General features: G+C 34.5%; 5 protein-coding genes across 6 annotated transcripts; all 5 read left to right on the top strand.

Annotated features, from left to right (window-relative positions):
• The first annotated feature begins 7,446 nt into the window (after positions 1-7,446).
• On the top strand, positions 7,447-12,308 carry LOC117910904 (HVA22-like protein i). 2 transcript variants are annotated; one of them, XM_034825087.1, is made up of 8 exons: positions 7,447-7,610; positions 7,791-7,817; positions 7,976-8,098; positions 9,090-9,339; positions 9,643-9,717; positions 9,998-10,087; positions 10,195-10,275; positions 11,360-12,308. In XM_034825087.1, exons 1-8 carry the CDS (start codon positions 7,555-7,557, stop codon positions 12,128-12,130), a joined length of 1,473 nt encoding a protein of 490 aa, XP_034680978.1. In that variant the 5' UTR covers positions 7,447-7,554; the 3' UTR covers positions 12,131-12,308. The 2 variants fall into 2 exon arrangements, with proteins under 2 accessions (XP_034680978.1, XP_034680979.1); XM_034825088.1 differs by lacking the exon at positions 7,791-7,817 and having other exon boundaries at positions 7,509-7,610.
• Positions 12,309-36,345: 24,037 nt separating this feature from the next.
• Positions 36,346-41,454, top strand: LOC117910905 (HVA22-like protein a). The gene is made up of 8 exons (XM_034825089.1): positions 36,346-36,501; positions 36,682-36,708; positions 36,867-36,989; positions 38,101-38,350; positions 38,651-38,725; positions 38,943-39,031; positions 39,156-39,236; positions 40,318-41,454. The coding sequence occupies exons 1-7, from the start codon at positions 36,446-36,448 to the stop codon at positions 39,193-39,195; spliced, it is 660 nt and encodes a 219-aa protein (XP_034680980.1). The 5' UTR covers positions 36,346-36,445; the 3' UTR covers positions 39,196-39,236; positions 40,318-41,454.
• LOC117910951 lies at positions 40,018-41,283 on the top strand. The gene is made up of 2 exons (XM_034825127.1): positions 40,018-40,038; positions 40,255-41,283. The coding sequence occupies exons 1-2, from the start codon at positions 40,018-40,020 to the stop codon at positions 41,281-41,283; spliced, it is 1,050 nt and encodes a 349-aa protein (XP_034681018.1).
• Positions 41,455-52,537: 11,083 nt separating the features above from the next.
• Positions 52,538-53,961, top strand: LOC117910950 (HVA22-like protein a; the record flags this gene model as incomplete). Its single annotated transcript, XM_034825126.1, has 4 exons — positions 52,538-52,711; positions 52,882-52,908; positions 53,071-53,193; positions 53,841-53,961. Coding segments are annotated over exons 1-4 (327 nt in total), but the record flags the coding sequence as incomplete, so codon positions are not given.
• Positions 53,962-56,788, top strand: LOC117910906. The gene is made up of 5 exons (XM_034825090.1): positions 53,962-54,089; positions 54,392-54,466; positions 54,735-54,823; positions 54,952-55,032; positions 56,108-56,788. Exons 1-4 carry the CDS (start codon positions 53,967-53,969, stop codon positions 54,989-54,991), a joined length of 327 nt encoding a protein of 108 aa, XP_034680981.1. The 5' UTR covers positions 53,962-53,966; the 3' UTR covers positions 54,992-55,032; positions 56,108-56,788.
• The last annotated feature ends 15,301 nt before the right edge of the window (positions 56,789-72,089 follow it).

Genomic DNA, 72,089 nt, shown 5'->3' with positions numbered 1-72,089 from the left:
GTTGAGAAATGAACTTCTAGCAGATGCTCATAGGGCGAAGTATACCATCCACCCTGGGAATACCAAGATGTATCAAGACTTAAAGAGACAGTTTTGGTGGCGTGGGATGAAGAGAGATATTGCTCAATTTGTAGCCAACTGTCAGATTTGTCAATAAGTGAAGGCTAAACACAAGAGGCCTGCGGGGTTGTTGCAACCTTTACCTATACCTGAGTGGAAGTGGGATCATATCACTATGGACTTTGTGATAGGGTTGCCAAGAACTAGAAGCAAGAAAAATGGAGTTTGGGTGATTGTGGACCATCTTACTAAGTCAGCTCATTTTCTAACCATGAAAATTACTGATCCCATGAACTCTTTGGCTAAGTTGTATATACAGGAGGTTGTGAGATTGCATGGGATACCTTTATCTATAGTGTCTGACAAGGACCCTAAGTTTACTTCTCAGTTTTGGCAGAGTTTACAAAAGGCTTTGGGCACCCAATTGAAGTTCAGCACTGCCTTTCACCCTCAGACAGATGGTCAATCAGAAAGAGTGATCCAAATCTTAGAAGACATGTTAAGGGCTTGTGTTTTGGATTTTAGAGGAAATTGGATAGATTACTTATCTTTGGCAGAGTTTGCTTATAATAACAGTTACCAATCTAGTATTGGCATGGCACCTTATGAAACACTCTATGGGAGACCTTGTAGATCACCCTTGTGTTGGATAGAGGTGGGTGAGAGACATTTGTTGGGACCTGAGATTGTTCAAGAGACTAGAAAAGATACAACTCATCAAGGAAAAGCTTAAGACTGCCCAAGATAGACAAAAAAAGCTATGCAAACCAAAGGAGAAGGCCCTTGGAGTTTGAGGAAGGGGATTGGGTGTTTGTAAAAGTGTCCCCTAGAAGAGGCATATTTCGATTTGGGAAAAAGGGGAAGTTAGCCCCTAGATTTGTGGGACCATTTCAGATTGAGAAGAGAGTTGGGCCAGTGGCATACAAGTTAATTTTGCCTCAACAGTTGTCCCTTGTGCATGATGTTTTCCATGTATCGATGCTAAGGAAGTGTACTCCAAATCCAACTTGGGTAGTGGACTTCCAAGATGTTCAAATTAGTGAAGATACTTCTTATGTGGAGGAACCTTTACGAATTCTGGAGGTTGGAGAACATAGGTTTAAAAACAAGGTGATCCCTGTAGTCAAAGTGTGGTGGCAACACCATGGGATAGAAGAAGCCACTTGGGAACCTGAGGAAGAAATGAGACGACACTATCCACAACTTTTCTACGATTTTTAAGGTAATCTCGTTTAAATTTCGGGACGAAATTTCTTTTAGGGGGGTAGAATGTAATGACCGGGTATTTTATGCCATGTTAGCATTTCTATTTTGAAAAGTCTTATTTTGAATGATGGTTGAAAAGTCAAAAAGAAAAGTGCCTGAAGAACACGTGTTAGTTTTGGATTGGTGAAATTCAGTTTATTGTGTTGGTCAATTAGGCGAGTTGAAAATTTTATGGCATGTCAGCCTTAGGGTGGAAATTTCTTAGGATTTTAGTAATTGGGAATTTCTGGAAAAGAAAAACGAAAATGAAAATGAAAAGTTAATTAATTAAAATTAATTAGAATTAAAAAAATTAAATTAAATTAAATTCCTTATTAATAAAATTGAGAAAATATTAAATTGTGTGTTTTATAAAAAAAAAATGAAATGAAATTGGAAATAGAAAATAACCAAATGAAAATAAAGAGAAAAGAAAAAAAAATGAAAAGGAATTAATTTGGGCTTGGATGAAATAGGGTTTTAAAAGAAAAATGGGAGTTAGTTATTGGGTTTTTTTTTTTTTAACTTGGGCTAGGCTTGAGTGGGCTGTTTGGTAAGTGAATTAAAAGGAAAATAAATGGGCTTGAGTGAGCTATTTGGTAAGTGGATTAAAAGGAAAAGAAATGGGCTTGGTAAAAAAGAAGGGAAACAATAGCAGATCGTGGGAGAAAGGGGGGCGGCAGCACTGTGGAAAATTTCACCTTGCCGAAGCTTTGACCGCCCGTTTGGGTGATCAAACGACCTCCATTTCAGCGCAAATTTTGAGAGGGTGCTCTACTCGACAAGAGGAACAATCCTACGATGGCCAATCATATTTTTAGCGACTAAATTCTTAGATCTGTGGTAGGGGACCCTAACCCTAAAACTTCAATTTAATGTGTTTTTCCTTTGAAAAAAATTGTAAATATTGTCATTATGAGTTGAGTAGGAATTATGGGTGTTGTATGAATTTTTATGGATTATTTGGAATTTGCTTGAAATTTTTGTAATTGCGGGAAATTGATTTTGATTGATAATTAATTGTTTTGAATTGTTTAAAAATTATTAGAAGGGTTGAAAAATTCCAAAATTAGGGTTAAATTTCAAATATAGTATTTGTGAATTTTTGGGCATTGGTTAGAATATTTTCGGAATTTTTATGGTGGAATGTTAGTTAATTTTGGATATTAAAAATTATTAGAAGGGTTGAAAAATTCCGAAATTAGGGTTTAATTTCACAAATAGTGATTGTGAATTTTTGGACATTAGTTAGAATATTTTTGGAATTTTTATGGTGGAAAGTTAGTTAATTTCGAATGTTAGAAATTATTATAATGGTTGAAAATTTCTATGAGTGTGGTAAAATTTCAAGATTTTTGATATGCAAATTTTTGAATATTTATTTGGGATATTATCAGAAATTTTGATGTGGGAAATTATTTTATTGGATTATTAGGGAATGTTGAGATTGTTGAAACTATTGAGGAATCTTGGAATTGTGGCATTCATTTGCATCATGGTTATGTGGAAAATAAATAAATAAATAAATAAAATTATGAAGATTGTGAAAAGTGTATGAAGTGGAAAAAATGAAATAGTGATGAGAAGTGAAAGCCGTGTGGGGCGAATTAAGAAGGGAGAGAGATCCCTAGGGTGAAAGACCCAAAAGTTACCCCGGGAAGACTCCGAATGGGGAGTGTATTTGGGTGCGAACGCGTATCCTTCGGTGAAAGCCCGAGAACAATAGTGCATTGTATAACTGTGTATCACACGTTCATGTGCATTCATGTAATTGTTGAATATTGTGAAATTGTGTATAATTTTAGATATTAAACTATGTGGTTTGATTGATACTGTTGAATTGTTCATTTTGTGTTGAAGTGTTCTTTTCGTATTCTTTGGAACTTAGTAATCCCCTTAACCCTTGGGTGTTAGGCATCCTATTGAGCAATGTGGAAATGCTCACTCCTTCCTTGTTACACCTTTTTAGATGCATATATCTCTCCTGAGGATCCACAGATGGGGTAGGGAAGACTTCAGGATGCTCTTGGAGCGGCCTAGTGGAGCGTGGCAGTTTCTGTTATTGAGTTTTTTTTGTTTTTTTTTTTATTTTGGGATTTGTTTTAGTAATTATGACTTATGGATTTGTTATGAAACTTTATTTTGACTAAGTTGTTAATTGTGAACTTTTATTTTTGGACTATAATGAATATTTATTTAACCTTGTTGTTTTAAGTAGTTTTGGGATATTATAGTTTATGAGAATTCTAGTGGGATGTATGAAAAAAAAAAAAATCCAAAGTGTTTTGATTGATTGTCAACGTGAAATAAGAGGAACCCTTAGGGTTAAACCTTTGACCTGGGGTCACGGGTCAAATTTTGGGTCGCCAGGAATTTGGGTGGTGACAAATAGCCTTTTCTGGTTGAACCCCTAAATGATTCACTTTTCTCAGTCTGCAAATCTAGTTCAGAACAGCCCGCAAGATCAGAACCTTAACCTAGGCGTGGAGGTCCAATGTTGTATAACGCCTCAATTGTCAGAAGCAGCCATGGCCCAAACAATGATATAATGGTCAGCACGTTGTCCCCAACAACCATGACAGTGACGAGTGTTTCCGGGCAGCGCATCACCATGTTCCAGGTGTTCCACGTCGCGACGGTAATGGCTATGGACTGAGTGTCATGGTCAGGGAGCTTAATGAAGCAGGTGAAAATCTGGTGTTTTAGATTCTGAGGCAATGACTGCTTGATCGGTCGGATTCTAGTACCGGTGTTACGTTGGGGTGGCAATCTTAAAGTTCCGACGGAGGTAGTAGTGGACTAATATTCTTCAATAACCAAACTTGAGTTTCTCACTTTCCGCTTCTCAAGGCATTTACCTGAAACGCTTCAGGCACCCAAACCCTTTCTGCTCATCAGTACAATCACGCGCATGAAAGTCTTAACTGCCTTCTAAACTTCACAACTTCATCTTGCATCTGGGTCATCGTCGGCACGAACTTATCACCTGATTCAGTTAATATCCCCATATAACAAGTTCCAATGAAGTCGCAACTTTGCATCTTCTTTTCTGCGATTACTTTGATTCTCAAAGCCTCTTACTTGTTGCAGTCCATAGGAGATTCAATAATCAAACATCATGCACAAGCAAAAAGGCAACAACATACATCGGCATATGGCCCATACACCCTCCAAAATCTTCACTCATTTAGTAAGTTTTAGATTTAAAAGAGTTAGCCTCCTGGTGAGCAACCCGATATCCATAACGAATGATGTATCTGAAACACCTTTCCCACGTGGCCCTTGAAGGATTCACTAGAAGGTGACCATGCATAGTAGGTCTTCACTCGCAGGAGAATGGGAAGGAAATAAACCTAAAGGGGGGTTGACAGCGTAGTCTAGAAGGTGATGAGCTGAGCGGGTGGGGGTATTAGGATGGTCAAGTTCAGTGGGTATGAAGGGTGGAAAGATGGCATGATAGAGGAATAAGCAGCTGATAGTGGGTGCGATGATATAAGGTAGGTTGACTGTGGAGAGTATGGCATTGAAGGATGAAGACTTAGAGAGAGAGATGTGGGTTTAAGGGTATGGTGAGATGAAGGGTTGAGGGTGATAGGCTTGGATATTTGCATGAGGAGGATGAAAGGTGGGTATGGAAAATGTGCATGAGTAGGAAATGGGTATAACAATGGAGAAATGAATATTGAGAGGTAGTGAAATGAAGGCAGCCTTGCTCGTATGGATCAGTGTCGGATTGAGTTAAGAATGGTGAGAGAAAGGGATTCGATGAATATTGAATGATGGAAAATGGTGATTGGTTAGATAGGGATTTGTGGTCGAATGGAAATGGGAGACATGAACATAGAGGTGAGTGTGATGGATGACAGTGGGCATGAAGGGTATTGGATTTGTTCATAGGTACAATGGTTAAAAGAGTGGTGAGAAGGAAAAAAAATGGCCATGCAAATAGCAATTATACATGTGGGCCCGTGATTGCAAACGGGACTGCATTGCTGCATCTCATGTTGAACCCTCATCCGCATTTCACCTCCTTCTAGGATCATTTTCTACATCAAAGCTGGATAAACTTAGATGGTATTTCCTGCCAATTTTGGATGCCCCCCACTTTGGAAATATTTCCTCTTCACCCATCAGAATATGCTTATCAGGTGTACTTGACTTAGGTTCATTCCCATAGTGCCTCTCTGATTTATGATCTTCAAAGGTTTTGCATGAAGGAAGCCTTTCACTGCATTCCCCTTCATCCACCAGACCTTCAGAGCATCGTTTCCAGCAAAAGCAGCCTTGACCCTTCTAGTCCCATCAGATAAAAGTCTGAATATCCTCAGTTTATGTCATCCCTTGATGCCCAACTCAGAAATGATCCCAAAAACAGTCATCTCCCATATTTGGCTTCCCAGAAACACCTCGACCCAGATGGCCAATCCAAATGTGATACCCAACATTCTAAAAATGCTAAAAACAAAGGAAATGATGAAGAAAAACAGAGCATGTATAAAAGAAAAAAAAAAAAAAGAACTGTTAAATCTCACTCCATTCCATAAATGCCAATGGGGTGGATATGGTGGAATGAAACGGAAGCAAGAGCGTGATCTTCAAAAATCAAAAGCAGTGATGGATCCATATTCAAAATGTTCTAGAATAGAAAAAGACACAAATAAGAAGCAGGGTTTTTTTTGGTTACTGGTAGGAAGATATTTTTTCTGGAGAGTAACTAGAGAGAAAAATAGGAAGAAAAGGGAAGAGCGTAGAAGACATCTACATAGGAGAGTATTCATTGTTGTGAGGAGTAGCAGAGAGCTTAGGAGGAGTTACAGAGAGAGTGAGTTTGGTTAAAGGAGGAAGTTTTATTGGTTTTTCAAAAAGGATTCTAGCTTGAGTGAGAGCCATTCTAGAGAGGGTTAGAGAGGAGAAAGGTGTGTTTTGAGCAGCAAAGACACGAAGCAAAAGAGAGCAGTCCGGAAAGAGAAGCAGAAAATCAAAATTACTAAAAAATTAGTGAAAGCTATGAAATTCCATATTGTTACTAATTATTATAATTTTTTTTGTATTTTCAATATGTCAACCAATATTTTATATAATTAAATTTAAATTATAAGAATTATATTATTAATACACATAACTATCTTAGTGTTTTAAAAATGTATACTTATTTAAATTTATTTCAATTTTTTTAATTTTTTATAAATATCTAATTAGACTTACAATTCATTGAAATTATTAATTTTTTTTACTTCATAAACCAATTATATTACTTTTCGTATTTTTAATATTCATTTGGAAAAAATAATTTCAATTTAAAATAAAATAAATTAATTGACTCTCCATTTATAAATTATGTCATTGAATTATTTTTTATTTACAATATTTAGTTTATTTTAAATTTAATTTTTTTTCTTCACCTCTTTGGTTTATCACTTTATATTAAAAAATAAAATAAAATTTAATTTCTTTTCTTTTAGAAAATTTATATTTTCACAAATTATTTAATATTTTTTTAATTTTTATAAAATAAATCCTCAGATTATATAATTGGATGTTGTAAAGGGTTAAAATTTTTGTGTTGCATTGAATTATTTTTTCTAACAAAAGTATACTTGGGTACCGTAGCATTACCCTATCACAAGATATTATATACATATCTTAACGTAGTATATACTTTTATTTTGTGCAATTAGAAATTGGGCGGAAGACGGGGAGCCGGCTTAACGGAAATACCGCGTGTCACGCGTGTCTCAACTGCTCCAAGATTTCCGACGCGCCCTTCTTCGCTTAACTCTTAAGTCTTTTCTTCCACTCTTCCTTAAACCCATCACATTTCGCCGCGTGGACCTAAGTCTCAAGGTCCTTGTGTTCATACGATGTTTGTTCCCCCAATTCCTCATCTACACTGAAACTCCATACTCGCCTACTCAATCACTTCTCTACTCTAGAGTCTGGATGCTTTATCTCTGCGCGTGTCGATGGCTCTTCACCCCAGCGAGTATGGCATTACAAGGGCAATATCGTCATTAAAGACACAACAGAGTGTCTATTTTATTTAAGCTGTACGTAATCGTGATTGACTTCTTAGTGTCCTTTTGCTCCTAGTCTTCTCCCGCGTCTCTTATAAAAACTAAAGAAAACCACTCCAAGAGAGCACACTTCAAGAACCTTCTTCGTTTTTTTCTTTCCTCTTTCTCTTTACAGATGAACTGAGAAAGCCCAGCTCATCCCTCAATTCCGCCCAGCTCATCCCTCAATTCCCAGATGGGTTTTATGAATGTTCTCAAGTTCTCAGCTGCATGCTTTGATCTTCTTGGCTGGTATGTTGTCCACGCATTTTCTTGCCATAGGAAAATTTTGGAAAATGAAGTGGAATTCTCTGTTTGAGGACAAACATGGGATTTTCTTTGATTTCTCCCTGTTGGTTTTATCTATTTTCTTTGAATTACCCACATTCTTGTCATCGATTGTTAGTTATTTGTTTGGATTTCTACTTGCAGGCCTCTATTTGCACTGGGTTATCCTCTGTAAGTCTTGGTCTTACACCTCAAGATATGATGATTCATTTACTCTTTTCTTGTTCTACGAATAGTTCAGTTACATTTATTGTGTTGGGAAACTGAAAAGGGAAAGGATTATTCTTTATTATCGTAATAATCATCAACATCATCTCGGTTCTTCACAGATGTGCTTCAATTCGGGCAATTGAGACTAACTCAATCTCAGACTTTCGGAAGTTGGTGGCGTATTGGGTTCTATTTTCCTTGATTTCACTCTTTGATCATGCTTTTGCCAAGCTCCTTGAATGGTAATTTTGCTCAACTGCATTCCACTATATGTGACTCTGTTTGTTTCATTTCTTTGCCCTTAAGGAATTTGGAGTTGCTTTTTTCAGTTTTCTTTCCTATGAAAATAATCGAGATGTTTAACGTTCCAGGCCTCCATGTATTTTATATTCCTTCATTTCTCTTCTTTGACAAATGCCCACAATCTGATCAGCAGAAAGGTTATAACATTTGAAAAAGAAGTGGTTTATTTTTGTTTTTTTTAAGTACAATAATTTTCATTTGGATAAATGGTCTGAAGGGTGTTTGTGTTTGGCTGAGTTCATGGAATTTTCAAGCTAATTATCATTGTGGATATGTCAGAAATTAATGAAATATAAACGGTGGAATGTGATTTTCTCATTTAAGAAAAGTTTTTCTTCGAAAATGCGGGTGCACCCGACCTACCTTACTGTGCTACTTGGAACACAAAACATAAGTACAGGTAATTTATTAACTAAATTGTACACTTTTTGATAGTTGAAGGAGGTGGTTTTCTTCTTTTAGGGTGTCAGCTTTGGAAATAAGATGGATCTACAAGTTTTTATGTCTCATCTTTATAGGGAACTTGAAAGCATGGATGCACTTATTTCCATGGAATTTGTCTGCTTGAAATCAAATTAAGCTTTATGCATCATTTGGATGCTGAGAAACAAATGGAAATAGAAAATTCAGAATCTGACAAGTTTTTGTAGGGCAACTGGATCTAATCTCTTAGTCGAAGCTTAATTGGGGCAAATGCTGATCATCTTTGGACCCCATTGAAAGCTCTAATCTGTGCACAATTCTAATGTTTTTGTTTTCTTCATTTCTTTTTCAACTTTTCACAATAGATGTCAAAAGTTAAAACCGAACTTACGCAGTCCATCTAAGTGGATGCATATAAATTTAACAGAAACTGAAATTCGAAGAAATTTATTTTCCCTTTTGTAAATGGTGTTTAAATATTTTATTTTCTTATATAATGCATGTCAGGGTACCATTCTGGCCTTACATAAAGCTGATGGTCATCTGCTGGCTGGTGATACCGCAGTTTGATGGTTCATATTATGTCTATCAACACCTAGTTCAGCCATGCTTGTCCATGGATCCACAAGCTGTCATGAACTGGCTCTTCAATGAATCAAAAAAGAAGTTTCATAGCAGAGAAAACTTTCTTGTTTCAGCAGACCGATATATTAAGGAGAATGGACCTGAAGCATTGGAGAAACTACTTGCTAGGAAGGTATGCCATTATAAGTACGATTATCAACAAGTCAAACAGAGTTTTATTTGAGATGTTCAGGTAAAAAATGACTATAGTAGGTCATCTAGAATCATTTGGTCTAAATTCATGTATATATCTATATATAATTGTGTTCTCTTTTTTTCACATATGCATGTGCATTTAGATTTACATAATTATATATGCATAATCAGATTCAACTGTGATAGCCCGGAATTATTTCAGTAATCAACTCTTCTGGGAACATGTTGGTTATGGTTTCTCTCTCACTGTCCTCTTCTTTATACATGACTTTGGCTTCAGTTGAGGAGCGCAAAGCCTAATGTTGAAGTGAAAAAGATCAAAGCACCTGCAGCACCGGAGAAAAAAGGGGAACAGGTAAGTTCTCTAATGTGACTATTTAATTTCTATGGAGGCAGATCCCCAGAGAAATGTTGCTCATGTAAATTACTGATGCATTTGATTCAATGGCATGGTTTTAAAAGAAAAACCACTTTATGTATGTTTCTGTGAATAAGAGAACAAGTTTATGGATTCAATGATATTTTTTATGGTGGATTAATCAATAATTTTCAAAATAATAATATATTCGTGCATGTTTTTGCAATTCATGAATTCCTTTTATGATTGATTCTTCTTACCTTTTTTCTCACCTCAGTGGAAGTGTGAAGAGCCTAATGTTGCTCAAAAGGAGATCCAAGTTGTCAAAGTAACAGAGATAAAAAATGGGGGGGATGGAGCAAAGAGGGTAAGTTTTCCTTTTTATTTATAAAGTAGGCTGTCTTCACACAAGGATTATTATCTTTAAGACATGAATGTTGAATGCTTTTGGAATTGTCCATGAATCATGTGTAGTGTGAATGGCCTAATGCTGCTAAGAAGGAGGTCAAAGTGACAGAAGTAACACAGAGAACATTTGGTGGTACAGCACAGTGGGTAAGGTTTCATGTCATATTTAAATGGCTCCTCATATTTCACTAGGATTAATTTTGCCCCTACAAACATATTTGGCTACAAGTTAAGACAGAGTTCCAGATGCTGATAAAGTTGAAACATAAGTAATGAATGAGTTTAGAAACATGCACAACTCTTGTGTGATACACAATGAGAGTGGAAAATAGCTAAGTTGAAAAATGGCCAAATACTATTTTGTAGTTCCCCCTACCACTTAAGTAATTTTTGTCATCCTTTGTGAATGGAAAATGCAGTCCCCTTCAGTAATTCCGTTATATTCATGACTTGGTGAAGCATATAACCATTAGTGTCTTGCCCTAAGTCGACCTTTAATGATGATCCATTGAGATGGGTCTGACTTTTGTCAACCCTCTTATTCCCTTGATCATAGAGGTTAAACTTAGGGGGCTTAACCCACTTTTGAACCTTATTGGATATATGGCACATGGTATCCTCTTCATCTTGAAAGAGTGAAGTGGTCATACTCTTTCCTCTGAGTCCATTGTGGCCATGCACTTCTGGCTCATTGGGCTGAGTGAAAGGATTCCCTTCTGCTTCAAATCATAGAGAGATATGCCATGGTCAGCCTCTTTAATTCAAGGGATTGAAGTACTCAAATCCATTTCTCTGTATCCATCTTAGTTCTGCATTCATGTCTCTTGGTTAACCAAGAAGATCCAGCCTCCATCCATGAGATCAGCATCTGCAGGTTTATGACACCACCCTTCCTTGGCATAGGAAAGGGATCATTAAGCTGTGTGTCGGATGACAGAAGTCATCATTCAGGTTATCTTGAGAGCTAAGGAAGTTGGAATTCTAATTATTGCATATGGTTCTTGATGTTTAGCCAATATTCTATAGGATTTTAAGCATCATGCTCATGTGCATTGTGGTTGTTTATCAGCTATATGGTTTACCAAAATTGAGGGACTGATTATGGTCATAAGTACCCTTTTCCCATTAATTTCTTGCACGTGCTCTGCTGAGATTATGTCTTTGACAGTCCTAATCAGGGCAAACCAACAAACAGCTTTATGTTAACTTTTACAAACTGCCACATTTTCAGGTTAAACGAACAGAGATAAATCTTGGTGAAACTAGAAGTAATACAACCTGTGCTGTGGAGATAAAAGAAAGGGCAGCGGCACTGGTGGCTGCAGAAATTGAGGCATGTAGAGACGATAGAACCCCCAAGATACCTCTTCATGAGAAAGTCCAGAAAGAGTGGGCTTGTGCTGTATGCCAGGTCACAACCCAAAGTGAAGCGACTTTCAATTCCCACCTTCAAGGGAAGAGACATCAGGCCACTTCTGAGCAGCTGAGAGCCAAAAACCAGGCAACCAAAACCAATTGTTCCCCATCTGCTTCAATGGCCAAGAAATCTGATCAGTCCACCAAAGAGGAGCAACCGAAGTGTACTTCCAACAATCTGAATTCCAAAAACAATGGAATCTCAGCTGCTTCAACAGTGAAGAAACCTGATGACACCAAAGATGATGAGCAACAAAAGTCTGCATCTAGCAATGAACCGAACCAGAAGAATAACAAAAAGCAAGAGGTACAGACCAATGAGCAAGGCCATCAGAAGAACTTAAAGCAAACTGGCGATGGAATGAAAGAGTTGAGATTATGCTGCAATATCTGTAATGTAAGCTGCACAAGTGAGCTAGACATGGCCTCTCATCTCAATGGATGGAGGCACTTTAATATGATAAAGGAGCCATCTGAATTATGGTGCAGTAACTGCAATGTAAGGTGCAACAGTGAGGCTGACATGGCCTCTCACCGAAATGGGAGGAGGCACTTGAAGCAGCTGAAGGAACGATCGGGATTATAGTGCAGTATCTGTAGCGTGAGATTGTGTTAGGAAGAGGTGGAATGGGTTCCAATCAGGAATTAAGACTCGGTTCCAAGACATGGAAAGTGTCTTTAGATTATGTTATCTCCATTTTTTTTCTTTTTTCTTTTTTTTTATTGTAGGAGGGGAGTATAAGGAATGAAAATAAATATTTTATTTATTTTTAAATAGAGATGAATTTGATAATTTTAATTATTGTGTTTGGATGTATTTAGGAATGTAAAATTAAAATGATTATTTATTTTTATTTTAGTATTTGATAATAATAAAATTATGAATTAAAAAATAATTTGATAATAATACATTTATATTTAATTTAAAATATTTTTTATTTTATTTTAGAAGAATATGGGTTAAATTCTTTTTTAAAATAATAAGCTTAAGAAAAATAATTTTTACTCAATAAATAAAATTAATCATAAAAAGTCATAACAACCTAATAAAAATATAAAGGTAAAATAATAATTTTAAAATATTATTTAAGTTATCCAAACAAATTTGATTCTTCATTCTCTCTCTTGTGCCAAATACGGTCTTTTAAGCGTTTGTCAACTTATTTTTTTTTTTGCAAAATATCAATATTTTACTAATATTTTTATCGATTATTTGCCGATATTTATCACCACGTCACCAATTCTTTGAGTTTGACTTTCAAAATTTTGAAATGATATTTGAAGTCCAGTTCAGCTCAAATCACTACATCCATGATTTTTCCCTTTTTCTTTTTCTCCTTAATTTTCACATCACCCAACAACACTACTCTTAATTCACACAAATTTGAAGGTTTGGAACGAGACTTCTTCGTAATTATATTGTAATTATGTTATAATAACCATGTTGTATTTGGATTTATTTATTCAGTCCATCTAAATCTTTTGTTTATTCATTTAAAAAGAATATAGTTATAATCGAATCCATTTGTGACATATTCATCTTTTATAAATTTATTAATTTTATATATTTAAAAATTATAAAAATTAAATATATTTTTTCAATTATGAATATCATATTACTAAAATATTAAATAACTAATTAACTTGAAATGTTTTATATTTCATTCATTATTTTATAATTACAACATTAAGTGAAATAATAAATAGGTTAAAATATATATTTTATTTTAGTTAAAAATTATAAATTGTTATTGAGACATATAACTATTAAAATTCTACCCATTTGACTATCAAACAAACAACTTAAGTTTTTAGTCATAATTTAAGCTTATGATAAACTCTATTTCCATAAATTAGAAACTGAAATCAAATTCTTCTTAGACTCAAAAAACATAAAGACAATCTTTTAATTCTAGAAAACAACTATCATTTAAGATAAGGGTAACATATCCCATTGCCTACACAACAACTCTTGCTTCGAAAGCTAATGTCAAGTACATATCCCTATCATTCAACCTTTCCCTTAGCTAAAACCCCTATAAAGAATTATAAACATAATCAATGGCTCCAAAATTTATCCACCAAGAGTTAGTGGAATCCAACACTAAACATAATTCAACTATAAGAGAATGATGCATAGTTGACTATCTCTTCAAGAACTAAGGACATTCCTTCTTCTAATGGCATTTTTTTACCACAAAGGAAACACTTGCCATGACCCTTACTCTTCTTCTTCTTCCTCTTAGCCTTGAACTTTTCCTTCTGCTTGATGAACTCTATAGTGTTCTTCTTATTTTGGCTAGAAAAACCTAAAGAACCCTTAATTGCCATATAAATACCTCTCTGGTCCTTGAGAATTCCCTCAATCGTTTTGTGTTCTCTCATCAATTTAATTGTAGTTTAAGAAAAAGAATGTTTTTTTTTTCCTGTGATTGAACTTGGAATGAATTTCCAAGTTGTATACATACTTGGGTTGAGATCAAGTCATAACGTAGTTTAAGAAAAAGATTTTTTATTTTTTATGTGATTGAACTTGGAATGAATTTCTAAGCTACCTACGTATCTAGGATGGGATCAAGTTCTAACATAGTCACAATGCAGTTCAAGATTTTTTTTTTTTCTTTTTTTATGCTCTAACTTTTGCCAAGACTAAAGATCTTAATCTTGCGAGCATGTCCTAACTTTTGCCTAGGTCACCTTTCCAAGTTTTCAACTTAACAAACATTTTTTTTTTTTTTTTTGTTCTCTAACTTTTGCCAAGACTAAAGATTTTAATCTTGTAAGCATGTCATAACTTTTACCTAAGTCGGATTTTTAGGTTTTCAATGTGGTGGATTTTTTGTTTTTTATTTTTTATTTTTTGTGTTGTAGGCAATTTAAGCTCATACGGGCCAGAAGCAATGTGTAGTTTGTTGGGATTGAGCCCTTAAAAGCAAAACATGATGTAACAAAGTTAAACTTAACTATCCCCTTGCTATCATTTTGGTGTATTAACATTGATTTAAACATTCAACTCATATATTTTACATTGTACACGACTTAGGTGCATTAGGAGTTGCTCATAAGATACATGGATTCCTTGTAAGTAGATGAATTATCCATAGTCAGTTCATGGATTTGGGCAATCTAGTAGAGACTGTATTGCACCACCTCCTAATTGAAGGGATGACTTGTCTTGGCAGTTGGGATGGGTTTCCTATGGTGAGTGCATTAATATATATGATGCACATTGGATAGGACCTACGGTAAATCATGACACAAAGCTATCAATTGTCATGATTCACCAAGTTACGATACTGCATGGACTCTCAATCTTGAGAGGACATTGAACCTGTGCCAAAATCAACAAAAAGCTTTGACCTGTAGATGAGACCTTAAAGTGATCATATATCCCTATGGATTGAGTCACTATTGATGAAGACTGGTGGTAATAGGTATTCTCAATAGAGGCACCATGACATCTCATGCGATTGAGATGGTGTGTCCCCTTGGGTGATACAAAGGACATGTGATCATAAAATCTGTGACCACAGTAATTCCTTTAGTGAAATTTGACATATACCTCTTCGAGCTAGAGTATGTCAATTGATCACATAATAAGTGGGATCTATAACTTAAGGATTTGAGAGGTAATCTTGATAGGTGATAGCACTACCTTGTTAGATTATGGACACCAGTTCATGGGGAATCTACATGTAGTGGATGGTATGTCACGAACGCGAGCTTCGTCTCGTTGTTATTAACATAGGATACTGGAGTGTAGTTGATTCTCTTTAATAGAATGTTGAATCAACTTCAAAATTGGATTATGAGGGAGCCAATACTCCTATGGGTCTTAATGGTCCCCACTCTGAGCTCATATACCATGATGACACAGTTTATGAGGGTTGGATTAGCTTTATGTTCATTTTTGTGCATAAGGGCATTTTGGTAATTACACAAGGTTACATAGGGGATAGTTAATAAGGTCTTTAGATTGGGCTAATTAATTAATTAGATGACCTTATATGGTTAATTAATCAATTAGGATATGTTTAAGCTAGATTAAGTGACCCAAGCCTTGATGAATTTAAGTCACTTAAGCCTAGTAGGTAACCTTATAAATACCCCCTTATGGGTTAGGGTTTCCTAATGACTTTCAATTAGTCATCTTCCACCCCTAGAAAGAGAAAGAGAGCCAAATCTTTCTCTCTTCCATTGCCCACACTTTGATATGCCAAGATCATGGTTCAAGTCATCAGGAGGAAGATCTTGGGTGTACAAGACCTTCGGACTCTTTAAGTTTCTTCTTCGTTAGATGAATTTTGATTTGGGAACATCTAGATCATAGGTATGTGTTAGAAAATTTGGCTAATTCAACTTAAGGTAATCACCCTAGAGGAAGGGTGAATAGGGTGATGATCTTTATTTACAAATTTAAATTATGTGAATGCAAGAGACAATTATATGCAAATATATGGCAAAACCATATAAAAATAATTGCATATAAAGTACAAGGGTAGAAAATAGAGAATATAAACACAAGATTTTTATAGCGGTTTGGTGCAACTCGGCCTACGTCCATTCTCCTCTAGCTTCAATCCCAAGCTTGAGGTTCCACTAATTCAAGGCTTCCAACCTAACCCTTCAAGCAATACAATTGGATTATGATTCCAATCAAACCTTTTGGACTTTTGGCTCTAAGCACTTTTTATAATCTTCAAGAGATGTCTCACTCTTAAACAACCCCTTAAGTGATACCCCACACATGAGAATCCCTAAGCGATGCCTCACACTTAGATTTTTCATCTCAAAGATTTACAAATGAAGATAGGAAATAATCTCACAAAATCCTAGTACAAAACATTAGGCTCAAATGATACAAGATAAACTATGATTGAATGGTGCACTAATAATATGCAAGTTCTAAAACAATGTGTACTAAAAAACACTCCCCTAAGGTTCAAATATATTCAAGAAAGATTTAAGAAGGTTAAGCTCTTGAAACAATAAAGATTGAAACCTTTTTATGGAGGAGAAATGTCAAACTATTTGTTGGGGGTTTGTCTAGTTGAGCTCTGGTTTGACCGGTTCACTAGCCATTAGCATTTAATGCATGATAGGTGATCGTTGGGCCTTGACCGCCCCTCTACCAGTACTCGACCGGATAAAGTTCAATCTCAATCGATCGAATAAGCATTCTAGAATAGAGAGAAGGTTTTTGCACCTTTCAATCAGTTGAGCTAAACAAATTGACTGATTCCTCATCCAGTTCAACCAGTTAAGCCATTTTTAGCTCAACAATCATCATTTTCAACTTAAAACCTTTTAAACAAGTTTGGAAAGCATTTGCCATAAGGATTTAGTTGAAAACATTAAATCATGCAATTTTTAAAAGATTTAAAACAAAATAACTCTTGAATGATTTTGGTGTATAAGTAAATAATGTAATGCATGAAAAACCTAGTGCGCCAACAACCTTACAAAGAGATCCTATGAGGCTTAGGTCTTGAAAAACACTTCTCTTTAAGGTAGACCGCATTGTGTGAATGTCAAAAGGGAACTCTACATTCCTAGGGAAAGATGCCTCGTTAATATGTCTTGAGGTTGTTCACTAGCTTTGGGGTTACCGGCTTTGAGAAAGGCCCTTTGATGACATTGGGGCACGCAACTCTTTATTTTCTTTCTTGATTCGCCTTGTTTGGTGGATCAAAGATTGCATATGCTGGTCATTTTTGCACTAGGTTCTCTCCATGCTTTCACGCCAGCCAAAGTAGCCTTCGCTATCCATAGCTGATGATCGGCTTCTAAAGGGTACTGGCATCCTTAGTCATTCCCACAGATGACGCCAATGTTGGTTCTGAGCTGGCTGAAGTCAGATTCGTCCAACTTAATGGAAGTTTGACAACCTTCCTCCATTTTTTGTGCCTCTTAAAGAATCCACCCAGCAGTAATGAGATTGGGTGAACTCATTTCCTACATAAAAGGATGTTCGGATGAGTACTTCGAGTATGCCCCTCCGAAGCTTAAGTGAGGCAAAGATAACTCAAACTGCTTAATGAGAGAGAGTGGATAGGTGAATATGTGCCTACCTTGTTCGTACTTTTTGGGAGTTTATATAATGTTGATGAGAATGCCACTATAGTGCTTACTAGGCACTTTGACTTTCTTCTATAATGATGATTGTCCTGCAGGCGGTTGGGCAATCATCACAATTTTGGGTGGCTGATCGGTGCCATCAACTAACGTGCCATGATCTTGGACCATATAGTAACCTGTTCCCTCAGCCCGTTAATGGTCTGGGGTTATGTGCAACAACTAATTGACATGGACTTGAGGGCTAGAAGAGGTCTCATTGGTCATTCACATGTCAAGTGTGAATGATCACTCATGCTAGTGGGTCTTGAAGATTTGACTGGACAACCTTACCTATTTGGGGGGTCCAACCTCCTCTTGCCATTTTTTTGGCCTTGTAGGGGAAAAGGGCTTTCTCATGCCTGGTGCCAAATGGACTAGTTGTGATCTAGATGAGTTGCATACCCGTGCTAGACGGTCAAAGTGTCCGGGTTGGAAAAGGGACACGTGGAGGGAAGCCTCCCACAAATATGAGGGAGCCTTATGAAAACGAATCCCTAGGGCTTAAGAAGGGGTTTTCAATTTTAAGGTTTGTCTTTTCACCCAATGATGTGAATGGGAAGATGAGGTGAAGTTAAAAGATTGGTGAAGCAAAGTGAGGGCATGGTAGGGTTTGAATAAAGGAAAGTCTACACTATTAATGAAGATGATAATCTCTAGAAAGCAAAGCTAAGGTAAACTAGGGCTTTAATAATAATTTTCAATCTACACTAGTGAAGACGATATCTTCAAAAACCAAAGCTAGGGCTTCAATAACGAATTTCAATCTACAACGGTGAAGAGAATAATCTTCAAAAACCAAATCTATAATGGTGAAGATGACTGAAAACTAAATCTATACTAGTGAAGAGGATTGGAAAGCAAATCTACACTGGTGAAGACAACGAAACCAAATGTAGGTCTTCAAAACTAAACGCTTTTAGGGATTTTTTTTTCCTTTGTTTTCAAGAAAGGTAAACTCTTCTGAAAACAAAAAAACTAATGCATTCTTAGATCTAGATCACCATTTCCAACATGGTATTTGGATTGCCACCTTGCATTTTTTATTTTTTTATTTTTTTAATAGTCAAGGGCATTTTAGGGATTATTGAAGGATAATATCATTCAACTCAATTTCCCACATTAGTTGGTCTTACACTCAAATGTGAAACTTATATGGATGTTAAGCCAATTATCAAACTCATCTGCCCTAAAGCATAATTTCCCCTTTTTAAAATAGTTGTTAAACATCTATCCCAAACACGTTTAACCCTTTGAATTGCTTGTGTGTTAACCTTGTTTCATCTTCCTCATGCAACATGGCTTATTGATGGTTGCATTGAATCATTGTTATTCACCAATTCTATGCAACTATGGACTAGATTTCAAATCCCTCGAACATAAATTGTAATCCCAAAACAACTCAAGTATAATCTTTTCAACTCTTTCAAATGATTTAATTAATTGATGTTTGAATATACTTCATATATTTTTTAGAGCAATTTTTAAGCATATAACATAAATCTCTATTTTTTTTATAAAAGGTTTTATATTTTATATTACAATTTCCTTTTGTTTTGAAAAACAAAACATAAAACCTTAATAAACGAGTTTTGTCACAATCCCTTAACAAGTAATCTATTTTTTTAAATTACTTTAACATTTTTAGATATATTGATTCAATCTAACTTACTTTTAATATTTTTTATAAAATATTTCTACTTTGTATGACTATAAATTAATTACTATTGATTGCATATTATAGAATATATATTCTAAAATATATCTTATTTAAAATAATATCATAAGATATTATATCCACATCCTAACATATTATATACTTTTATTTTGTTCAATTAGCAACATGGTGGAAGGTGGCAAGCGGCTTAACGGAAATGTCGGGTGCCAATGTGCCATGCGTGTCCCTTTCCTTAGTGATTCTGAACTACTCCAACATTTCCAACATGCTCTTTTTTGCTTAGCTCTTAAGTATTTTCGTCCCGTCTTCGTTAACCCCATCACATTTCACCACATGGATCTAAGCCTCATGGTCCTTTCGTTCATACGATGAATGTTCCCCCAATTCCTTATCTACACTAAAACTCCATACTCGCCATCTACTCAACCACTTCTCTACTCTAGAGTTTGGATCCTTTATCTCTGCATGTGTCTATGGCTTTTCACCCCCAACGAGTATGGCATTACAAGGGCAATATCGTCATTAAAGACCCAAAAGGCAAACCAATGGCATTATCTTCCTTTTGGTCTATTCTATTTATATTGTAAGTTATTCGTGATGACTTCTCTCATAAAAGCTAAAAACCACTCCAATAGAGCACACTTCACTTCTTCATTTTTTTTCCAGATAAGCTGAGAAAGCCCAGCTCATCCCTCAACTCCCCCGATGGGTTTGATGAATGTTCTTAAATTCTCAACTGCATGCTTTGATCTTCTTGGCTAGTATATTGTCCACGTATTTTCTTGTCATTGGAAAATTTTGGAAAATGAAGTGGAATTCTATGTTTGAGGACAAAACTAGGATTTGCTTTGATTTCTCCATGTTGGTTTTATCCCTTTTGTTTGAATTGTCCACATTATTGTCATTGGTTGTTAGTTATTTGTTTGGATTTCTACTTGTAGGCCTCTATTTGCACTGGGTTATCCTCCGTAAGTCTTGGTCTTACACCCCAAGATATGATGATTCATTTACTCTTTTCTTATTCTATGAATTCTTAGTTCTGTTACCTTTATTGGGTTGGAAAACTAAAAGGGAAAGGATTATTAGTTATTATCATAATAATCATCAATGTCATCTCAATTATTCACAGATGTGCACAGACTAACTCAATCTCAAACATTCGGAAGTTGGTGGCATATTGGGTTCTATTTTCCTTGATTTCACTTTTTGATCGTACTCCAAGCTCCTTGAATAGTAATTTTGCTCAACTGCATTCCACTATATGTGGCTCTATTTGTTTCATTTCTTTGCCCTTCAGGAATTTGGAGTTGCCTTTTTCAGTTTTCTTCCCTGTGAAAATAATTGAGATGTTTAATGTTCCAAGCCTCCATGTATTTTATTTTCCTTCATTTCTCTGCTTTGACAAATGCCCACAATTTGATCAGCAGAAAGGTTATAACATTTGAAAAAGAAATGCTTTATTTTGGTTTTTTAAGTATAACAATTTTCATTTAGAGAAATGGTCTAAAGGGTATTGGTGTTTGGCTGAATTCATGGAATATTCTTGCTAATTTGGGATTTATTCTCAATTTCAAGATCATTGTGGATATTTCAAAAAATTAATGAAATATTTACGATGGAATGTGATTTTCTTGTTTAAGAAAAGTTTTTCTTTAAAAATTTGGGTGACCCTGACCTACCTTATTGTGCTACTTGGAACACAAAAAAAAGTACAAGTAATTTAGTAACTAAATTACACACTTTTTGATAGTTCAAGGAAGTGGTGTCAGCTTTGGAAATAAGATGGATCTACTAGTTTTTTTTTTCTCATCTTTATAGGGAACTTTTCATAATATAGCTTATAAATACCATAATCACAGTGATGAGTAATTGTCTTGTTTGAAAGCATGGTTGCACTTATTTGCATGGAATTTGTCTGCGTTGAAATTAAATTAAGCTTTATGCATCATTTGGATGCTGAGAAATAAATGGAAATAGAAAATTCAAAATTTGACAAGTTTGTGTAGGGAAATTGGATCTAATCTCTTAGTCGAAGCTTAATTGGGGCAAATGCTGATCCTATTTGGACCTATTGAAAGCTCTAATCCATGCACAATTCTAATGTTTTTGTTTCCTTAATTTCTTTTTCAACTTTTCAACAAAGCATCAATTTGCTATAATAAATGAGAACCAACTTGATGATGAGAAGAATGACTGGTGATGATGTCATAGAGAATTGCCGATGAGAACGACCAAAAATACCAGGATTGGTACTACTGATGGTAATGATGAAAACACAAAAATGGTGCAAATGGTGAACAGGAAACTCAAAATGGAATGGGAAAAAAAACCTAAACAATAGTCTCCTATATAAAGCACACAACATGTACATCGAGGCATCTGAAAGGACAAGCCGCCTGAAAAGTCGCTCTAATTGATATGACCCCTCATGACGTGGGCGGTGGACATATGTCCCATGGCGCCAAAAATTTCAAACACTCAAGCAACCGAATACTTTCACTTAGTCATTTAAAGCCTAGCTAGACTTAATTGCAAGAATTAAGGGCATTGTGGGATGCTCACCACCATCTATCATGGTCCCCAAACACCGTCTGGTGTGAGGCATATTGGCACAAGAGCCATGTAGTTTCTCTGTCCACCCCAAGATACTCCTAGGATAGCAAATGAACACAATTCGACCAAACACTATGCATTCCTACCCTACAAGCATTAATTGCAATGAGCAATAAGTGTATTAACACATTGATGAATGCAATCGTTATAAGGCTAAAACGCCAAACTTTAAGGTTCATCAAGACACAATAACCATTATGGGCCGACAATCATTGGCATTAAATATGGTAATGTGCAATCAAAGGCTCAATTAAGGCCCTTTAGAAGACATTACTATTGGTCAAAGATAAATAACCATTTTTGACCACAAGAAAGTTTGATGCCATTTTTTTCACAAAAAATTTTGCTTAAGTCTTCCATCTCTAACCTAAGCTTTGAAGGGGTGTACTTGGAAAACCTATCCGAACATTCCTTTATGTAGGTGCAATCACCGTCTATGTCACGTGGAGGTTAGTTGAAAACCTTTGCTAGTCGTGTACCAATAAATTTGTTTAGTCTATCTCATTTATCCGTTCAAGTGAAATGAAGGATTAACCTAAAGATAGATTGGAAACATCATAGTTTCTTATATTGGTAAGGCAGCAACAACCTCGGCTAGTGCATCAGCTTGCTCGTTTTTCTCTAGGGGTACACGTTTGATAAACCATTCATTCAATTTTTTTGTTCAAGTGTACCAAAGAGAGGTAACGAGCCATGCATTCGTCTCAAGCATCATATTCTAGTTAGATTTGTTCACCCACTAGTTGTGATTCACTTTTGATTTCTACTTTCATGGTTGTGAGAGCTAAGGCTAGATTGTCCCATAAGAATTGCTTTGTATTTTACCTCAATATTGGATACTAGAAAGTTGAGATAGACGACTTGTTCAATTTACTCTCTCGTAAGGGATTGTTGTGTTAGTCCTATCCTAGCTTCTGATGTTCTAGAGGCTTTGTCTACATGGAGAACACGCCATTGTTCTTCATTGTTAGACCTTGTCCATTTTTGGGGTGGTTCAACTATGAAATCAATGAGAACTTGCCATTTGAGAGACTAATGAGGTTTGTACCGTATGTCATATTCACTTAATTCGATTGCCCAATTCACCATTCGACTAGATAGATTTAGCTTGTGCAACGTGACCCACAACGGTTGATTTGTCAAGACCGTTATTTAGTGCGCCTGAAAATATGGACAAAGCTTCTTGGTAGCGATCCATAAGTCCAAAGCCATTTGTTCCACTTAAGAATATTGTGTTTTTGTGTCAATCAAAGCTTTGCTCACATAGTAAATAAGTCTTTGTTCATTATTCTAATTGTGTGGAAACAATATGACATTGACAGCAAAGTTTGACACAACCAGGTACATGTACAACTCTTCTCTAGCTTCAGGACTACTTAAGATTGGTGGCTTCGTAAGATATTGTTTAATGTCTTTAAAGGCATGCTCACACTCGTCCATCTAACTAGACACCTTTGCTCCCTAGAGCGTGCTCAAGAAAGGTCTGAGCTTATTTATGAAGCGTGTTATGAACCAACCTAAGGTGATTAGACAACCAGTTAGGCGTTGCACCTCCTTCTTGCTACTAGGAGTAGGGATTTCTAACACTACTTTCACTTGAGCTAGATCAACTTCAATACCCCCTTTGAGTCACCATGAACACAAGAAACTTCCCCTCACTTACTCTTGTTAGAAAAATTAGGCTAATCCAACCTATGGTAATCACCCTAGAGGGGGGGTGAATAGGGTGATGGTCTCTTTTTGAAAATTTAAACTATATGAATGTAAGAGACAATTATATGCAAGTATATAATAAGCAATATAAAGACAATTGCATATAAATTAAAAGAATGGGGAAGAGAGAATGCAAACATAAGATTTTATAGTGGTTTGACACAACCCAACCTACATCCACTCTCCTCTAGATTCAATCCCAAGCTTGAGGTTCCACTAATTCAAGGCTTCCAAACCAAGCCTTCAAGTAATACAATTGGATTATGGTTCCAATTCACCCTCTTGGATTTTTGGCTCCAAGCACCCTTTACACTTCTCAAGAGATATCCCATTCTTGAACAACCCCTCAGGTGATACCCCACACTTGAGAAACTTCCTCTCAAAGATTTACCTCTCAAAGATTTACAAATAAACGATCTCACAAAATCCTAGTACAAAAACTTTAAGCTCAAATGATACAAGAAAACTAGGATTGAAAAGTGCACTAAAGATATGCAAGTTTTAGAACAATGGTGCACTCAAAAACACTCTTCCAAGGCTCAAATATATTCAAGAAATGTTTGGGAAGGTTAAGCTAACTAAACAATGAAGATGGGAGTCTTTTTATAGAAGAGAAAAGTCAAACTAGCTGTTGGGGGTTCGACCGGTCGAGCTAGGGGTTGACCAGTTGACTAGCCGTTAGCATTTAATGTTTGGCAGGTGACCGTTGGGCCTTGACCGGACCTCGATCGGTTGAGGTTCAACCTTGACCAGTTGAACAACTGTTTTGGAAGAAAGAGAAAGTTTTTTGCACCCTCGATCGGTTGAACTGGGGGTCGACCCAAGCCTCGACCGGTTGAGTTGAAGGTCGACCTGGGCCTTGACCGGTTGAGCTGGGGATTGACTTGGACCTCGACCGGTTGAGCTGATGGTCGATCGGTTCCTCATCCGATTCAACCGGTTGAGCCGTTTTTGGTTCAACAACCAACTTTTTCAACTTAAAAACCTTTTTAAATAAGTTTGAAAAACATTTGACACACGGTTTTAGTTGAAAACATGAAATCATCCAATTTTTTAAAATATTTAAAACAAAATAACTCTTGGATGATTTTGGTGCATAAGTAAAGAATGTAACGCATAAAAATCCTAGTGCACCAACAACCTTACAAAGAGATCTTATGAAGCTTGGGTCTTGAAAAACACTTATCTTTGAGGTGGTCTTCTTCTTCATGATTTTTCCTTGGCTTGATTTGTCTTTGTAATTGACACTTTGGAAATCGTCTTGCTTAATCACACTTGAAATATAATCATTAGTTCTAAAACTTGTTTTGTTATCATCAAAATCAAGATTAACCAAACCTTGGTTTCACAATTTCCCCCTTTTTGATGATGACAAAACCAAGATTGCTAAAAAGCTCCCCCTCAATATACGCTCCTTTGAATTTAGAAAATATTCAAGTTTAGAAACTTCAAGGAGTATATTAAGGATGCTCAAAATGATATAATCAAACATAAATAGCATAAAGAGCAATTTAGCAATTTGGCAAGATATTATTATTAAATATGATGCATACAAATATAACCAATAAAGCACATAGCATTAATATGAATAGAATTGCTAAACCAATATTGACATTTCTTCCCAAGTTAGCAACCTACCATTACTTTTCCCCCTTTTTGTCATCAACAAAAAGTTTCAATAAAGTATATAAGGGGAATCACATGATTTCAAAAATATAATTCCTCATGAAAATGAATCTCCCCCTTTTTTATTTGAGAATAGTTTTCAAATAAAAGATTTCTCATCTTTAGAGCATTCTCAATTTAAAGCATGATTTGGAAAGAATATATATATATATATGGGAGAACATATGCAATTAAAAAAAAAAATACATAACATGCATTGAATAACTCTTTTATGGCATACAAGCATATGATCATTTAATTTTACCTAGGTATAAAAAAAGTCTTCTTTTTAATCCAAACATTGGTTTAACAAGAATACCAATTTTATCAAGGTGATACCAAATGTTATATTATTAACAAAAAATATATCAAGTGTTAGCAAAATGATATTGCAAATTAAGCTTTAGAAGGGATACCATTACCAATATCATCAATGCATTCTTTCCAAGGTAAGCATATCCTCCTTCTTACATGGATCCCTATAAAACAAATTAAGTAACCTTTGGTACCCATATCTTTTTGGGTCTTAGAGGGTTAGTCTTTCTTCTCTTTGGAATCCAAAATAATTTAGAGTTTTGAATAACATGAGGGGATTTTCTTAAGGGACAAATATCAATAAAGTGACCTCCTCTTTCACGAAGCTTGCAAATAGTTGAAGGTGAAAAACTAGAGGCTTCCTTTGCAAAATAAAATTCGATTTTTGAAAGGCTTGTAGCCCACCCCCTTTTTATCAAAAATGCACTTTTGATTTGCCAAAATCATATCAAAAGTCTTTTGGCCATTTGAGAATTTTTAACTCCTCATTTTCCTTTTCAAAAGAGATTTTTACCTTCTCAATATTTTCAAATTTTTCATTATGCTCATTGAGCTCATTTTGAAGACAAGAAATCTTTTTCTTGAGAGAGATATTTTTTAAACCATGTTTTTCAAGATCAAAATATAATTCTTGAAGTACATTTTGAAATTCAAAATGGTTAGAGTTGGAGTTTACCTCATCTTGATGTTCTTCCAAAGCCATAAAGCACATGTTGGCATCCTCATTTATGCATTCTTCTTCCATGGAGTCTTCATCACTTTCACTTTCACTCTCTTCCTCTTCATCATCATTTATTGAAGCCATAAAAGCTATACTTCTCTTATTTTCTTCAACTCTTTGATGATTGTTCAAATTTATCTCATAAGTCATGAGTGACCCAATGAGTTCTTCAAGTGAGAGTTTGGTGAGATCCTTTGCTTCTTGAATAGCCGTCACTTTTGTTTCCCATTTCTTTGGTAGAGACCTTAAGATCTTCATGACTTTTTCTACTTCGGTGTAGGTCTTTCCCAAGGCTTCAAGTTCATTCATAATCACCATGAACCTAGAAAATATCTCTACAATAGATTCAAAATCCTTTATAGAAAATAATTCATAATCATGCACAAGGATATTGATTCTAGACTCTTTAACTTGGTTGTTTCCCTCATGAGTGATTTCTAATAGTCTCCAAATTTTTTTAGCCGACTTACATTGCCAAATACGATTAAATTCATTTCCATCAATAGCACAATGTAAGATAAAAACGGCTTTGGCATTTAATTGAACTTTCTTTCTATCAAGTTCATCTCATTCATGCTTAGGTTTTGGAACCATCACCCCATTTTCTAATTTTGAAGGAATGTGGGGACCATCTTCAATGACATCCCATAAATCAAGATTAATAGATTGGAAAAACCAAGTCATTTTAGTTTTCCAATAGGGATAATCGGTTCCTGTGAAAAGTGGAGGTCGAGTGGTTGAAAAACTTTCAATGTGAGATGAGCTTGATGGATTTGCCATTACTTCTTAGACGGTTAAGTCTTAAATAAGAAGTCTAGCTCTGATACCAATTGTTAAAAAAATTAGGCTAATCCAACCTATGGTAATCACCCTAGAAAAGGGGTAAATAGGGTGATGGTCTCTTTTTGCAAATTTAAACTATATGAATGTAAGAGACAATTATATGCAAGTATATAATAAGCAATATAAAGACAATTGCATATAAATTAAAAGAATGGGGAAGAGAGAATGCAAACATAAGATTTTATAGTGGTTCGACGCAACCCAGCCTACATCCACTCTCCTCTAGCTTCAATCCTAAGCTTGAGGTTCCACTAATTCAAGGCTTCCAAACCAGGCCTTCAAGTAATACAATTGGATTATGGTTCCAATTCACCCTCTTGGACTTTTGGCTCCAAGCACCCTTTACACTTCTCAAGAGATATCCCACTCTTGAACAACCCCTCAAGTGATACCTCACACTTGAGAAACTTCATCTCAAAGATTTACAAATAAATGATCTCACAAAATCCTAGTACAAAAACTTTAAACTCAAATGATACAAGAAAACTAAGATTGAAAGGTGCACTAAAGATACACAAGTTTTAGAACAATGGTGCACTCAAAAACACTCTTCCAAGGCTCAAATATATTCAAGAAAGGTTTGGGAAGGTTAAACTAATTAAACAATGAAGATTTGAGCCTTTTTATAGAAAAGAAAAGCCAAACTAGCCGTTGGGGGTTCGACTGGTTGACTAGCCGTTAGCATTTAATGTTTGGCAGGTCACCGTTGGGCCTTGACTAGACCTCGACCTTGATTGGTTGAACAACCATTTTGGAAGAAAGAGAAAGTTTTTTGCACCATCGACCGATTGAGCTGGGGGTCTACTCGAGCCTCAACCGGTTGAGCTGGGGGTCGACTCGGGCCTCGACCGGTTGAGCCGAGGGTCGACCCGGACCTTGACCGGTTGAGATGACGATCGATCGGTTCCTCATCCAATTTAACCGGTTGAGCCGTTTTTGGCTCAACAATTAACTTTTTCAACTTAAAACTTTTTTAAATAAATTTGAAAAACATTTGACACAAGATTTTAGTTGAAAACATGAAATCATCCAATTTTTTAAAATATTGAAAACAAAATAACTCTTGGATGATTTTGGTGCATAAGTAAAGAATGTAATGCATGAAAATCCTAGTGCACCAACAACCTTACAAAGAGATCTTATGAAGCTTGAGTCTTGAAAAACACTTCTGATTACTACTCAAAAAGTGCTATTTTATAGCTTGTAATTAACTCTTTTAAACACGTTTGAGTAGTAGTTATTACCTTTTAACTCAATTGGCATGTTAAGGACCATTGCAATCATTTCTAATCAAACTGTGTTAAGTTTTGGTGTTTTTGATAGCTTTTTGATCACCAAAGCAATCTAAGATGAGGGAGAGCTTTATATAATCCATGGCAAAGCAAATGGAAGCTCATTTAAATGAAGAATTCAAGCTTTGGAGCTTCGTAGTTCTTTGCCAAAGCCAATTAAGAATGCAAGGAGAACAAAGAGAGAAATCTAACATGAAGAAATTCAAGAGGATAGCAACTGTTGGACACATTTCGAGTAATTTCTGGAGTCCATTTTATGAATACTATATGTCATTTCGAAGCTCGAGAAGTCAGGAGTCTAACGCTTCAAACGGTGTGCAAATTGGAGTTGAAACGAAGAAGTTATGGTTGTTTGAAGACAACTGCGCAAAGTTGAGCGAATTGAGCTGCGAAAATTTCGCAAGGTGTTTCGCAGCTGCGAAACCACCCCTTGGCACACGAGTGCCATTTCGTAGCTCCACCCCCTCATTTTGCAGCTGCGAAATGGCCGCAAAATTGGCCCTTGGCTGCGAAGTGGCCTCCAAGCTGTGAATGAAGTTGCAAATCATCTCCAAGTTGTGGAATCACCTCCAAGTTGCAAAATCAAAGTTCAAACTTGCAAAATGGACAATTCAACGTGCGAGATCCACCTGTGCAATCTCGGATATTTGCTACCGACTAAGTTAGATTTTTTCTCAAGATATTGTGTAAATTTCTATTTTCTCCTTGTAATCAGTCAAAGATATTATTGGGATATTTCTTAGAAAATATCTTCTCTATATATATCTTTGAACCAATGTAAATATAAAAAAAAAATCTTGTAAGATATGTAATCCGACGAGAGAAAGAAATATATTTTACAGAGCACTTGCTCTGTTTTTCCTTCATATTTTTGTTTTCTCATTATTTTTATTTCTAGCCAAACAAACTCTGAGGATGTTTCCTCAGAGGATGAGTGGCTAGGCTCTATGTCTCTTAGAGTGAAGAAAGCCGAGTAAGTTTCCACATGCATAAATTGGAAGTTTTGTTGTTTCAGCTTTTAATGAAGAGAAAGTGTGACCCGTTAATGGTTTTTATCTTTTTAGTTAACTTAAAACGCCTTAAAATCACCTGGGCCAACACTTGATAAGGTAAGTGATCTCCGTCCATTGAGATACACTAGTTTATCTCTTGCAAGCCTTTGGGAGGTGGTTTCAAGGTAGGATTTTCTAGAATAGCCAACACTTGGTAAGCTTTTGGACTCTAAGGAGACATCCATTAGTTATCTCTTGCGAGCTTTTGATGAGTAATCCAAGGTTAAAGATCACCTTGAATGGCAAGTGCTAGGTGAGAGGTATGAGCCATTGCAAGATGCATCAGTGACAGGGATTTAGTGTTTGAACCCATTAAGGGGAAGCATCTGTACCACATCGGTTAGAGAATTAACTATATGTTAATTCTCTAATGCGAGGAAAAGATTCAAGTGACCAGAACTCCCTTTTTGTATTAGGAACCTGAGCCTAGTGATCTGAAACTTCAAGAAACACTTTTCTTTGTAAGTAAAATCAGTTACTATTTTTTGTTAGCTTAAAACCAAGCATTTTTCAACCAAAGTTTATGTTTTCTTTTAAAGCTAACCTTGAAATGAAAAAGCACCAATTCATCTTTGAATTAATATCAATTGTGGAGTGAAAACCCATCCTAGTGAACGACCCTAGAGCTACTATGCTATGCTAGCTGAGGCTATCTTAGTACATGGTGTAATAGGTTATAAATTTTGTTGATTACTTCCGTCTAAGGACCATAATCAAGGAACACCAGCTGGACACGAATCAAATGGCACCATTGTCAGGAACCATTGAGAGGACATGAATCAGCTGATACACCAATTGGGAATGAATCAACTTCTCTTTGAGGTGGTCTTCTTCTTCATGATTTCTCCTTGGTTTGATTTGTCTTTGTGATTGCCACTTTGGAAATCATCTTGCTTAATCACACTTGAAATATAATAATTAGTTCTAAACCTTGTTTTGTTATCATCAAAATCAAAATTAATCAAACCTTGGTTTCACAACTCTAAATGCATATTTTAGTGGATTAAGCTTCATGTCATACCTGCACATTAAGCTGAATGCTTCTTCCAAATGGAGGAGCTTCTTGGAACGAGTTATTCTCTTAATGACTATGTCATGGATATAGACTTCCAACGTTCGACCTATCAAAGGCTTAAAAATATGGGTCATCAACTGTTGGTACGTAGCTCCAATGTTCATTAACCCAAATGACATGATCTTGTAAAAGTACAACTCCTTATGTGTAATGAATGTCATCTTTTCCTTGTCATGTGGAAACATTGGTATTTGGTGGTATCCATAGAAAGCATCAAGAAAAGACATCATTCCATGCCCAGTTTTGGCATCGACTATCTAATCTATCTAGGGCAATGGGAAGCTATATTTCAAGCAGACTTCATTCATATCCACATAGTCTACACACACCTGCCATTTTTCTCCTTTTTTGGTACCACTACCACATTTTCTAACCAGTCCAAGTAGGTCACCTCCTTGATAAATCTTCCTTCTAACAGCTTTTCAACTTCTATCTAGATAATTTTCTGATGATCCAACTAGAAACGTCGGACTTTATATTGTATGGGTCGTGCTGTAGGAAAAAGGTTCAACTTATGAGAGCCCACCGCTAGGTCTATTCCAAGCATGTCTGAATGAATCCACGCGAGGATATCCTTGTTTTTACAAAGCATTTCACCAAGATTACCACATTCATCCCTGGTTAGCAAAAAATTAGCGTAAGTCATCTGCTCATTATTTTTCAACAGAGATAGCTATTGTAATAGGTCGATTGCCAATGAGTCTCTATTCTCTAGTTTTCCTTTGACTTGATTCTGTAATTGCTATTGGCTCTCTCTTGTTGATGATTTGAGTTCATCTTTAGTTGGGCCCGAACTCCATCGCCACTTGGTAACACTGTCAAGCGGCTAATTGGCTTCCATGTAGATCCACTTACCCGGATTCTGTCAGGTAGCTCACCATCTTATGGTAGGTGGATGGAATGACTTTCATCTTATGTAGGTACGACGACCTTATGATGGTGTTGTACAACAGTAAATCCTCTACTACAAAAAATCATACGTTGAGAGTAGGCGGGTTGGCTTGGACGAGAAGTACCACGTCACCTAGGGATATTGTGGCAGCCCTATTAAACCCAAATAAGAGTCAAACTGGATTTTCTAAGGTAGACGACGAACATCCCATTTTCCTGTAGGTTGACATATGCAATAAATTGGAATGATCCTTTTGGGAAGGATCACTCGATTAATGTTAACTGGAAGGAAAGTGATGGGTCGTTGATTGGCTGGGCACTTTTGATAGTAAATGTGCACTGAACTGCACTTACTCTTTCCCTCCCTATAGTCGCGCATAGCATTCGTCTCCTTTTTTGTTTGGAGTGATATTTGTCATCTACTATTTCCCCATAGATATAGTTATACTCGATGTGTTGTGGGAGAGTTAGGAACTCACTTCGACACTTCACGTGTCATTTTTTTATGTCCACCAGTTGCTCAGACATGTAACTTGAGATGTCCGGTAATGATTAGTTTTTCCACTAAGTAGTGCAAATTTTTGCACTCTTCTGTGGTATGCCCATGCTCCTTATGATAGAATCATCGCAATCCTCGATCATGCCTGGATGAATCAGTTTTGATGGGCTCTAGCCACTTGAACTCGAGCAGCTCTCAAATCAAGAGGAGAATTCTTTCATAAAAAATGGTCAACGGGGTGAGCCTAGGTGATTATCGTTGTTGCTATCTTTCTTGTCCTTGGTTGGTCTATCTAGATTGGCTGTTTGAGGGCTTTAAGCTCTTAACCTTTTTTTTTAATTGCTCAGTTTATAACTAGGATCTATTAAGAGGTTGCCCGAACATCATCCTCAAGCATGACATGTTTGCCCACTCGTCTAAATAGGTCATTCATTGTAGTGGGCAACTTTTTGGCCATGGACTTGAAGAATTGAGTGCTTGGACTGATGATCCATTTGAAGATCTGCAAGATAGCATCTATGTTGTAGGATTCCATCTAGAACACCGTTTGTCTGAATCACTTTATGAAGTCCCTTAGCGATTCATTCTCCTACATCTGAATGTTCTATAAGGTGCTTATATTCTGCTTTTGGCAAACAGAACCTAAATAATGGCCCACAAAGGCCTTTAAAACATCTCGAAAGGAATTAATAGATTTTGAGAGAGTCGATGGAGTCAGGAAAGAATTGGACCATGGAGGCTGGCCGGGAAGACTTTGCATAGCAACACATTGTTGCCTATATCCAATGTCATCTATTGTTGGAAGTGCATCAGGTGGACAAAAGAGTCACCATCCCATAGTAAATAGTAAATTTGGGCACTAGAAACCCCTGGGCAGCTAATAACTGATGATATGTGGGTCAAACGACATGAAGAGCATGTCATCCAATCATCTGCTTATGGAGCCGAGAGGGGCTTTTGTCAATGAGTTATATGTCGGTTGTAGTTCTAGTACTAAACATTGAGGCAGACGGTTTGGTGATGTCTCATCATTTGATTGGCCTAATTGTGCTTTCAGGGCTTCCAATATATGTGGCAGTGCTAGCGTTCTTCTCTCCTGATACCTAAGATAGGCTTTCAAGGCATTTGAGAGACGTAAGCCCCATTCTTAACCCGTTTTCCATTTTTCTCCAATAGAGCTTGCAGCCTCTTTCACTTGAGTTCGATCGACTACTGAATGCACTAGTTCAAGTAATGTTAGCAAATTGCTAGTAGACAGTCCCTCATCCACTGTTTGTAGAGATGACTTAGTGTATCATTGAAGAACTTTCGTTGTTTGGCTTCAAACTACTCTCGAAGTCGTTTATTGGTTGGAGGTGCGATGACTTTTTTATCAGCACCCCATAGCCACTTGTGCTAGCAGCTCTTGGTTCTCTTGCTATAGTTGTTCCGCTTGTTGGACAGGGATTGCATAGGTTATTCATATTCTTCTTGCTTTTTTTCTATCTTTCCTTGCCAAGCTTGGAATCGCTCGTCAACATTTGCAGAATGAGTTGCAGGAGGCGTGTTAACCATCATGTTTTTTAGGCATTTGTGGTTGATTCCCATAGAGACAACGCCAATGTTGGTGCACGACCAGTAAAAAAAGGTGTTTGGCTAGTCTCCATGTAACATAGACGACGATTGCACCTACACAAAGGAATGTCTAAATGGGTTTTCAGGTACACCTTTCCAAAGCTTAGGTCAGAGATGGAAGACTTAAGCAATAGTTTTTGTGGAAAAATTGGTAGCATACCTTTCTTGTAGTCAAGAATGACTATTTATCTTTGTCCAATTGTAATATCTTCTCAGATGACTTAATTGAGCCTTTGATTGTGCATTATCATCTTTAATGTCAATGATAGCCAGCCCATAATGGTTGTTGTGTCTTGATGAACCTTAAAGGTTGGCGTTTTAACCTTATAATGATTGCATCCATCAATGCATTAATGCACTTATTGCCTATTGCAATTAATGCTTGTTGGGCAGGAATGCATAGTGCCCGGTTGGATTGTGTTTGTTTGGTTCCTTAAGAGTACCCTGGGGTGGACGAAGAAGCCATATGGCTCTTGTTCTAATATGTCTCGCACTAGACAGTGTTTGAGGATCATGTTAGATGGTGATGAGCATCCCACAATGAAGGCATATGATGAAAGCAAAGGTAGGGCTTCTATACCAAACGCTTTTAGGGATTTTCTTTTTTTTTTTCAACAAAGTTGACCTCTTCAAGGAAAAAAAAAAAACTATTGCTTTTTTGGATCCAAATCACCATTTCCAACGTGATATTTGGATTTCCACCATGTATTTTTTTTATTTATTTTTAACAGTCAAGGGCATTTTATGGATTATTGAAAGATAATATCTTTCAACTTAATTTCCTACATTAATTAAGTCTTAGGCTCAAATGTGAAACTTAAGTGGTTTTTAGGCCATCAAACCCATCTGCCCTAAAGTATAATTTCCCATTTTCAAAATATATAGTTGTTAAACATCTATCCCAAACTATTGTAACCCTTTGAAGTGCTTGGTATGTTAACCTTGTTTCCTTTTCCTTATTCAACATGGCTAATTGATTGTTGCATTGAATCATTATCATTCACCAAATCCATTCAACTATGGACTTACCTTTCAAATCCTCTGACAAAAATGGTAATTCCAAAACAACTCAAGTCTAATGTTCTCAACTCTTTCAAATGATCTAATTAATAGGTGTTTGAATATACCTCTTATATTTTTTTAGAGCAATTTTTAGGCACATAACATAAATTTCTAATTTTTTTTAGAAAAGGTTTTATATTTTATATTTTATATTACAACTTCCCCTTTTTTTCCATCTAAAAAACAAAACATAAAACCTTAATAACCAAGTTTTGTCACAAACCCTTAACAAATAATCTATTTTCCAAAAATTACTTTAACATCTTTAAACATATTGATTTAGTATACTTTACTTTTAATATTTTTTGAAAAATATTTTTATTTTATATGATTATTAATTAATTAAGATTGATTGGGTATGGTAGAATATATATTCCAAAATATATCGTATTAAGAACAAAAGCATAAGATATTATATCCATATCTTAACATATTATATACTTTTATTTTGTGCAATTAGCAATTGGGTGGAAGGCGGGGAGCCAACTTAATGGAAATGTTGCGTCCCACATGTGTCCCTTCCCTTACCAAGTTTCAACGAATGATGAAAATATCAGTAATCACGGATATATCAGTACTTCAATTTTACAGATATATTGGAGATATATCGACGAATATTTTGGAAAAAAATATCAATAAGCCTAAAATTGATCAAAATTTATAAAAATATAAGAAAAACTTCATAAAAATGTAATTAGAAGTATAATGATATTTTTAAGTTATTTTATTAAATAATTTGATATATATATATAATATGATTTATCGTATTTGATAATAATATCGTATGCATCGATAAAAATATGAATTTTATTAGTATATATTTATTATTAAATTACATATAATATTATGAAATTTGATTATAATATGTCTAACTTTAAAATATATATTAATATTAAAATTATGATACATTTAATTCAATTATATTAAAAAAATATAAAATAAATTATGATATATGTACAATTTTTTAATATTTAATTAATTATTAATGATATTAAAAACACTATAAAGAAAATTATATAATTTTTATATTTTTGATAATCAATTAAAATAAAATTTTGCATTTAATTATAAAATAATTATAATTAATTTTTTCTTTAAAATATTTTTTTAATATTTTTTTTATATAATGAGTTTAACTATATATATATATATATATATATATATATATATATATATATATATATATATATATATGTTTATTGCATAGTATTTAACAAAGGCAAATTAGCGTGGATGGTAAGTGGGTGGAATTTCTTCTTGTCTCATCTGCTCCAAGATTTCCGCGCCCTTCTTCGCTTAGCGCTTAAGTCTTTTCTTCTCCTCTTCCTCAAACCCATCACATTTCGCCGCGTGGACCTAAGTCTCAAGGTCCTTTTGTTCGTACGATTATGTTCCCCCAATTTCTCATCTACACTGAAACTCCATACTCGCCATCTACTCAACCACTTCTCTGCTCTAGAGTCTGGATGCTTTATCTGTGCGAGTGTCGATGGCTCTTCACCCCAGCGAGTATGGAATTACAAGGGCAATATCGTCATTAAAGACACAACAGGCAAACCAATGGCATTGTCTTCCTTTTGGTCTATTTTATTTATGCTGTAAGTATTCGTGCTTGACTTCTCCCGCGTCTCTTATAAAAACTAAAGAAAACCACTCCAAGAGAGCACACTTCAAGAATCTTCTTCTTTTTTTTTTCTTTCCTCTTTCTCTTTACAGATAACCTGAGAAAGCTCAGCTCATCCCTCAATTCCCAGATGGGTTTTATGAATGTTCTCAAGTTCTCAGCTGCATGCTTTGATATTCTTGCCTGGTATGTTGTCCACGCATTTTCTCGCCATTGGAAATTTTTGGAAAATGAAGTGGAATTCTCTGTTTGAGGACAAACATGGGATTTTCTTTGATTTCTCCCGGTTGGTTTTATCTATTTTCTTTGAATTACCCACATTCTTGTCATTGATTGTTAGTCATTTGTTTGGATTTCTACTTGCAGGCCTCTATTTGCACTGGGTTATCCTCTGTAAGTCTTGGTCTTACACCTCAAGATATGATGATTCATTTACTCTTTTCTTGTTCTACGAATAGTTCAGTTACATTTGTTGTGTTGGGAAACTGAAAAGGGAAAGGATTATTCTTTATTATCGTAATAATCATCAACATCATCTCGGTTCTTCACAGATGTGCTTCAATTCGGGCAATTGAGACTAACTCAATCTCAGACTTTCGGAAGTTGGTGGCGTATTGGGTTCTATTTTCCTTGATTTCACTCTTTGATCATGCTTTTTCCAAGCTCCTTGAATGGTAATTTTGCTCAACTGCATTCCACTATATGTGACTCTGTTTGTTTCATTTCTTTGCCCTTAAGGAATTTGGAGTTGCTTTTTTCAGTTTTCTTTCCTATGAAAATAATCGAGATGTTTAACGTTCCAGGCCTCCATGTATTTTATATCCTTCATTTCTCTGCTTTGACTAATGCCCACAATCTGATCAGCAGAAAGGTTATAACATTTGAAAAAGAAGTGGTTTATTTTTGTTTTTTTAAAGTACAATAATTTTCATTTGGATAAATGGTCTGAAGGGTGTTTGTGTTTGGCTGAGTTCATGGAATTTTCAAGCTAATTTGGGATTTATTCTCAATTTCAAGATCATTGTGGATATGTCAGAAATTAATGAAATATAAACGTGGAATGTGATTTTCTTGTTTAAGGAAAATTTTTCTTTGAAAATGCGGGTGCACCCGACCTACCTTATTGTGCTACTTGGAACACAAAACATAAGTCCAGGTAATTTATTAACTAAATTGTACACTTTTTGATAGTTCAAGGAGGTGGTTTTCTTCTTTTAGGGTGTCAGCTTTGGAAATAAGATGGATCTACAAGTTTTTATGTCTCATCTTTATAGGGAACTTGAAAGCATGGATGCACTTATTTCCATGGAATTTGCCTGCCTTGAAATCAAATTAAGCTGTATGCATCATTTGGATGCTGAGAAACAAATGGAAATAGAAAATTCGGAATCTGACAAGTTTTTGTAGGGCAACTGGATCTAATCTCTCACTTGAAGCTTAATTGGGGCAAATGCTGATCATCTTTGGACCCATTGAAAGCTCTAATCTGTGCACAATTCTAATGTTTTTGTTTTCTTCATTTCTTTTTCAACTCTTCATAATAGATATTGAAAGTTAAAACCGAGCTTATGTAGTCCATCCAAGTGGATGCATATAAATTTAACAGAAACTGAAATTCGAAGAAATTTATTTTCCCTTTTGTAAATGGTGTTTAAAAAGTCTGTGTAGTTTTGTTTTTTCCCTGGAAGATCAGATGATTTTGTGATCATTTTTCTATTTGCCTTGTCATCATGAGATTTAAGTATTTTTTTTAAATATTTTATTTTCTTATATAATGCATGTCAGGGTACCATTCTGGCCTTACATAAAGCTGATGGTCATCTGCTGGATGGTGATACCGCATTTTGATGGTTCATATTCTGTCTATCAACACCTAGTTCATCCATGCTTGTCCATGGATCCACAAGTTGTCATGAATTGGCTCTTCAATGAATCAAAAAAGAAGTTTCATAGCAGAGAAACCTTTCTTGTTTCAGCGGACCAATATATTAAGGAGAATGGACCTGAAGCTTTGGAGAAACTACTTGCTAGGAAGGTATGCCATTATAAGTAGGATTATCAACAAGTCAAACAGAGTTTTATTTGAAATGTTCAGGTAAAAAATGACTATAGCAGGTCATCTAAAATCATTTGGTCTAAATTCATGTATATATCTATATATAATCGTGTTCTCATTTTTTCACATATGCATGTGCATTTAGATTTACATAATTATATATGCATAATCAGATTCAACTGTGATAGCCCAGAATTTAATTCAGTAATCGACTCTTCTGGGAACATGTTGGTTATGGTTTCTCTCTCACTGTCCTCTTCTTTACACATGACTTTTCAGTTGAGGAGCACAAAGCCTAATGTTGAAGTGAAAGAGATCAAAGCACCTGCAGCACCGGAGAAAAAAGGGGAACAGGTAAATTACTGATGCATTTGATTCAATGGCCACGGTTTTAAAAGAAAAACCACTTTATGTATGTTTCTGTGAGAAAGAGAACAAGTTTATGGATTAAATGATATTTTTTATGGTGAAATAATCAATAATTTTCAAAATAATAATTCATTCGTGCATGTTTTTGCAATTCATGAATTCCTTTTATGATTGATTCTTCTCACCTTTTTTCTCACCTCAGTGGAAGTGTGAAGAGCCTAATGTCGCTCAAAAGGAGATCCAAGTAGTCAAAGTAACAGAGATAAAAAATGGGGGGATGGAGCAAAGAGGGTAAGTTTTGCTTTTTATTTATAAAGTAGGCTGTCTTCACACAAGGATTATTATTATTATTATTGTTATTATTTTAAGACATGAATGTTGAATGATTTTGGAATTGTCCTTGAATCATGTGAAGTGTGAATGGCCTAATGCTGCTAAGGAGGAGGTCAAAGTGACAGAAGTAACACAGAGAACATTTGGTGGTACAGCACAGTGGGTAAGGTTTCATGTCATATTTAAATGGCTCCTCATATTTCACTAGGATTAATTTTGCCCCTACAAACTATTTGGCTACAAGTTAAGACAGAGTTCCAGATGCTGATAAAGCTGAGACATAAGTAATGAACGAATTTAGACACATGCACAACTCTTGTGTGAAACACAATGAGAGTGGAAAATAGCTAAGTTGAAAAATGGCCAAATACTATTTTGTAGTTCCCCCTACCGCTTAAGTAATTTTTGTCATCCTTTGTGAATGGAAAATGCAGTCCCTTCAGTAATTCCATTATATTCATGACTTGGTGAAGCATATAACCATTAGTGTCTTACCCTAAGTCGACCTTTAATGATGATCCATTGAGATGGGTCTGACTTTTTTCAACCCTCTTATTCCCTTGATCATAGAGGTGAAACTTAGGGGGCTTAACCCACTTTTCAATCTTATTGGATATATGGCACGTGGTATCCTCTTCATCTTGAAAGAGTAAAGTGGTCATACTCTTTCCTCTGAGTCCATTGTGGCCATGCACTTCTGGCTCATTGGGCTGAGTGAAAGGATTCCCTTCTGCTTCAAATCATAGAGAGATATGCCATGGTCAGCCTCTTTAATTCAAGGGATTGAAGTACTCAAATCCATTTCTCTGTATCCATCTTAGTTCTGCATTCATGTCTCATGGATAACAAAGAAGATCCAGCCTCCATCCATGAGATCAGCATCTGCAGGTTTATGACACCACCCTTCCTTGGCATAGGAAAGGGATCATTAAGCCGTGTGTCAGATGACAGAAGTCATCATTCAGGTTATCTTGAGAACTAAGGAAGTTGGAATTCTAATTATTGCATATGGTTCTTGATGTTTAGCCAATATACTATAGGATTTTAAGCATCATGCTCACGTGCATTGTGGTTGCTTATCAGCTATATGGTTTACCAAAATGAGGGACTGATTATGGTCATAAGTACCTTTTTCCCATTAATTTCTTGCATTTGCTCTGCTGAGATTATGTTTTTGACAGTCCAAATCAGGGCAAACCAACAAACAGCTTTCTGTTAACTTTTACAAACTGCCATATTTTCAGGTTAAACAAACAGAGATAAATCTTGGTGAAACTACAAGTAATACAACCTGTGCTGTGGAGATAAAAGAAAGGGCAGCAACACTGGTGGCTGCAGAAATTGAGGCATGTAGAGACGATAGAACCCCCAAGATACCTCTTCATGAGAAAGTCCAGAAAGAGTGGGCTTGTGCTGTGTGCCAGTTCACAACCCAAACTGAAGCGACCTTCAATTCCCACCTTCAAGGGAAGAGACATCAGGCCATTTCTGAGCAGCTGAGAGCCAAAAACCAGGCAACCAAAACCAATTGTTCCCCATCTGCTTCAATGGCCAAGAAATCTGATCAGTCCACCAAAGAGGAGCAACCGAAGTGTACTTCCAACAATCTGAATTCCAAAAACAATGGAATCTCAGCTGCTTCAACAGTGAAGAAACTTGATGAGACCAAAGATGATGAGCGACAAAAGTCTGCATCTAGCAATGGACCGAACCAGAAGAATAACAAAAAGCAAGAGGTACAGACCAATGAGCAAGGCCATCAGAAGAACTTAAGGCAAACTGGTGATGGAATGAAAGAGTTGAGATCATGGTGCAATATCTGTAATGTAAGCTGCACAAGGGAGCTTGAAATGGCCTCTCATCTCAATGGAAGGAGGCACTTTGATAGGATAAAGCAGCTGTCTGAATTATGGTGCAGTAACTGCAATGTAAGGTGCAGCAGTGAGGTTGATATGGCCTCTCACCGAAATGGGAGGAGGCACTTGGAGCAGCTGAAGGAACGGTTAGGATTATGGTGCAGTATCTGTAGTGTGAGTTGCAACAGCAAGGTGGACATGGATTCTCACCTAAATGGGAAGAGTCACTTGGATCAGATCAAGGACCAGTTAAGATTATGGTGTGGGGCATGTAATGTAACCTGCAAGAGTGAGCGCAACATGGCCTTTCATCTGAATGGGAGGAAGCACTTAGAGAAGAAGGGGGATACCTGATTTGCATGTTTCTTCAGATTATTGATACTTACAAATGGTTTTAGTTAGAAGCATACAGGCCAGTGGGTGGTGGTCACAGATGCCTCTATTTTGTTGTATGAAGTAAAAACAGTATTTCCATGTCCATGCCTCTATTTTTTTTCTGAATAAAGATGAATTTGATAATTTCAATTATTGTGTTTGGATGTATTTTGGAATGTAAGATTGAAATGATTATTTGTTTTGATTTTAGTGTTTGATAATAATGAAAGTATGAATTAAAAAATAGATTGATAATAATACTCTTACATTTAATTTAAAATGATTTTTTATTTTTATTTTAGAAGAATATGGGTTGAAAGGTTTTTTTTTTTAAAAAAAATAATAAGCTTAAGAAAAATAATTTTTACTCAATAAATAAAATTAATCATACAAAGTCATAAAAACCTAACCAAAATATAAGGGTAAAATAGTAATTTTAAAATATTCATTTAAGTTATCCAAATGCATTCCTACTCTTCATTCTCTTATACCAAATACGGTATTTTAAGTGTTTGTCAAATTTATTTCTTTTTTGGCAATATATCAATATTTTACTATTATTTTTATCAATTAGTTGCCGATATTTATCGCCACGTCACCAATTCTTTGAGTTTGACTTTCAAAATTTTGAAATGATCTTTGAAGTCCAGTTCAGCCCAAATCACTACACCCATGAACTCATGTACAAAAGGAACGGCTGGGCCACCACACTAATATGGCCCATACATGGGACCTCGTAAAAGAATACCCAATCTTCAAAAATAGGGACCATATTAAATTATTAATGTAGCTATAGGAAGCATTTGAGGACAAGGGTTATGATTTTTCCCTTTTCTTTTCTCCTTAATTTTCACATCACCCAACAACACCACTCTTAATTCACACAAATTTGAAGGTTTGGAATGAGACTTATTCGTAATTATATTGTAATTATGTTATAATAACCGTGTCGTATTTGGATTTATTTATTCAGTCCATCTAAATCTTTTGTTTATTTGTGTCAAAATAATATATTTATAATCGAATCCATTTATGACATGTTCATCTTTTATAAATTTATTAATTTTATATATTTAAAAATTATAAAAATTAAATATATTTTTTCAATTATGAAATCATATTACTAAAATATTAAATAACTAATTAACTTGAAATATTTTATATTTCATTAATTATTTTATAATTACAACATTAAGTGAAATAATAAATAGGTATAAAATATATATTTTATTTTAGTTAAAAATTATAAATTGTTATTGAGACATATAACTATTAAAATTCTACCCATTTGACTATCAAACAAACAACTTAAGTTTTTAGTCATAATTTAAGCTTATGATAAACTCTATTTACAAAAATTAGAAACCAAAATCAAATTCTTCCTAGACTCAAAAACATAAAGACAATCTTTTAACTTTAGAAGACAACTATCATCTAAGATAAGGGTACATCTCATTGCCTGTACAACAATTCTTGCTTCAAAAGCTAATGTTAGGTACGCATCCCCATCATTCAATCTTTCCCTTAGCTAAAACCCCTATAAAGAATTATAAACATGATCAATGACTCCAAAATTTATCCACCAAGAGTTAGTGGAATCTAACACTAAACATGATTCAACTAAAAGAGAATGATGCATACCTGACTGTCTCTTCAAGAACTAAGGGCATTCTTTCTTCTAATGGCCTTTTTTACCACAAAGGAAACACTTGTCATGACCCTTACTCTTGCCCTTGAACTTTCCCTTCTGGTTGGTGAATTCTATAATGTTCTTCTTATTTTGGTTAGAAGAACCTAAAGAACACTTAACTGCCACATAAATACCTCTTTGGTCCTTGAGAATTCCCTCAGTCGTTTTGTGTTCTCTCATCAGTTCAGTTATAATTTAAGAAAAAAAAAGTTTTTTTTTTTTATGTGACTGAACTTGGAATGAATGTCCAAGTTGCATACATACTCAGGCTGAGATAAAGTCATAAAGTAGTTTAAGAAAAAGATTTTTTATTTTTTATTTTTATTTTTTATGTGATTGAACTTGGAATGAATTTCTAAGCTACTTACGTATCTAGGATGGGATCAAGTCCTAACATAGTCACAATGCAGTTCAAGAATTTGTTTTTTCTTTTTTTGTGCTCTAACTTTTGCCAAGACTAAAGATCTTAATTTTGTGAGCATGTCCTAACTTTTGCCTAGGTCGCCTTTCCAAGTTTTCAATTTAGCAAACAAGGTTTTTTTTTTTTTTTTTTTTTCTTTTTAGTTCTCTAACTTTTGCCAAGACTAAAGATTTTAATCTTGTAAGCATGTCATAACTTTTACTTAAGTCGAATTTTTAGGTTTTCAATGTGGTGGATTTTATTTTATTTTTTTTGTTTTTTGTGTCGTAGGTAATTTAAGCTCATATGGGTTGGAAGCGATGTGTAGTTTGTTGGGATTGAGCCCTTAAAAGCAAGACATGATGTAATAAAGTTAAACTTAATTATCCCCTTACTATCCTTTTTGTGTATCAACATTGATTTAAACATTCAATTCATATCTCTTACATTGTACATGATTTAGGGGCATTAGGAGTTGCATAGAAGATACAAGCTATGGGTTCCTTGTAAGTAGATGAGTTATCCATAGTCATTTCATGGATTTGGGCAATCTAGTAGAGACTACAGTGCACCACCTCCTAATCGAAGGGATGACTTGTCTTGGCAGTTGGGATGGGTTTCCTATGGTGAGCGTACTAGTGTATATGATGCACATTGGACAGGACCTATGGTGAATCATGACTCAAGGCTATCAATTGTCATGATTCACCAAGTTACTATACTGCATGGACTCTCAACCTTGAGAGGACATTGAACCTGTGTCAAAATCAATAAAAAGTTTTGACCTATGGGCGAGACCCTAAAGTAGTCATATATCCCTATGGATTAGGTCATTGTTGATGGAGGCTGGTTATAATAGGCATTCTCAATAGAGACACCATGATATGTCATGGGATTGAGATGGTGTGTCCCTTTGAGTGATCCAAAGAACATGTGATCATGAAATTTGTGGCCACAGTAATTCCTTTAGTGGAATTTGACATATGCTCCTTGGAGTTAGAGTATGTCAATTGATCACATAATAAGTGAGATTTATAACTCAAGGATTTGAGAGATAATATTGATAGGTGATAACACTATCTTGTTAGATTATAGACACTAGTTTCATGGGGAATCTACATATAGTGGATAGTAGGTCATGAATGTGAGCTTTGTCTCGTTGTTATTTACATAAGGTACTGGAGTACAGTTGATTCTCTTTAGTAGAATGTTGAATCAACTTCAAAATTGGATTATGAGGTAGTCAGTACTCTTATGGGTCTCAATGGTCCCCACTCTGAGCTTATATACCATGATGACACAATTTATGAGGGTTGGATTGGCTTTAGGTTCATTCTTATGCATAAGGGCATTTTGGTAATTACACAAGGTTGCATAGGGGATAATAAATAAGGTCTCTAGATTGGACTAATTGATTAATTAGATGGTCTTATGTGGTTAATTAATCAATTAAGACATGTTAGGGCTAGATTAAGTGACCCAAGCCTTGATGGGTTCAAGTCACTTAAGCCTAGTGGGTAACCGTATAAATGCCCCCTTATGGGTTAGGGTTTTCTAATGACTTTTAGTTAGTCATCTTCCACTTTTAGAAAAATAGAGAGAGCCAAAGCTTCCTCCTTTCCACTGCCCACACTTTGGTATGCCAAGATCGTGGATCGAGTCATCGAACGAAAGATCTTGGGTGTATGAGACCTTTGAACTCCTTAGGCTTCTTCTTCGTTGGATAGATTTTGATCTGGGAACATCTAAATCACATGTATGTGTTATAAAATTTGGTTAATTCAACCTAAGGTAATCATCCTACAGAAGGGGTGAATAGGGTGATGATTTTTTTTTTGCAAATTTAAATTATGTGAATGCAAGAGACAATTATATGCAAAATATATAGCAAAACCATATAAAAACAATTGCATATAAAGTAAAAGGGTAAGGAAGAGAGAATATAAACACAAGATTTTTATAGCGGTTCAGTGCAACCCGACCTTCATCCATTCTCCTTTAGCTTCAATCCCAAACTTGAGGTTCTACTAATTCAAGGCTTCCAACCCAAGCCTTCAAGCAATACAATTGGATTATGGTTCCAATCAAACCTCTTGAAATTTTAGTTCTAAGCATCTTTTACAATCTTCAAGAGATACCTTACTCTTGAACAACCCCTTAAGTGATACCTCACACTTGAGAATCCCTAAGTGATACCTCACACTTAGATTTTTCATCTCAAAGATTTATAAATGAAGATAGGAAATTGTTAGCCCAAGGGCTCTCCTAATCAGGTTTTGATGATAACAAACCATGGTTAAATGACTAATTGGTTTAATGGTTAAGAATCTCAGGCATAAACTCGAAAATTCATCAAATGACCAAATGGATACAAGATCGAGACGTCTGGAAGACTTGTGATCATAGGAAACTAATGTAAGATGAATGCATGAGTGCACTTAGGATTTTCATACTGTTTCATGCAATTTAGAAAACTCGGTTTATTCTTTAAAACTTCGATTTCATTAAAACCCGAGTTTTAACAAATGTACCTTAGGCAAAATGTTTTAAAATTGGCATAATAATTCACCTAAAAACCTTGCCTAAGTGTTAGAAAAGAAAGGAATTGAAAAAGATAGGTTTTCGAGGCCAAAAGGCTCAACCGGTCGAGGCTATGGCCAACCGACTTAACCGGTTGGGTAACCGGTCGACCAGTTGCCCTTGTCCGGTTGAGGTCTGGTTGAGGAATGCACAAAGTTTTCTCTCTCTCCCAGTAGCCTTCTCTTCCCAGTCGAGGCAACGGTAACCTATCAAGCATTAAATTCTCCAACGGCTAGTGAACCGGTCAATCCCTAGCTCGACCGGTCGAGGTTACCTTTTGTTGTTTTTAGCTCCCGAGTTTAGAAACCTATAAATTGAGAGCTCCATTTATTGACGAGAGAACACTTGCAATCAATTGTCTACCTATCTGTTCTTGATCAAAAAGCTCTCATTTCTTTCTTAGTGCATTAAATCATCACTTGCATATCCTTTAGTGCACTCTTGTGTGTCATCCTAGCTTTGTCTTGTATTTGAGTTATCCTTAAGTTAGGTTGAGGGATTCATTCTTGTAAAAACCAAGTGTTAAAGCCTTCAAGAGGTTTAAATCTTGAAGAGATTGTGTAAGAGCCCATTGGAGCTGGAATCCAAGTGTAAGAAGATTGGAAGCTTGGTTGAAGCTTCAAGTTAGTGGAACCCTCACTCGGTTAGGAGATTGAGGAGAGTCGACGTAGGCAAGGAAGTGTCGAACCACTATAAAACCCTCCCCCCCTCCCCTCCTCCTCTTTTAGGTGTTTTTCTTAATTAGACATAACCTTTATTTTCTCATAAATAATCTCACAAAATCTTAGTATAAAACTTTAGCCTCAAATGATACAAGATAAACTATGATTGAATGATGCACTAATGATATGTAAGTTTTAAAACATTGTGTACTAAAAAACACTCCCCTAAGGCTTAAATATATTCAAGAAAGGTTTAAGAAGGTTAAACTCTTGAAACAATAAAGATTGAAACATTTTTATAGAAGAGAAAAGCCAAACTACCTGTTGGGGGTTCATCCGGTCAAGCTCTGGTTAGACCAGTTCACTAGCCGTTAGCATTTAATGTATGATAGGTGACCATTGGACCTTGACTGCCCCTTGACTGGTACTCGACCAGATGAAGTTCAACCTTGATTGATCGAATAAGCATTCTGGAAAAGAGATAAGGTTTTTGCACCCTTCAACCGAGTAAGTTGAATAGGTCGGCTAATTCCTCATTCGATTCAACCAATTGAGTCATTTTTTGCTCAACAACCATCATTTTCAACTTAAAACCTTTTAAACAAGTTTGGAAAGCATTTGACATAAGGTTTTAGTTGAAAACATGAAATCATCCAATTTTTAAAATATTTAAAACAAAATAACTCTTGAATGATTTTAGTGTATAAGTAAAGAATGTAATGCATGAAAAACCCAATGCACCAACAACCTTACAAAGAGATCCTATGAGGCTTAGGTCTTGAAAAACACTTATCTTTAAGGTCTTCTTCTTCTTATTGATTTTATCTTTGTGATTTCCACTTTGGAAATCATCTTGCCTAGTCACACTTAAAATATAATCATTAGTTCTAAACCTTGTTTTGTTATCATCAAAACTAAGATTAACCAAACCTTGGTTTCATAGTATGAATACTGTATCTCTAAATCTATAGTTAATAGTGGTTTTTATAGTCATATGTTTCCGTTGCGATAAATTTAGAGATGCCTAGGGATAGATGAATGCACCTTATGAGATCTAGGGCATAGGAATGGAGTAATCCAGGGTTCCTAACATAGTTTAGGCTTGTGCTTCATGGAGCGATAACAATTCTTCAAGCATAGTTATGCTTTAGAAATTTGTTATTGATTGGTCCAATTTTTAGACCATCTTCAGCAACAATCTTGTGGGCACCATTGATATAAACTTGTTATACAAAATATGATCTATCACATTTTTAGCAAGAACTTTCCACTAGTTTTGTGCATGGTAATGATCATGCATGCAAACTTAACTAAGTTATACACTAGATGCCAAACTACTACAATTCTTATACACCTTCCCATTTTGTGTAACTGAACAATTCAACATCATAACACCAAAGTTCTTGCTTAGATTTCCTACAGTGCTAAAATTTTGAAATGATTAATTTGTTTATTTTTCTTTCAATACCAAGACCCACATACATCATGTCATGCACTAAGACCCACTCTAAGGGCATGACAATCATTTCACATCTCAAGGTCGAAAGCTCAAAGTGTAAATTGACCTTAACATTTATTTTGTAATGGGAAAATTATCAATTACCAAATTCATATTCAAAGTAGTAGAATAAAATTCTATAAGTTTCAAATCTCAACTTTAAAGCTAACACATCAACTAAAGTGTTATTGTCCAAACAACTTCAAACTTAACAATTCAAGCAATCATTAAATTCTAACTTTCAAAAAATATTTTTAAAAAATAAAGTTTTAACCAAAAGTCTTAATATTGCCAAAATCTCATCCAACCATCACTCCTAGCCCGAATTAAGGTGCCTAAAAAATTGTTAATGAAAGGAAATGAGATCAACGCTCAATAAGAAATATTAATAAAGTTTCATAGATCAAACATTTTTAATTATAATTCCAAATAGGAGATATAATATATAATCATTTTCATAAAAACTTTTGAGTTTAAATATAATAATACATTCAAAACTTTTCAGGTAAACATTTTCATATCTATGTCAAAACAATTTCATATCAAATTCAAATCAAATATATACAAAATATTTTTACTTTGGTTATCAAATATCACATGGTGTCAAGTTAGGTGGACTTTACAAATTGGTGTCTAGCCTCAAATTTTTTCCTTTCAAGGTGGACGAAACCAAACACTATTAGTATTATTAACATCTAACCAAATTCCTAAAGGGTGGGATCTAAAACAATTACATTCCCCGCCAAGAAATATAAGGTCAACAATTATAACTCATTGACTAGGGACAAAAATAAACTAGAGTCAAATACCTTATTTCATTAATTCAAACTTACAAAACAAAAACATCATATCTCCATAATTTTCATTTTTTATAAACAAAAGAAATGTTCTAACATATTTTTTTCATGAAAAATATATATTTGATCCATGCATAAAAATAAATATGTTCTTTTGGCCAAAACATGTATTAATTTTTCTTACCTCAAAGAAACACTCAAAGACCTTGAAGCAATTAATCCTGAAGAATTTCACCCCAAAAAACATATTTCACACCTTACAAAAAAAAGCAAAAAAAAAAAAAAAAATTACTATTGATTATTTATCTAATAATAGTTTCGTATCTTATATCACCTATATTATTTTTAACTTCCTAATAAATAACAATTTAATAAGCGATTTTCCAAATTTTTAAAAGTTATGTTCTTTCCAAAATTTATTCATAATATTCTATTATTATTATTATTAATTAAATCTCTCAAAAATATGTTTTTTCTATTTATTGCATTAAACTATTGTTATTATTATTCAATTTCAATTTGATTAATTGGTTTTTTCTTTTAAATTTCTAATTTATATAAGATTCTTGTTTTGAAAATCTTCCATATTTACTTATTTGTTTAAAGTAAATTTCTCCAAAACTTGTTCCTTTTAGTTAAACAAGTATCTTTTTTCCACCCTAAGATCAATCCTATTGTAAGCACCCTTTTTTTTCTACCACATCTTGTTGCAAGCAACCTTGTAAGTTTTTTTAATTTAATTTTTTTTTTCCACTATGGAGGCACGTACAACCATAAAACCTCCTCTTTTTTTATTTTATTTTTACAACTCTCAAATCTCTCAACCTCCATACTATTAGGTTTTATTTATTTATTTATTATTATTATTCCATATCCAAAACTATAATTAATTTTCTTTTATATTTTTTTATTTTAGATCTATTAATTTGAATATTCGAAATTTTCTAATCTTTACTAATAACTCTAAAGCGTTCAAAACTAATTAATGAATATAAAATATTAATCTAAGGATTAAAATCTTATATAAAAAATTGATCTTCAAATTCTAAACCCCTAAATTTTCAACCTTACGTTGTCCTATGTTGTCCAATCTCTTAGATCTCCATGTAAAAGGGTTTTTTGAATAGAGTAGATAAGAAAATTTTAATTTATACCTAAAATTTTTAAAATGGAGAAAAATCTTTCTAGCCTTATCAATTTAATTTAATTTAATTTAATTAATTTTTTTAAATTATGTTTTTACCCTTGAATTGGGTCTGGGAATCACACATCATACTAAAAAGTTATCAATAACCATCCTTTGAGGCACATTAACATAAATTTGCGACTTTAGTTGTGTTCTAGGTGCAATTCTATTATGTTTAATTGAAAAATAACACCCATAGCACAACCAAGCTTAATTGACAGCATTTGGGCAAATAAATGGTAAATTTCTAAAAGTTCACCAAAAAAAAAAAAAAAAAACAAAACAAAACAAAAAAATCATAAAGGGCATATTTTTCAAGTCAACCTAGTTTTGGGATAGTCGCTTTCAAGCCTAATGATGTTAAGATGTCTTGTTGCAATCCAATCTAAGAATGCAACAATAGCTCTTTAATTCATAATTTTAAATTCACAAAAGATATCACCAAAAATTACTATAGGTTACCAAAACATCAACAACATATAGAAAGCTTAGAAATGCTTGGAACCTATCGAATTTTCACTTTTTAGGAATAAAAAAAAAAAAAATCAACTTTAAGGATTTTAGGGTAACACTTGCTTGAACCATCTTTCAATCCTTTTGTTGGTGGTGGGCCTTTTACCTATAAGAACAGGAATGAGAGGTGAAAAGGAGGGAGCCTTATGAAAACGGATCCCTAGGGCTTAAGAAGGGGTTTTCAATTTTAGGGTTTGCTTGTTCACCAAGGATGTGAATGGGAAGATGAGGTGAAGTTAAGAGATTGGTGAAGCAAAGTGAGGGCATGGTAGGGCTTGAATAAGGGAAAGTCTACACTATTAATGAAGATGATAATCTTAGAAAGCAAAGCTAAGGTAAACTAGGGCTTTAATAACAATTTTCGATCTACACTAGTGAAGACGATATCTTCGAAAACCAAAGCTAAGGCAAGCTAGGGCTTTAATAACGAATTTCAATCTACAATGGTGAAGATGATAATCTTCGAAAACCAAATCTATAATGGTGAAGATGATTAAAACTAAATCTATATTGGTAAAGACGATTGGAAAGCAAATCTACACAGGTGAAGTCAACAAAACCTAAGGTAGGTAAAAAAAAAAAAAAAAAAGGCTAATACATTCTTAGATCCAAATCACCATTTCCAACATGGTATTTGGATTTCCACCTTGTATTTTTTGTTTTTAATTTTTTCAATAATCAAGGACATTTAGGGATTATTAAGTGACAATATTCTTCAACTCAATTTCCCACATTAGTTAGGTGTTAGGCTCAAATGTGAAACTTATATAAATGTTAGGCCAATCATCAAACTCATTTGCCTTGAAGCATAATTTCCCCTTTTCAAAATAGTTGTTAAACATCTATCCCCAACACTTGTAACCCTTTGAAGTGCTTGTATGTTAACCTTGTTTCCTTTTTTCTCATGCACATGGCTTATTGATTGTTGCATAGAATCATTATCATTCACCAAATCCATGCAACTACTAACTACCTTCAAATCCTTCGAACATAAATGGTAATTCCAAAACAACTCAAGTATAATCTTTCCAAGCCCTTTCAAATGATTTAATTAATTGATGTTTGAATATACTTCATATATTTTTTAGAGCAATTTTTAGGCAAATAACATAAATCTCTATTTTTTTTTTTATAAAAGGATTTATATTTTATATTACAATTTCCTCTCTTTTTTTCATCTAAAAACAAAACATAAAACCTTAATAAACGAGTTTTGTCACAACCCCTTAACAGGTAATCTATTTTTAAAAATTACTTTAACATTTTTAGATATATTGATTCAGTCTAATTTAATTTTAATATTATTTATAAAATATTTTTATTTTATATGATTATAAATTAATTACTATTGATTGCATATTATAGAATATATATTCTAAAATATATCCTATTGACAATAATATCATAAGTATTATATCCATATCCTAACATATTATATACTTTTATTTTGTGCAATTAGCAACAGGGTGAAAGACGGCTTAGGCGGGAGACGGCTTTACGGAAATGTCGTCTGCCATGCGTGTCCCTTCCCTTAAGCGAGTCTGAACAGCTCCAACATTTCCGACACGCCCTTCTTCGCTTAGCTCTTAAGTATTTTGAATTTTCGTCCCGTTTTCGTTAACCCCATCACATTTCGTCATGTGGATCTAAGCCTCATGGTCCTTTCGTTCGTACGATGAATATTCCCCCAATTCCTTATCTACACTAAACCTCCATACTCGCCATCTACTCAGCCACTTCTCTACTCTAGAGTCTGGATCCTTTATCTCTGCACGTGTCTATGGCTCTTCACCCCAGCGAGTATGGCATTACAAGGGCAATATCGTCATTAAAGACCCAAAAGGCAAACGAATGGCATTATCTTCCTTTTGGGTCTATTCTATTTATATTGTAAGTTATTCGTGATGACTTCTCTCATAACAGCTAAAAACCACTCCAACAGAGCACACTTCACTTCTTCGTTTTTGTCTTTCCTCTTTTTTTTCCAGAGAAGCTGAGAAAGCCCAGCTCGCCCTCAACTCCCCGATGGGTTTGATGAATGTTCTCAAATTCTCAGCTGCATGCTTTGATCTTCTTGGCTGGTATGTTGTCCACGGATTTTCTCGTCATTGGAAAATGAAGTGGAATTCTATGTTTGAGGACAAAACTGGGATTTGCTTTGATTTCTCCATGTTGGTTTTATCCCTTTTCTTTGAATTGTCCACATTCTTGTCATTGGTTGTTAGTTATTTGTTTGGATTTCTACTTGCAGGCCTCTGTTTGCACTGGGTTATCCTCTGTAAGTCTTGGTCTTACACCCCAAGATATGATCATTCATTTACTCTTTTCTTGTTCTATGAATTCTTAGTTCTGTTACATTTATTGGGTTGGGAAACTGAAAAGGGAAAGGATTATTAGTTATTATATTAATAATCATCAACATCATCTCGGTTCTTCACAGATGTGCTTCAATTCGGGCAATTGAGACTAACTCAATCTCAGACGTTCGGAAGTGGGTGGCGTATTGGGTTCTATTTTCCTTGATTTCACTCTTTGATCATACTTTTGCCAAGCTCCTTGAATGGTAATTTTGCTCAACTGCATTCCACTATATGTGGCTCTATTTCTTTCATTTCTCTGCCCTTAAGGAATTTGGAGTTGCTTTTTCGGTTTTCTTCCCTGTGAAAATAATCGAGATGTTTAATGTTCCAGGCCTCCATGTCAAGGAAGTGGTGTCGGCTTTGGAAATAAGATGGATCTACTAGTTTTTATTTCTCATCTTTATAGGGAACTTCCATAATATAGCATATAAATATCATAATCACAGTGATGAATAATTGTCTTGTTTGAAAGCATGGTTGCACTTATTTCCATGGAATTTGTCTGCTGAGAAACAAATGGAAATAGAAAATTCAGAATCTGACAAGTTTGTGTAGGGCAACTGGATCTAATCTCTTAGTCGAAGCTTAATTGGGGCAAACGCTGATCATCTTTGGACCTATTGAAGGCTCTAATCTGTGCACAATTCTAATGTTTTTGTTTTCTTCATTTCTTTTTCAACTTTCATAATAGATGTCAAAAGTTAAAACCGAACTTATGTAGTCCATCCAAGTGGATGCATATAAATTTAACAGAAACTGAAATTCGAAGAAATTTATTTCCCCTTTTGTAAATGGTGTTTTAAGTATTTTTTTTTTTAAATATTTTATTTTCTTATATAATGCATGTCAGGGTACCATTCTGGCCTTACATAAAGCTGATGGTCATCTGCTGGATGGTGATACCGCATTTTGATGGTTCATATTCTGTCTATCAACACCTAGTTCATCCATGCTTGTCCATGGATCACAAGTTGTCATGAATTGGCTCTTCAATGAATCAAAAAAGAAGTTTCATAGCAGAGAAGACTTTCTTGTTTCAGCAGACCAATATATTAAGGAGAAGGGACCTGAAGCTTTGGAGAAACTACTTGCTAGGAAGGTATGCCATTATAAGTAGGATTGTCAACAAGTCAAATAGAGTTTTATTTGAGATGTTCAAGTAAAAAATTACTATAGCAGGTCATCTAGAATTATGTGGTCTAAATTCATGTATATATCTATATATAATTGTGTTCTCTTTTTTTCACATGCATGTGCATTTAGATTTACGTAATTATATATGCATAATCAGATTCAACTGTGATAGCCCGGGATTTAATTCAGTAATCAACTCTTCTGGGAACATGTTGGTTAAGGTTTCTCCCTCACTGTCCTCTTATTTATACATGACTTTGGCTTCAGTTGAGGAGCACAAAACCTAATGTTGAAGTGAAAGAGATCAAAGCACCTGCAGCACCGGAGAAAAAAGGGGAACAGGTATGCACTCTAATGTGGCTATTTGATTTCTATGGAGGCAGATCCCCAGAGAAATGTTGCTCATGTAAATTAGTGATGCATTTGATTCAATGGCCATGGTTTTAAAAGAAAAACCACTTTATGCATGTTTCTGTGAAAAAGAGAACAAGTTTATGGATTAAGTGATATTTTTTATGGTGAAATAATCAATAATTTTCAAATAATAATATATTCGTGCATGTTTTTGCAATTCATGAATTCCTTTTACAATTGATTCTTCTCACCTCAGTGGAAGTGTGAAGAGCCTAATGTTGCAGAAAAGGAGATCCAAGTAGTCAAAGTAACAGACATAAAAAATGGGGGGATGGAGCAAAGAGGGTAAGTTTTCCTTTTTATTTATAAGGAAGGCTGTCTTCACACAAGGATTATTATTATTATTATGATTGTTATTATTTTTAAGACATGAATGTTGAATGCATTTGGAATTGTTGTTGAATCATGTGAAGTGTGAAGGTGCAAATGGTGCTAAGAAGGAGATCAAAGTGATGGAAGTAACACAGATAACATTTGGTAATACAGCACAGTGGGTAAGGTTTCTTGTCATACTTAAATGGCACCTCATATTTCACTAGGATTAATTTTGGCCTACAAACATATTTGGCTACAAGTTGAAGACAGCTTTCCAGATACTGGTAAAAGTTGAGACATAAGTAATGAATGAGTTTAGAAACATGCACAACTCTTGTGTGAAACACAATGAGAGTGGAAAATAGCTAAGTTGAAAATGGCCAATACTATTTTGTAGTTCCCCCACCACTTAAGTAATTTTTGTCATCCTTCGTGAATGGACAATGCAGTCCCTTCAGTATTCCGCTATATTCATGACTTGGTGAAGCATATAACCATTAGTGTCTTGTCCTAAGTCGACCTTTAATGATGATCCATTGAGAGGGATCTGACTTTTGTCAACCCTCTTATTCCCTTGATCATAGAGGTTAAACATACGGGGCTTAACCCACTTTTCAATCTCATTGGATATATGGCACGTGGTATCCTCCTCATCTTGAAAGAGTGAAGTGGTCATACTCTTTCCTCTGAGTCCATCGTGGCCATGCACTTCTGGCTCATTGGGCTGGGTGAAAGGATTCCCTTCTGCTTCAAATCATAGAGAGATATGCCATGGTCAGCCTCTTTAATTTGAAGGATTGAAGTACTCAAATCCATTTCTTTGCATCCATCTTAGTCCTGCTTTCATGTCTCTTGGTTAACCAAGAAGATCCAGCCTCCATCCATGAGATCAGCATCTGCAGGTTTATGACACCACCCTTCCTTGGCATAGGAAAGGGATCATTAAGCCATGTGTCGGATGAAGTCATCATTCAGGTTGTCTTGAGAACTAAGGAAGTTGGAATTCTAATTATTGCATATGGTTCTTGATGTTTAGCCACTATACTATAGGATTTTAAGCATCATGCTCATGTGCATTGTGGTTTTTTATCAGCTATATGGTTTACCAAAATGAGGGACTGATTATGGTCATAAGTACCCTTTTCCCATTAATTTCTTGCATGTGCTCTGCTGAGATTATGTCTTTGACAGTCCTAATCAGGGCAAACCAAGAAACAGCTTTATGTTAACTTTTACAAACTGCCACATTTTCAGGTTAAACAAACAGAGATAAATCTTGGTGAAACTAGAAGTAATACAACCTGTGTTGTGGAGATAAAGAAAGGGCAGCAACACTGGTGGCTGCAGAAATTGAGGCATGTAGATACAATAGAACCCCCGAGATACCTCTGCATAAGAAAGTCCAGAAAGAGTGGGCTTGTGCTGTATGCCAGTTCACAACCCAAAGTGAAGTGACCTTCAATTCCCACCTTCAAGGGAAGAGACATCAGGCCACTTCTGAGCAGTTGAGAGCCAAAAACCAGGCAACCAAAACCAATTGTTCCCCATCTGCTTCAAAGGCCAAGAAATCTGATCAGTCCACCAAAGAGGAGCAACCGAAGTGTCCTTCCAACAATCTGAATTCCAAAAACAATGGAATCTCAGCTGCTTCAACAGTGAAGAAACCTGACGAGACCAAAGATGATGAGCAACAAAAGTGTGCATCCAGCAATGGACCAAACCAGAAGAATAACAAAAAGCAAGAGGAGAAGGTGCTAGTTCTTGAGACCAATGAGCAAGGCCATCAGAATAATTTTGATCCACGATCCCACATTTATTTTGGGTCTCACAAGTTTCAAATTTGCAGAAAAATGAAAGATGTTTGAGAGAAAATAAAATCATATTGCACTACTGTTAGGAAAAATATGGCTGAATCCAATTGCTTTTCTTCTCCAAGTCTATTAAAAATATAATTTTTTCCCCATTCCTGACAAAATTTAAATTTTTTCCTTAAAAAAAAAAAAAATTAAGTTTGATCATCTAACACATCTGTCTAAACTCAATCTCAACTTGAAAAATCAAACCTTAATGGATGGACTATAGAAATAGTAAGAAAACACTTCTGGGTTTTTTTTTTTCTTCCAACATCAAATTTTTCTATATATGGGATCTTCACATGCAAAAGCAGGAGTAGATTTGCTAGTGTTTGATGTATGTATTAGAAAAATTTGTCCCTTCTGGGATGTTTAATACTTCTCTATTCTTTTATATGCATGTTTAGCTAGAAGATATAGAATCGATACCATTCCTTAAAAGTGGTACGAAGTAGAGAGATGATAGCCACAACTGTGATAATTAAACATCAAAGAATGTGAAGATCTATATATTCTTTTTTTTTTCCTCTCTCTTTCAATAATGAAGCTAAGATGTGTTGTAAGCATCAAATGCATTGTCTCTGCTTGAATACAAAGCCAAGGACCACAAGATGGATATATATGGGGACGCACAAAACTTCTCAAACATGATTATATTAATCAAGAATTCAACTAAGCTTAAATTCAAGATGTTGATTTATAGCATCTCTAGTGCTATAGGATGACTATTGATCCTGTATTGTTATGCGCCCTACTGATATATTCTTCGAGTTGTTATGTATAAATAAAAATTTAAAAAAAGAACGCTATCAAGATTTAGGCTGCTTGTTAACTGAGATTCTTCCATGGGAAAGTTTGCTTAGTGGTTACACTATCACTATTTAGGCCAGTAAAAATTGGAAGCCTTTGTAAAAAACTGATGGTCCAAGAGCTATTCTACTTCATCATCCATGTAATATGACGATACAAATTTGACTAAATGCAGCTATAGAAGGCTTAGGACCATAAACCAAACCTAGTCTAGATGTCACTTACCTAAATTTATGCATAAAGCTTTTGGATGGCTCAGAGTTATATTTGATTAGTGTTATGTTCACAACTATATTTTCATTGGATTTATAGTCCAGCTTGAGAACTAGTCCTCCATTGCACATAATGTCCACACTAGGCCATAGTGCCCGCTCAAGGCCACGGGGCTCACTCAAGTCACTCAAGGCCACGGTGCCCACTCAAGGCTCAAGTGCCTGCTCAAGACCCAATGCCCACCAAAGGCCATAGCGCTACTCAAGGATATAGTGCTTACTCAAGGCCATAGAGCCCACCTAAGGCTAATGACCCAAAATAAGAAAAAGGTTGGTTCCACCTATTACAGTAATTAAAGAATAAAAATTGCATTACCTTGTGACCAATCCAAACGTACATTAGACCACTGACTTGTATAAGGCATTATTCACCATGCAAGCACTTTTTCGGCAACCTACGATCTGGCATGAACCATTTTGGATTGATTCACAAAGCAATATTGATGTTATATTAAGCATATTCAATATAGAACCAAATTGTGCTTCCTTGGATTAACTAAAACATTTCCATTGCAAGATGTGCAGATAGGCATATGATCATGAAGTAATTTCCTGAAGATAATACCCCACAAAATATTTCTTTTTCTCACTGATCTCTCCTAGATTTTCAGTTCACCCATCCATGGCGCCTGACTAAAAATGGGGGCATTTTGGATACCCCAAGCAGTAAGTTAGCCAGGTAGGCATCCCGTTGCAAGCAAAGTCAACCCGAGCGGTCCATTTGACCAAAGCTTATCCAGGCAGTAAGCGTCCATATACAGCTAACTGTTATGCGCCATCAACTGGTTGAGGTTACAAGATTAAATGTAAGAATAAAGAGTCATAATGGCCAAATGGAAGTTACACGACTCAGCCTATATAATAACAGTATGACAAAAATGCAGGTATGAAGAACTATCACTAAAAAATTTATTCCTAAAAATCCTTTAAGCTAACTTAGGCGTAGGAGAGGTCTATCCGAAGCACACTCGAGCTTACCTTTTTGTAAGACATCGAGAACAAGAGGCATTGAAGTGATTGTCCGGAGGGTTGAACTTGGTCGGGAACCAACAATACACATTATTCAAAAATAGGGATCATATTAAATTATTAATGCAACCATAGGAAGCAATTGAGGACAAGGGTGTTATTTGATTAAAAGGGTAATTGAAAACCTAAATTTTGAAATTTAACCCTCCATTTTATTTGGCCTTATGTGAACAAAAATGTCCTTATTATTTTCTTGTAAAAATAACTCACCCATTAAAACCTTACATGAAAATACTTAAAATGGTAAATGATATGTTAAAAATTGATTATTTTTCAAATAAAACATAAGAAGGGTCAAATTCATAAAAGGATTATTTCATCCCTTTTAATCAATTAATTCGATTTTTTTCTTTTTATTTTTTTTTCTCTCCTTGTTAATTTTCACATCACCCAACAACACCACTCTTAATTCACACAAGTTTGAAGTTTTTGAATGAGATATATTCGTAATTATATTGTAATTGTGTTATAATAACCATTTCGTACTTGGATTTGTTCTTTCAGTCCATTTAATCTTTTTGTTTATTAATGTCAAAACAATGTACTTATAATCGAATCCATTTATGACATGTTGATCTTATATAAATTTATTAATTTTATATATTTAAAAATTATAAAAATTAAATATACTTTTTCAATTATGAATATCATATTACTAAAATATTAAATAACTAATTAACTTGAAATGTTATATATTTCATTAATTATTTTATAATTAAAACATTAAATGAAATAATAAATAGGTATAAAATAGAAAATTTTATCTTAGTTAGAAATTATAAACTGTTATTGGGACAAGTAAGTATTAAAATTCTACCCATTTCACTATCAAACAACAACTTATGTTTTTAGTCATAATTTAACCTTATGATGAACACTTCTTAAATAAAATTTGTCATATTTTTCTATTGATTTATATTTATTTATTTAAATAATTTATAATTCATTAAATAAATTCTTAAATATTTTGGAAAAAAAATGAGATTCTTTTAAAAAAAATTTGAAATTATTTTAGTAAAATATCTTAATAATTTTTAAAAATTTTGTTTGAAATATTTCATTTTTTCTATTTGTTGGTACATGACCAACAATATCTTATCGGATTAGCTGTTTTTTAGTGAACAATGAGCATACTTGAAGTAAGAAGTGTTCAGATGATTTTTTCGAGTACGCCCCTCGAAAACTTAAGTTAGTTTAGGGAAGTGATAGACAAGATTTTTTTTAGGAACTTCTTTCATACCTAGATTTTCATGTCTGATAGTTATTTATCTTAACCAAGTTACAACATTTTCTCATCCGTCTTAATTGCTTTCAACGTTAATAATTGTACAACATTCAGTGCCTGATAGAATAACGCCTTCTAGGCTTTTGTTCTCGTGAATAGCCTTGATGTAATAGTACAACATTCAGTGCTTTTAATAATTAATGTATGTTAGATAGCAATAAATGGTGCCCGAATATAAGGGTCTCCAAAAAGCCCGCGGCCCGTGGCCCGCTTTAGGCCCGGCCCGGCCCGACGGGCTAAAGCCCGGCCCAAGCCCGCCGGGCCCGAGCCCGTTTTTGGGCGGGTCGGGCCGCGGGCCTAAGTTTAGGCCCGGCCCGCCCCTTTAAAAAAAATTACAAAAATAAAAATTATTAAAAAAAATATTCATTTCAAAATTTTATTCATTGAATATATAATTACATTTGAAAATGTGGGAAAAGTTTACATCACTACAAAATAAATACATCCCAACTAGGTTGGCACCTATTTATTTGTCAATCATCTGTATTTTTCAACCACAAAAATAAAAATAAAAATATAATATACATTTAGTCATTATTTTATGGCGGTGATGGCGAACTATCATGCATCCATGAAGATCTTGATAATTTTAAAGATTTCATATCGGCAAGCATCTCTGTTTCTCGAATGGAATTATACATCCTTTTATCTGCTATTTCCCAATCTTTCACACATATCCCTGCTTCAATAACATCTGGCGCTAAGTTGCATCGTTTTTTACTAACTACTCTTCCACCTGCACTAAAAGCAGCTTCTGATGCAACTGTACTCACAGGAATTGTTAGTACATCACGAGCAATTATAGAAAGTACAAGATATTTGTGTTGATGTGATTTCCACCATATTAAAATATCAAAATCTTCTTGATCTTCAAATAAAATTGTATCAGTATTAAGATATTTATCTAAATCAGATGTATTATTTGGAGAACTATTTATTGTCTTTTTTCGACTTTTCAACATTTCTAGAGCTCCTTTATAAAAAGATGAGGAGTTTGTAGATGTAGGTGGTAATTTAATAGTATTAATATCATTACCATATTTTTCTTTATAATAGTTATATAAATTATATAATAATGAATTTATTTCATTTTTAATTTCTTCAATTTTTATTTGGTCATTAAAATAAATAACTTTTAACCATTCATCCAAAGCTTCAAATTTCAATCTAGGGTCTACAATTAAAGCAATATAAAAAATTAAAGGTATTTCTCCCCAATATTTTCTAAATTTTTCTATCATTGCAAATATTGTATCATTAAATATTTCAAAACTTAAATATTTTTTAAATACAAGAAAAATATTAGTTATTTGCGTAATAACTCGATTTGAAGTTGGATAATATACACCACAAAAAATGTTTGTTGAAGTATCAAAAACTTCAAAAAGATCTCTTAAAAGATCCTCAATATGCCAATCATAATCATTTAATGCATAAATATCTGCTTCACAATCATTATTAATTAATTGTATTTCATATAATTCGACTATTTTTCTATATTTTGTAATATTTTGTAAAAGTTTATATGTGGAATTCCATCTAATGGCCATATCCAAATTTATATTTTTTCTTTTCATATTTAACATTTTGCAACAATGAAAAAATAATTCATGTTTTGCTTGAGAACTATTAATACTATATGCAATGCCTCTAATTTTTTCCAATGTACTATCAACATTTTTTAATCCATCCTTTACAATTAAATTTAAAATATGTGCACAACAACGCACATGAAATATTTTAGCATGATCTTCTTTTACTTGCCAATATAGTTTTAGTCTATGTATTACTGCATCATTATTAGCAGCATTATCTAATGTTATTGTCAATATTTTATCACGAATGCCTAAATCTATAATTTCATCATTTATTAAAGATGCTATATTTTTACCACTATGTGGAGCATTTATTAATTTAAATGAAATTATTCTTTTATTTAATTTCCATTCATTATCAATGTAGTGAGCAGTTATACATAAAAAACCAGTGTGAGTTAAAGATGTCCAAATATCAGATGTTAAACAAATATTTCCTTCAAAATTTTCAAAAAAATTTTTTAAAATTTCTTTTTGTGTATAAAATTTTTTCATAATATCTCTTTTAACTATATTTCCAGACCAACCTTTAAATTGAGGATTAATACCTCGTTGAATTGTTCCTACAAAATCATGAGTTTCCATCATGTTGAAAGGTTGTTATGCTCTTATTATATAATCAATCATTTCTTCACGACAGTTAGATTCATTATAAGAAAATGTTTTTAAATTTCCACTTTCATTTTTACCTAATTGCATATAATTTCTAATATCTACATTATTTTTAGTTTTACAATTTTCATGATGTCTTTTTAAATGACTTGTGCCTGCATTTGAGCCACCAGTAAGAAATTTATTACAAATTTTACATTTTGCTTTTATTTCTTTTTTATTATTTTCTAAAATTATTTCTATTCTATCAAAAAAATTCCATATATTTGAAGTAAATTTTTTGTTTGATGATATTTCATCACATGGACTAGATGAAGAAACACTTGTCATATTATAATTATTGATAAAATATTATGCCAAAAATAATAAAGTAATAAATATAAAAAAAATGTAACAAAAAAATAAAGTAGTAGGGGTGAAGTATGTTACTCAATTAGAGAACCGATGCAGAAATTCATAGCAAATTTGAACTCTTGGAGCCACCAATGCTTGTTTTGCACCACCAACAATATTGTATAATTTGATGGAAAAATAAAAGAATTTGAAATATTGTAGAATGTGAGAGAAATAGAGAGAGAAATAGAGAGAATTTGATGAAAAAATGAAAAGGAAGATGTATTTATAGGAAGATTTTTTTTAAAAAAAAAAAAAAAAAATTGACATGTGACCGTTGGAGCCTTTAATTTTTTTTTAAAAAATAATATACTGTATTTTTATATACATATAACTAAGTCCATTAATAAACATAAAAAGTTTGTAGCTTAATTGGTTAAAGCCTCAAATTTTAACCATGAGGGGAGGGGTTCGAATCCCCCCCTCTCCCTTCCCTTGTTTCATTTTGGCTTTAATAAAAAAGCCCGCCTGCCCGGCCCGGCCCGTTGACTGGTCAACGGGCCCATAGGCCCGGCCCGAGCTGGGCCGCGGGCCTCTTATTTCAGGCCCAGCCCGGCCCGGCCTGCCCGTTGGAGACCCCTACCCGAATAGCACTTAAATGGCGCTCGAATAGTACTTCTCTGTCTAAGACGGGCAAGGGTCCATGCTAGATGGATAGAAGTATCCCACACTATTGATTTATATTTAATTATTTAGAAAATTGATAAATTATTAATTTTTTTAAAAAAAGTAAAATTATTGAAAATTATTTTAGGAAAATATCTTACAATTTTTAATTCTTTTAAAAATTTTCTTTTAATATTTATTTTATAAATATATAATATATTTCTCTTCCTCTCTCTCTTTTCTTTACTTAGTCCATCATTTAACTAATTTTCAATTTTATATACAATACATACATTTTTTTCTCAAAGTTTTCCACGGCACCAGGTGCCCGTAGGGGCACTACACCTTCATCCAATTATCATTACACTAATTGCTGGTTAGGCTATTTTAAATTAATTGTCCTGATTATAAATTTTAAAAAAATTACAATATTGAAGAGATATATTCCAAAGTTTTATTTTTGCATTCAATTATTCATATCTTACAATATCCTGTCTTAAACACTCTACTTGTATCTAATACTAGTATCTGTATTTAGTTAAATTTTATATTTAATTAAATTACTTTTTAGTTATTTTTCATACACTATTCGAAGGGAGATTAGAATGGGAGATGTGACAAATAAGGAAAATTGTAAATAAATAAATAATAAGGCATCAAATCTATACTTATTGAACTTCTCATCTCAATCGTTGGATGTCTATGATCAAATTTAAGTGGTTGGATAATAACACAAATAAATGAAATCAAGATATATAGATATAAATGAATGAGATTTGGGTAGAAAGTCGTGAGAGCAAACCCGAAAATGTACATATATGACACACCACCTTTTTTTATATCTACCCAAAAAGTAACTTTAGGTTCTCACAACATATTAAATAAGTGATTCAAATTGAGATGAAAGTTAAAGCATGGAAATAAGATTGATGCGAAAGATGTACCAAATAAGGAAAATAGTAAGCTATTAAATCAATATCTACTAAACTCATCATCTTAATTAAATACTAATATAAATAAATAAAATCAAGATATAAATATACAAATAAATGATATTCAAGTACAAAGTCATGAGTCTGTTAGCAATATAGGTGGCACTATTATCACGCCCCAAAACCCACTCTAAGGTCATGATTGTCATTTCACACCTTAAACTCAAAGGCTCAAAATGGAAACGATACAAACATTTGCATTGTAATTGAAAATTTACCAATTACCAAATTCTTATTCAGAGTAATATAACAAAATTCTAAAATCTCTAAGTATCGACTTTTAAAAAAAGAAAAAAAAAAAAACTAATACATCAACCAAAGTGTTATTATCCAAATAACTTCAAATTCAAAATAATTCAAATGATAATTAAGTTTCAACATCTAAATAATATCCAAAATAAAGAGAGTTTAAACAAAAGTCCTAATAAAGCCAAATTTCCCTCCTAATGGTCACTCCTCGCCCGAATTGAGGTTACCTAAAAGGTTATCAACAAATGGGGATAAACTCAAAGCCCAATAAGAAACATGAATACAGTTTAATGGATCAAACATTTTCAATCATACTTACAAATATGAGATATAACATATACTCATTTTCATAAAAACTTTTGAGTTCAAAATACTAATACATTCAAACTTTTCAACAAAACATTCTCATATCCATTTCAAAACAATTTCTCATTAAAACAAAATTGAATACATTCAAAATATATTTACTCTGGTTATCAAATAATAAATGATGCTTAATTAGGTGGGACTTCACAAATGAGTGGCTAGTTTCAAATTTGTTTCATTTAAGGTGAACAAAACCAAATGTCAACAATTATAACTCGTTGACATAAGGTTAACTATTATCATCCGTTAACTAGGGTCATATAATATCAACTATTATAACCCGTTGACTAGGGTCATATAATCTAAAGTCAAACATTTTATTTCATTAATTCAAACTTACAAAACAAAATATCATATCTCCTAAAATTTTCATTTTTCATAAACAAAGAAAATTCTCAAATATACTTTCCATACAAAACACATATTTGATCCATGCGTAAAGATAAAAATAATATTTTTACACATTTCAAAATACAATATAAAAAGAAAATTATTTTCTTTTTATAAAAATCTGCATTAATTTCCCTTACCTTGAAGAAGCACTCAAAATCTTAAAGTATTTAACTTTGAAGAATTTCCTCCTCACCTAACATAATATCACACACAATATTTATTATTGATTATTTATTTAAATATATAAATTTGAAAATCCTAAAAATATTTTATTTAGTATTAGAGATCCTAATTAATTTCCCATGTTAATATTATTACCATCCAATATTATTGTCAACTTCTTAAACAATAATTTATTTCTCTTTTCTAACTTATTTAAATTAAATCTTTTAACAATATTTTTTTGCATTAAACTATTATTACTATTATTTAAATCTCCTACTGAAACTTAACAAATACCCTATGCAATTCTTCTTTTTTTCCCCAACAACTCCACACCAACTCCATTCATTATTATTATTTCTTTTATTATTATTATTATTATTATTAATTTCAATACCAAACAACACCTTAACCTATTTCTCTTCCAAGCCATCAAAATCCTTTTCTTCCTCATTGTTTACCAAAATACTATTTATTTCCTTTCCTAGGTCAATGTGTAGGTGTGGACCCCACATTTTCGCAGGATGCGTTCCCACTCAATGGCGAAACGCACTTTTTATTTATTTGGTGAAAATATGATTTTTAGAAAAAGACTTGGAGTCACCACTTATTTTTGTTTTATTTTTAAAGGGAAAACAAAATAAGAAAGAAAATCTTAAGCGTGACTCCTTATTTGGAAAAGATGGTTTGTGAAAAACCGAGTCTGGGCTCGGAGGTCAGGTTACTTATTGGGAAGGTATCGTAAAGACCGTAGCACCCCTCTAAGCCCCTAAAAATGGGTCTCTACTAAATAAGGTGAAACAAGGATGACAATTAACTAGGAGATCAATGGATGCCAAAGTGATCATAGGTCAAAAGCAAGTCATGATAATGAATAAATAAACAAAGTAAGAGTGAGAGCATACCTTGGCAGTAGGTAATAAAGCGCTATCATGGAAACAAGGTTAGTTCAAGTATAAAATTATCACGTGCATATCAAAGATCAAGAGAAAAATCAAACAATATTCATTAAGCATAGCAGTTGACAATCAGAACAGAAAACTCGTATGTGGGGCCCCCACCAAAGCCCAATTTATCTTGCATGAATTAGTATCACAAATTTCATTATTTTGGAATTATGAAAAATTCATTCTTGCTTATTTAAAATCAAGAGAAACAAAAAAATTATTTTAAAATCAAAGAAAATTTGAGAAAAGTGCTTACCTAAAAGGAAATGTAGCAAGTTTATTTAAAAACGAGATTTTTAGCGATTTAAAACCCTAATGAAGGATGAAAAGTGGTAGCATTAAAAAATGTTTGACAACTGTAGTGAAATTAAAATTATTTGAAAGAAAACTAGAGTTTTGAAATTTATTTGAAAATTCAAGTCTCAAAAATTAGTTGAAAATTGGAGTCTTGAAAATTAAATTTAAGAATTGGAATTTTGGAAATTAAATTTGAAAGAAATTGGAATTTTGAAAATTGTTTGAGAATTAGAGTTTTGAAAATTAAATTTAACAATTAGAATTTTGGAAATTAAATTTGAAAGAAATTGGAATTTTGAAAATTATTTGAGAATTGAAGTTTTGTAAATTAAATTTAAAAGAAATTGGGGTTTTGAAAATTAATTGAGAATTGGAGTTTTGAAAATTAGTTTTAAGAATTGGAGTTTTGGAAATTAAATTTGAAAGAAATTGGAATTCTGAAAATTATTTGAGAATTGAAGTTTTGGAAATTAAATTTAGGAATTGGAGTTTTGAAAATTATTTGAAAATAAAAAATTTTAGGAATTAAATTTAAAAATTGGGATCTTGGAAAAATAATTTGAAACTGGAAGTTATGAAAATTGGAACTTGGAAAAAATTATTGGAGAATGGGATTTCTTAAAAAATAAATTTGGATATTGAAATTTTGAATAAATTATTGGAAAATTGAAGTTTTAAAAATTAAATTATGAAAATTGGAATCTTGGAAATTGTTTAAAAATTGAAATTTTGAAAATTAAATTAGAAAAGTGGAGTTTTGAAAATTAAACTTTAATATGAAAAAAAATTAAAAAAAAAAAAAATGAGATGTGGTCATTGGAAGGCATTCTAAAGGTGGCCATGCATACACCATAGTGGTTGTCTTGTTCATTTCTATCTCGGAATTCCCAAGATCCATGAGATTCTTCTGATCATTCTCTCTCAACTAACCCGACTGCTACCTAGCTTGGCCAACAAAGAATATGAAATCCTCACGTTTACGCACCCCTTGCTTCATTAGTTTTGCAGCTTCATCCAGACTCCAAAGACCCATCGAAGTACATGGAACAACCATGCAAAGATGGTTTTCGGGTCCAGATTAGTGGCTTGGTAAAGACGCAACTGCAAGTTGCTGCTACCTAGGACATGAATGGATTTCGTACAGAGGCTTCAATTCTAAAAAGCAAGTAGAAGCATTCCAATGGAGCAGAAATAATGGAGACTGCAAGGCGCTGAGTGTGCCAAAGCTGAAGATGGGCAAGAACTGATCATAAACACACTGAAGTGGCCATGCAAATGAGGAGCCTTATGGACTAAACATCAATTCTTCCTGGTGAAAGCACTGTGATTAAAATTGCAAAATTTCCATTTTCAAACATTGGATAGTCACACTATGGATCATCACTACCCCGACTGTTTTTTTTTTTTTTTTGCCATTGAATATGATGAGAGTCTTGGGAAAGAACCACTCCCAATAGGTATGTAAGATGAAGATTTGGAGGGTGGTTGGTGAGCATGTTGATGTTTCTTGGAATTAAAACATTCATGACTCCTCCAGCTGTTTCCAATCCAAGAGAGAGAGGAGTGATATCCAACAACAGCAAGTCTTAAACTTTCTCATTGTCTTCTCTACTCAAAATGGCAGCTTGTACTTCGATACAAAACTTCAGCAAGAGCTGAAATGGGTTCAACGGGTGGAACCAAATTGTTTGCAATTGATTAGAGCTACTTAGCTACAAACCAAGAGCGAGATATACTCCATGAGAGAGATCAAGAATGCCCAGGTGGGTGGTGTCGCTGATCCTTGCTTGATTGATGATGCCCAAATGATTAGTCACAATGTGAGAAAATAGACCCAGCTTCCTTCTCATCAGCATTACCATGGCCAAGTCCATCAAAGCCTTTCTTGCACGACGAAACTACCCTTCACCCATCATACTCCGGTGAGAATCCATAGCAGACAAAACAATTTCGAACTATTTTTCACATTGCTGAATCTTCTCAATTCTATCATGAGTTGCATTGCAAATATCAAGAGCCTTCAGACATCGGTCAAAGAACTCAGCAACCAGACGGTCTAAAGGTGGTTTGGATACCTGAATTTTGTTGTTCAACAAGATAACCTTGAATTCCTCATGGCAACAAATGAATGCATCCAACAGTTTCCGCATCCAAGCAAGAGACAACAATTCATCAACACTAACAACTGAGAAATCATGAAATCGTTTAGAAATCAGTTGCAGAAACAATTCAATATCTGACACTTGAGTATTAATGTCATGATTTGCTTCTACGGAATAAACCTGTTCACACTTAATACTCAAAATTGAGCGACTGATTGACACAAAAGGTGAAGAAACCCCTGATTCTCTATTGGTGCAACTTTCTATTAGCATGTCATGTAGAGCTTAGAGAGAAGACGCAATGGTCGTGGAGCAAGATTTGCAAGTCCCATTTATCTGAATTCAATACATTTAAATAGATTTGGTATGTGCATGAAGATCTTAAATCTATGTGGACTGGGAATCCATATTTTCAACGGTCTCATGGATTGTCTCCTCCGAAACGGCCTCTCTGTATCTTTCTATTGGGCACAAAAGCATATATAACATGGTCTTCACAAAAATTCATAGCACAACTGTTTTCTCCAACCTGAGCCCCATCTAACTGAGTGTTCATACACTGATTGCTGTCTAGAGGTGAGCTTAAATGATTCGTATAAAGCTTAGAATATGCATAAAGCTCTAAGAAATGGGACAATCTAGGAGATGAAGTGAAGAGCCTCACTAGGAACACTCGTGAACAAGCGCAACAGTGTGGAAATAAAAACCCAAGAGAAATAGAGAACAGACATACAAAAAATGGGTGTCCAAATGAGGCACATTACATGATCATTTAATGGGCTTATGATGGTAAAGAAAACAACACCAACAAATTCAAAACAAAATGCAGCCAATATGAAACAGAGGAAGCAATAATAGAGCCTCAATAATCTCAATTTGAAATTGGCATGAATAATAACATAAAATAAAAACCAGTAATGGTAAGCATATGAGCAACCTAAAAGTCCATAGAAACATCATACGTACCTGGCAAGACTCCTCTTAAGCAAACTCTGTTTTTATTTGAGCATTCCTTCCTCCACCCAAAACTTAGAGATACTCCATCTTCTTCTCTCAAAAACCCACTCTCCAGATCTCTCTCGAGACCCACGACAAACTACTCGCTCCCTCAAAGATGTCTAAGCCCAGCTCATCTTTTGTTTCCTATGGTTCTTCTTGCTCTCCGAAATGGTTTTTTTTTTTTTTTTTTTTTTTTTTTTACTGCCTTTCCAAGACACTAGCTCACACATCTGTTCCCCCTCTGTTCTCTGAAATTTTTTCTCATTTTCCCCTCAAGCTGTTTTTGCTCCTAAAAAAAAACCCCGTCCTCTCCTAGTCTCATCCTCTGCTCAAGACAACTTACCTATGCTCTATTTTTCTTTCACTTCTAGTCTCATCCTCCATCCGTTCCATTGTTCTCGGTTCAATGAAGACGTCACCACCCTCAACCACCACCATGGTGAGTTGGTGACGTCCTTTGCCATGCGTCTCAATCATGTAGCTTGGCCACCTCATGGAGAGGTCATCCCCCACTCTTTGCCCAACTCACTCTCGGGGTGGTAAAAAAAAGAATTCTTCCATCCAAGGGGGTTTACAAATATGCCTCTTTTTGGTAGAGTTCACGAGTGTAAGGATTATGAACACTAGAGTGAAAAGAAAGTGTGAATAGTGAGTGGAATGAAGTGAACTTTACCAAAGAAAAAGAAAGACCCCTAAAGGTACATAAGTAGAACACAAACTTGCTCAAACCAACAAATGAACAAAAAGGGCTCTAAAATCCTAAGAGAATGGTAGCTCTCAAAGTGCCTCTAAAGCTGCGCTATGGATCCCAACTTCCTTTAAGATGTCTCTGAAAGTGACTCGAAGATCAATGTCAAAGATGAGTAACGGTCGAACCACTTTGGAGTACATGAAAGAAGTGTCCAAAGGGACTGCCTTATGTGAACTACATGAGAACGCTAAGTGTAGGGTGCCTAAAAACATGATTGAAATATGTGTCGTGAACTCAAAGGACTATGTCATGTGCAATGGAATGGGAAGTCTAGAAGAGCATGATGAACAAGCGATAAGCACAAGGTAATGAGGTGAGGAAAATGAGGACGAATGTAAAATTGTGAAGGCAAAATGTGCAATGCCAGTGAATATGAATGCTAAAAGCTATGACACTGAATGATAAGGCTAAGGAAAAATGGCTTTGAATGCCAAAATAAGGAACGATGGTGACTTTAAATGCCTGAATGAGTATGCACAACGACTCTGAATACCAAACTGAAGAAGATGATGGCTCTAAATTCCAAATTGAAAACCTGGCTCTAAATGCCTAAAACTGAAGACATGGTTCTGAATGCCAAACTATGGAGAGATAGTGGCTTTGAACACCTGAAACTAGAAGAGATGAGGGCTCTGAACACCTAAAACTAATGAAAAGAATGACTCTAAATGCCTAAAACTAGAAAAAATGGCTCTGAATGCCTAAATGGTGAAAATGGCTATGGGTCGTGAATGAGAACAATGACTTTGGGTCGTGAGCTCATGGCTCTAAATGCTAAGAATGACTCTGGGTCGTGAGCTCAGGGCTCTAAATGCTAAGAATGACTTTGGGTCATCAATGAGAAAAACAACTTTAGGTCGTGACCTTAGGGCTATAAATGCTAAGAATGACTCTGGGTCATAAAAGAGAAGAATGACTCTAGGTCGTGAGCTCAGGGCTCTAAATGCTAAGAATGACTCTGGGTCACAAATGAGAAGAACGACTCTAGGTTGTGAGCTTAGGGCACTAAATGGAAAGAATGACTCTGAGTCATAATTAAGAAAAACGACTCTAGGTCGTGAGCGTAGGGCTCTAGATGTTAAGAATGACTCTGGGTAAAAAATAAGAAGAATGACTCTGGGTCGTGAGCTTAGGGCATTAAATGCTAATAATGACTCTGGGTCATAAATAAGAACGAATTTGGCTCGTGAGCTCAAGGCTTTGAATGCTAAGAATGACTTTGGGTCGTGAGCTCCAGGCTCTGAATGCTAAGAATGACTCTAGGTCATAAATGAGAAGAACGACTCTGGGTTGTGAGCTCAAGGCTCTAAATACTAAGAATGACTCTGGGTCATAAATGATAAGAATGACTTTGGGTCGTGAGCTTAGGGCTTTAAATGCTAAGAATGACTCTAGGTCATAAATGAGAAGAATGACTCTGGGTCGTGAGCTCAGGGCTCAAAATGGAAAAAATGACTTTAGGTCATAAACGAGAAAAACGACTCTAGGTCGTGAGCTCAGGGCTCTAAATGGAAATAATGAAT

The sequence above is a fragment of the Vitis riparia genome, chromosome 3 (genome assembly GCF_004353265.1).
Source record: "Vitis riparia cultivar Riparia Gloire de Montpellier isolate 1030 chromosome 3, EGFV_Vit.rip_1.0, whole genome shotgun sequence".
NCBI classification, from domain to species: Eukaryota; Viridiplantae; Streptophyta; class Magnoliopsida; order Vitales; family Vitaceae; genus Vitis; species Vitis riparia.
This window is presented reverse-complemented; position numbering and strand designations above follow the sequence as displayed.

Excerpts from the sequence above, each read along its gene's own strand:
- LOC117910951 (XM_034825127.1), top strand. The coding sequence starts at position 40,018 with ATGACAGAAGTCATCATTCAG. Across the intron at positions 40,039-40,254 it reads TGACAGAAGTCATCATTCAG|TCCAAATCAGGGCAAACCAA; the intron begins GTTATCTTGAGA and ends TGTTTTTGACAG.
- LOC117910906 (XM_034825090.1), top strand. The coding sequence starts at position 53,967 with ATGAATTGGCTCTTCAATGAATCAAAAAAGAAGTTTCATAGCAGAGAA. Across the intron at positions 54,467-54,734 it reads CGGAGAAAAAAGGGGAACAG|TGGAAGTGTGAAGAGCCTAA; the intron begins GTATGCACTCTA and ends TTCTCACCTCAG. Across the intron at positions 54,824-54,951 it reads GGGGGGATGGAGCAAAGAGG|TGTGAAGGTGCAAATGGTGC; the intron begins GTAAGTTTTCCT and ends AATCATGTGAAG.
- LOC117910904 (XM_034825087.1), top strand. The coding sequence starts at position 7,555 with ATGGGTTTTATGAATGTTCTCAAGTTCTCAGCTGCATGCTTTGATCTT. Across the intron at positions 7,611-7,790 it reads TGCTTTGATCTTCTTGGCTG|GCCTCTATTTGCACTGGGTT; the intron begins GTATGTTGTCCA and ends TTCTACTTGCAG. Across the intron at positions 8,099-9,089 it reads TTTGCCAAGCTCCTTGAATG|GGTACCATTCTGGCCTTACA; the intron begins GTAATTTTGCTC and ends AATGCATGTCAG.
- LOC117910905 (XM_034825089.1), top strand. The coding sequence starts at position 36,446 with ATGGGTTTTATGAATGTTCTCAAGTTCTCAGCTGCATGCTTTGATATT. Across the intron at positions 36,502-36,681 it reads TGCTTTGATATTCTTGCCTG|GCCTCTATTTGCACTGGGTT; the intron begins GTATGTTGTCCA and ends TTCTACTTGCAG. Across the intron at positions 38,726-38,942 it reads CGGAGAAAAAAGGGGAACAG|TGGAAGTGTGAAGAGCCTAA; the intron begins GTAAATTACTGA and ends TTCTCACCTCAG.